Source organism: Salminus brasiliensis, chromosome 7 (assembly GCF_030463535.1).
Source record: "Salminus brasiliensis chromosome 7, fSalBra1.hap2, whole genome shotgun sequence".
NCBI classification, from domain to species: Eukaryota; Metazoa; Chordata; class Actinopteri; order Characiformes; family Bryconidae; genus Salminus; species Salminus brasiliensis.
This window is the reverse complement of record NC_132884.1, coordinates 11,761,290-11,833,378: the sequence shown is the minus strand read 5'-3', so window position 1 is coordinate 11,833,378 and position 72,089 is coordinate 11,761,290. Positions and strand designations below refer to the sequence as shown.

Below are 72,089 nucleotides of genomic sequence, written 5' to 3'. Positions count from 1 at the left end.
ATACCAGAGCTTTGCATCATCTTTGGAATATTTAAACGTTTTATATTAATACTGTATATATTAATTGACATATTATGTGATACTGTTCTAAGTATGATAACATACCAATGACTGGTCACTTGTCGCGCTGTGGCCGGCTTGTGTGAACGCACGGTAGGTCCACTCTCAATGCGCATGTGCAGTATATTTTCTTGTTGGAACCTTGCCCTTGTACAGGACCACACGTGACAACGCAAGCGGTGTAGAACCCATGAGAGACAAACATGGAACCACATAAGCGACTTGTCACTTGTTACTATGAACGCAGGGATAAATATAAAAATAGAACGCAGATTAGAACGCAGCTGCCTAAATACTAGTGATGAGAAGCCTTGATGAAGCTCTTTGAATTTCCTGATAATGCCGAAAAAGATTCTATGCATCAGAGAAGAGAAATCATTGCAGCCCGCAGCTCAACAATGCAAAGCGTATGAACGCTGCGTGATTTTACAGTTCACCCAGTGTCTCTTCTGATTTGCTAATAATCATGTTTAAAAAGTGCTGTAAATAATCTCTAAATTAGTGTTTGGAAATATGATTTAAAGAAACACATTTCCCGCAACTCAGGTAGAGTGACTCTGTACCATTTAAAGGAATGTGATTGTGGTCAACTGGCAACAAAGCACTGTAAGGCTTAATCCACTCCAAAATCCTTCATTGTCTGTACCACACCACCATTCGTCACAACAGGTTTAGGCCACCAGCCCTGGACCAACAGTTTTATACATTTAAGCCCATTTACTCTAATAACACATTTAAAATAATCAAAACTGATGGCTAGATGGGTTCCAGGTGGGCATGGGTTCTGAATGGGTTGTACATGTGTTTTTACTGGGATCCAGTTGGGCTTCCAAAATGGGCCCCTTGGTTACAGCCCACCTTAATCTCACAACTATGCCCCTTATACAGAATATTTAACATGTATGATGTATGTATGGTGAAATATACCACAATGGTCTAAATCTTTAGAGTGGTATTTATTATTTTTTGTTTAATCAGAACCATTAGGATTAAACCCTGATGATTTTTGCTTTCTGATGGGAATTGGCTTAATGGTTACTATTAGAGACCACTAGTTCTAGGGTGAATTGAAAAGAAACAATAGGGACATCCCTAGCAATACTTTTAACCAAAAAATAAAACACAACAGTCCATCAGAGTCTAGTCAATGTATTCGGCACACAAATGGTTAACAGATCTCGTTCTTTACTATGAGTCGCACCTCCCTAACCCACATCACTAACAGGATTGGCTTTGCTGTTTCTTGCTACATGTGAGAGGTTGTGGTTGTATGGAGCGCAAAAGTTCTGTCAACTAGATGTGCGTGTAGGCTGAGTGACAGGCACTAGTTATGTGCACAAGCTCATATTGATTCAATTAGGGAAAGTGCATTTTATTATTAAATTAGCAATTAGGAAATAGTAGGCTTTTATACAGAACTGGTGGCAACCCTAAGTGTGTATGTGTTGATTAGTCTAATTTGTCTCTTACATATGGTAGGCATCTTGGCAACTTGTTTAGATGATCTGTTATGAAGTACAGAAAGCTAGCTGTGATGCTGTTGGTTAACAAAATCACAAGTGTATTATTATTGATTATTGAGCATACTGACAGGAATCCCTTTATAAGTGTGTTGGCTACCTATATACATTTAGTTATATATTTAGATATATAGTTTATATATCTATAAACTATGTCTCTATGTCTTATGTTTTTATAGTTGTGATTGCTAATGTCCCACCTGAAAACCACATATTGGTTGCAATGTGTCATGTAATGGCAGAAGCTAGGTGGCACAAAACAAAAAAAACACATGTCCCACAACCGTTGTTCCGGAACCAAAATAAACTAAAACATGGCAGTGTGGCCCTGTTGTTGTCTGGGCACTGTAAAAGAACATTTATTACTATGTCATTTGTAAAACAAATACATTGAAATGTAGCATAGTTTGTGTTTGTCATCCTCTAGTCGTTCATAAGTGGTCACAGGACGCTGTCCACAGGAAATTGTTGGGTGGACATTTCAGGTTCGTTGACTATTCTCAGTCTAGCAGTGATGCATCTCTTTCATCCAGCTGTTGTTGTCTGGACAAAAAACATTTAATACTATGTAATTTGTAAAGCAAATACATTGAAATGAAGTCAACAAATACACTTGTGCATAAACTTTTGAATTGAGGTTCAATTACCTATCCTACTTATCTTCACAAGAACAAATATATTTAATTAAAGAAATAGAACTTGAGAGTTACAAAAGAGTTTCTTTGAATTTTGTGCAACATTTTGTACATTAGATATTATTAGATATAATAAAATATGATAAATTAACTACCAAGATTCTCACTAGTATGTGGTGCTCATACGATGTTTCGCATGGTGCCTCAGCATTGAGGATATTAAGTTCTTGAGCTGTAATGCAGCTACTCAGGATGCTCTCCACAGTGGACCTGTAGAAGTAGCTGCTGTGGCAGGTTAACTCTCCTCAATCCTTCAGAGGAAGTGGAGCTGTTGCTGGGCCTTCCTGATGATGTGTGATGTGTTGAGTGACCAGGTGAGTTCCTCAGATATATGTGGACATAGAAACACTAGAAGCTGCACACTGTGCTCCCCCTCCTGAAGGCAACAATCAGCTCCTTGGTTCTTTTTCTAACTTCGTTTGGTGTTTCACTATGGTGAAACTATGGTGTTTCACTATTCTAGTCCACTTTATTTAACCAAAATTGAAAGCTTAGTAAGAAAAAGTGGAATTAAATAAATTAATTGAACTTCAGTTTTATTTGGAAGAATAAACCACATACCCTTAGAAAATCGTTACAGGTTAAGAATTATACAGATGAATAAATGGTACCTTAAAGATAAACTGGGGCAAAACATTTTTAAAGAATGGGAATAGTTTGCCTTCATGGAGAATTGTGGAGTCCTACAAAAATGTGATTTTGAAGCATAATTTTCAGCACATGGTATACCAATGTGGAATAATATATGTATTTTACATAGATGGAAATCTTTTTTTAAGGAATAGATGGAATATGCTACATAGTTAAAACTGCCTTCTTTCATCTTCAAAATATTGCCAAACTGTGATTTAAACTGTAAATTAGGCTGAGAATGCCTATAAAAATATACCATGGTAGCACAACTTTAAAGAACACTGGCATACATAAAATATGTTTTTGTTTTACTTTGTGTTTGTAGAAAGAACAGAAAGACCATCTAGTTCTCTGGATGATCTAATGGATATATTACTGCAATACCAGGATTACAATGCAACAGTCCATTTTTTCCTTTTCAACCATTCCTTTGTACTTTTGGTTGTGCGCTTTGAGTCATTGTCTTGCAGGAGGACCCATGATCTTCTACTTAAACTACATTTTTTTACACTGGGTAGAACATTTCGCTCTAAACTCTCTTGATAATTGTCTGATTTCATGATTCCTGTGATACGGTCTGGGCCTCCAGTACCAGATGCAGCAAAGCAACCCCACAGCATTATGTATCCTCCACAGTGCTTAACTGTTGGTAGGGTGTTCTTTTCCAGATAAGCTTCATTGCACCGTCTGTAAACAAACTGTTGGTTTGCATTGCCAAAAATCTTTATTTTTGTTTCATCTGTCCACAGAATATTTTCCCAGAAGGAAACGATTGTGGCTTATCAAGGTACTCTTTGACAAAGATCAGCAGTTCCTTTTCATTTCTTTTCTTGTGCAATGGTTTCCTCCTTGGCCTTCGCCCATGAAGCTCTGCTTGACTTAGTGTGGGGCATGTGGTACTTGTTAGAACCATGACCCCAGACTGATCTAGGTTGGCCTTCAGGTCTTTGGATGTTTGACGTGGTGTTTTTTGCCACAGCAACTAAAACATTTGTATAATATCCTAATGTATGTTCATTTCCTCATCCAGTTCTGTTTTATATAACTGACAAAGGCTAATACATTAATATATGCTCATTATGATCTCTACTGGGTCTCTGTTCCAATAATGTAGTCAGTAGTTACAGTAGTCTAGCCTATGTTACAGTGGTAAAAATGATCAAAAGAAAATGGTCACATTCTCAAAATCTCTAACCAATCTCTAATCGCTAACCAACATACAATTCTGCCTTCTAAGGTACGCTGAATGCCCTGACCTTCTGGAACTGGGTGATAGACACTATCTGTTCCTGTCATGCATGAGCATGGATCACTGGATGGGAGTAGTTTCTTCAAAAAAGGGCAATAGGACAAGACCTCTCTGTGTGGATACGCCCAGTTGTTCAGCATTCAACACCATAATTCCTCCCAGGCTTGACACCAAGCAACAGGATCTGGGTCTGAACAGCTCTCTGTGCAGCTGGATTTAGAACTTCTTGACGGGACGACAGCAGGTTCTAAGGATGGGGAGCATCACGTCCTACTAACTGACCCTCAGAACCGGAGACCCCCAGGAATGTGAGATCAGCCAGCTCCTGTACTCCGTGTACACATATGACTGCACAGCCAGACAAAGCTCCAGGGTCATCATACAATTTGCTGATGACACGACAATCGTGAGCCTGATGTCTAATGATGAGACAGCCTACATAGAGGTGGAGAGACTCTTAACGTCATCAAGACCAAGGAGCTAGTAGTGGACTTCAGGAAACTGAAGAGGGTGCACACCCCCGATCTCCATCAATGGACAAACTGTGGAGGGGGTCATCAGCCCTCCAAGTTCCTTGGTGTTCACATTACTGAGGGACTTGGACAGAACACACGAAGAAAGTACACCAGTGCCTCTTCTACCTTAGACGGCTAAGGAGGTTTGGTATAAACCCCTGCATTCTGAGGATGTTCTACACCTCCACTATGGAGAGTATTTCGACGGGCATTTTTTGTATTTTAGCCGTAAATAAGTGTGAAAACATTAAACAGCTACCATAAATGCTTCAACTTCAATAAACACTGACATCAACAAACCAACAGCAACATGCCAAATGTAGGAAAAAATGTCAGCATTGTCTTCTGTCTATTGTCCCACTGGAAGATGGAAAATCACAGGATTTCTCAGGAGCAATTATCTTTGATATTCAGTGCAGTACAGGTTATCTGTTATCAACAGTTTCTTGTGCTCATGCTTGAACTAACTATAAGTTTTTAAGAATTGTAGAATTGATTAAGACTGTACAACGGACAAGTTGTCTTTAATGTCTTATGAACGGAGGTTGAGCTAATCGTACATTTAGTAGCATGTTATAGACATATTGTCTCGTATTGTAATCCTTGTATTGTTTATTTTTTCAAAACGCTATAGGATTTGCTTAATAATAACCCTGGGCAACACATTGGGAACCCTATGCTTTGGACTGGGATAAAGAAGTACATTCACAGCTTTATCCTTTTTTGCAAGGTGAGTGCAAGAAACAAAGCACTCGTCTCATCTTCAGTGGCTTCGTCATCCTTCGTTCACCCCTGGTCGTATATATCCTTGGACTTAATGATAGCCTCCACCCTCAGTCTAATGGTCAGACTGAACGAGTTAATCAAGATCTGGCCCGAACACTGCGTTGCCTGGCGTCGGAGAACCCTGCTTCATGGGCCCGTGCCAGCCCTCATTCAATCATGAACAGTTTCTCGTTCATCACCTCCAGAGTATTAATGCTTTTCATTTGTGTGTAGATTAAGCCTATAACATATAACCTGTCTGTTCCAATCTCACTTTGTGAAGCATTACCAACTTCTTTTGTTGCATATTGAGCGGTTATGTGTGTTTGTTACTGTGTGTATGATCTTGGCTTATTTGGATGTCTTCTTTTGGTTGCTTGATTGTGTGTTCTCTGGATTTTGACTATTTTCCATTTATGCCTCTAGTCTTGATGTTTGCTTTGGTTGCCCTCGTAATTAAACTCTCACTTGCATATTGCCCTGTTAACTATCACAAGCTCCTTATTATTAAACCTATTCTTTCATTTTACATTATATTTTCATACTTAGGAACAATATGACTATGTTAGTTAGAAATTACAGTTATCAGTTACAACACTCTACCTCCAGTAATATATGCACTACATTATAACCCAGATGTCAAATGTTACTCTAACCTGATGATGATGATATTTGTTACACAACTATAGCAGTGTTTCACATAAAGTCTTCCAACTTTTTCTGTCAGCTTGGAGGAGCACATAAAGTAGTAGTACTTTTGACCTATGTGTGAAGTGCATTAATGGAACTCAAATAATGCTACTTCAGAAATGTGCCATGTGTGTCTGGACCAGTCCACCATCCTAATGATATACTGTCAGTGGCAGATCAATGTTTAAAAATTAGTCATTATAGAATAATATATGGAATATGACAGCTAACAAGAAGTGGAATGTTTTATATTATTAGACATATACAAATCTCATAACTTCTCATATCTTTGTACTATTCAGAAACTAAGTGCATACATATTGGGAAACTGTCATAATCATCACATTAAACAGTATTATCCCTCACTCTACATATGTCCTGCAGCAGCAGACTACACCTCCTCTTCTCATCTTCTTTAGCAGTGCAGGGCATGAGTGTGGAGCTGTTGACTAACAGAGTGTACATTGTATGCTGCTATAAATTTAAGAGATTTTTTATGTCAAAAGAATATAGGCATAAATCTGATGTCCACCATTTTTTGTAGCAAATACACTAAAGATTTAAATGAAATGAGTGTTTCTCTTTGTATTTGAGAGTAGAAATGTTCTGTTTCAATCAGTAAAGTACAAATGTCCTAAGTATTTTACGTTAACATCGCATAACCTTACAATCTTGCATGTTTGTTTGTTATTGTTTTTTTTGATGGAAAAGTATTATTAAGACCCAGGCTCCTGCACAGGGACTTTTTAGGCTCTTATTTTGACAGTGGGTTTTAGTGAACGACAGAAACCTGCTGAAATTGAACGATTCATATAGCTTTAACACAGGAACGGATTGGTTTATTCTTAAGGATACTGTATTAAAATAACAAGTGTAGTATGTCGTTTGATGTTGTGAAGTGGTATACGCGTGCATCCAAGTTGTATGCATTCGGAATTTGGACTGTATTGGGGGGCTTTGCATGTTCCACATTTCTTCACAGAACAGACCCGGCGAGTAAGTTGACTGCGCAATGTCAAACTGTTAAGCTATTTTTTTTTTGTTTTGTTTGTTTTTAAAGCTGTTTGAGGAAGAGCAAGCAGACAATGTTAAATGCACTTTTGTATATTTCATGCTTTCACGCCTTGAATAAAACGTGAAAACATATCAGCTGTCATTTAAACACGATGTTGTTTAGTTAGCTAGCCTTTTATTGACAGCTCCCGATTTGTTTGGCTTAGCGCGATGGCACATGTTATATACATTAAACGCACATTTTATACGTAAACTTAATTTGATACACTATACTGTATCGAGTATGTATTTCTCAGCACAGCTATGCTTGTTTGTGTTTTGTTCGTGGTAACCATAGCTAACATGCTAATCGCTAAGATAGCTCTTCGGGTCCTATAAGGCCGTTGGGTATTCCTAGATAGAAGTCACCCCACTGCTGACACCAAAGATGTAAGGAAGAATTAAAACTATATTTTACCCTTATATATATATATATATATATATATATATATATATATATATATATATATATATATAAAGATGTTAGTTATTGGCCATGTAAAGACCATATTCATGCTGGGTCAAAACAATAACAGATCTCTTTAAAAAGGAGTTCTCTATTCTCTCTTATGTGTATTTATGCTGACCTGACATTAGCAAGGTCTGCAAAGTCCTTGTGAACAATTAGCTAACTGTACGTATTATTGCTCAGTATACCATGTTGCCAGTTCATTTGCAAATATGAAATAAGTTGGATAGACAGGGTTTTTGCCTGTCTTACAAATGGAACTTAGTTATTTAATGAAGATGTTTAACTGTTCTTGCCCAACAGGAATATGTTCTCAGCTAGATTTTCTTTCAGAAAATTTGTATTTGATCATACAAATCAAATGTTTAAATTCACAGGCAGGGAGATATAAAAAAAGAAAGAAATGCTTAAAAAAAGTTTCTGGAACCAGTAAAATATGTGAAAATATTCGCACATTTGTAATGGTACTGTATATGCTATTTAGACTACAATGATTCAAATGTACATCCATGTGCATTTTCCATTCAAAAAATTCTAATTATCAGTTTTTTTGTAGTTAAAATGCCTGAAAAGGAGGAAGAAACAAGACCAAATGCGATCTTATCGGGATGTCAAATTGATGACAAATAAAGGGTACCAGTTAAGAAAGAAGGTAAGACTGTTTCTCTTGTCCTGCATGTAATAAAGTTAGATACAGTAGAGGTTATATATTATATATAATATATAACATAATATATGTGTGTTTGTGTTATAAATGTTACATATTGGTGTGTATGTGTGTGTGTGTTTGTGTGTGTGTGTGTGTGTGTGTGTATATATACATATACACACACACACACACACACACACACACACACACACACACACAGTTTAAACCAGATGTTAGCATGCACTAAATACAGTTATTAATACAGACCTGAAATCAGAATAAATCTTTCCCATTTTAGGTCAGTTAGGATTGCCAAAATTATTTATATATGCTAAATGCCAGAATAATGAGAGGGTTTTTTTAAGGAAATTGTTATTACTTTCTTTAAAGTCAAAAGTTTAAATACACTTCGATTACTATGCCTTTAAACAACTTGGGACAGCCCATATGATGATGTCATGTATTTGGAAGCCTGAGAACACCGTCTCAACTGTAAAAGATGGGGTGGCAGCATCATGTTGTGGGTTGTTTTGCTGCAGGAGGAACTTGTGCACTTCACAAAAGACATGGCATCATGAGGAAAGAACATTATGTGGAAATGCTAAGGCAACATCTCAAGACATCAGCAAGGAAGTTCAAGCATGGGCGCAAATTGGTTTTCCAAATGGACAATGGCCCTATGCCTGCCAAACTGGTTATAAAGTGGCTTAAGGATAACAAAAGTCAATATCCTATTGAAATCCTATTGAAAATTTATTGGCAAAGTTGAAAAGGCATATGCGACCAAGGTGGCCTACAAACATTGCTCAGTTACACCAGTTCTGTCAGGAGGAATGGGCCAAAATTCTATTGTGAGAAGCTTGTGGAACGATATCCAAAACGTTTGACCCAGATCATACAGTTTAAAGGCAATGGTACCAAATACTAATGAAATGTATTTAAACTTTTGACTTTCTCCAGAAATCTTGCTTGTTTGTGGGTGACCAAACGTATTTCCACCATAATTTACAAATTCTTTAAAAATCCTACAATGTGTTTTCCCGGATTTTTTTCTCATTTTGTCTCTCATAGTTTAAGTGTACCTATGATGAAAATTACAGACCTCTCTCATTTTTCTAAGTAGGAGAACTTGCACAATCAGTGTGTGTGTGTGAGATATAAATAAATAAATATATATATATATATATATATATATATATATATATATATATATATATATATATATATATATTATATCATGTTTGAAGGCATCTTCTTTTCTTTTTTTTTGAAATATCATCAACTATTTCACTGTATAAAATCAGTGCAATGTGAATTCAGAATATAATACATTGCACCACTAAAGGTAATCAAGTCACAACTGTGCACTGTTGCTTTCCACCGTGAAGTACCTCAAACACAAACACTTGTGTGTGCATTTAAAGAATTTGTGTCAGAATTTAACACAGCCCAGGTAGCAAAGAAATGTTAAACACTTATTCACCACTGCAGAACTCAATTGTGAATTGTTGTTTCAACACTGTTTTTTGATGTTGATTCAGCAGTGAAAGCGGTGGTTCGGTGAACAGTGGTTCAATCAATACCCAAAGGTTAAATCAACACAATACTTTTCATGTTTTTATGTTTAACAGGAATTATAAAAATCACTATCCTATTGCCTAGTTATGAATGCAATAAATGCAGTGGAATCAGCTACAACATTCAATATAATAATAATAATAATAATAATAATAATAAATAACAGATAACATTCATATGTGTTCTCACATTTTAATGGTACTGTATACAGTTGTGTTCAAAATAATAGCAGTGTGTTTAAAAACAGTAAAGCAGAAAATCTTTATAGTAGTTTTTATTTCCATGCATTGAGAACATTGCATACTGTTTTCCAAATCAAAACATGAAGAAATGTATAGAATTTTATTTTATTTTTTTAGGTTCTGTGTATAACAACAAAAAATGAAAATTAGGCTGTTCAAAAAAATAGCAGTGTCTGCATTTGTCTTTACAAACTCAAAATATGTACTTTTTTTTTTTTAGGATTTAGCATTCCTGTAAATCACTAACCTAATATTTAGTTGAATAACCACAGTTTTTTAGAACTGCTTCACATCTGTGTTGCATAGAGTCAACCAACTTCTGGCACCTGTCAACTGGTATTCCAGCCCAGGATGCTTTGACTACATCCCACAGTTCATTTGCATTTCTTGGTTTTGCTTCAGAAACGGCATCTTTGATGTCACCCCACAAGTTTTCTATCGGATTAAGGTCCGGGGATTGGGCTGGCCACTCCATAACCTCAATTTTGTTGGACTGGAACCAAGATTTTGCTCGTTTACTGGTGTGTTTAGGGTCGTTGTCTTGTTGAAACACCCATTTCAAGGGCATTTCCTCTTCAGCGTAAGGCAACATGACCTGTTCAAGTATTCTGATATATGCAAACTGGTCTATGATCCCTGGTATGCGGTAAATAGGCCCAGCACCATAGTAAGAGAAACATGCCCATATCATGATGCTTGCACCACCATGCTTCACTGTCTTCAGAGTGTACTGTGGCTTGAATTTTGAGTTTGGGGGTCATCTGACAAACTATCTACAATTTTACTTTCATCAGTCCACAATATGTTTCTCCATTTCTCTTTAGGCCAGTGGAGGTGTTCTTTGGCAAATTGCATTTGCTTCAGTACATTTTTTTTTTTTTACAGTGGGACTTTGTGGGGACTTCTTGCTAATAGATTAGCTTCATACAGGCGTCTTCTAACTATCACAGTACTCTGTCTTTGATCATCCTGGAGCTGATCATTGGTTGAGCCTTTGCCATTCTGGCTATTCTTCGATCCATTCGAATGGTAGTCTTGCATTTTCTTCCACGTCTCTCTGGTTTTGCTCTCCATTTTAAAGCATTGGAGATCATTTTGGCTGAACAGCCTATTATTGTCTGCACTTCTGCAGTTTTACCCTCTCCAATCAACTTTTTAATCAAAGTTCGCTGTTCTTCTGAACAGTGTCTCGAACGACCCATATTTCTCAGGCTTTCAAGGAGAAATGCATGTACAGCATGTACTGGCTTCACCCTTAAATAAGGGCCGCCTGATTCACACCTGTTTCCTAACAGAATGATTGACCTCACTAATTGAACTCCACGCTATTATTTTGAACACACCCCTTTCAATTAATTATTTAAATACACAGACTCAAGAGCGTGCATATCATGAATGCTGAGTCTGTTGGTTTTCTAAGAATCTACTGCATCAACTGGTACATTGTTTGTCATGTGGTAATATCATTTATACCAAAAACAGTGATTATCTGGTTAGTCATATTGGACTGCTATTATTTTGAACACTATGTATGGTGTTTACACTACAGTGATGCAAATGTGTCTAAATGTGGATCCCACAAACTCTCATTAGAAGCTTGTTTTTTTTCCGTTAAGATGGCTGAAGAGGAAGAAGACACAAGACCAAATGTGGAAAACATTCAAACATCAAATTCTTCAACAACAGTCTACAAAGAAAATGTTATACCATATTTCACAAGATTTTTAAACATTTTCAGGCCCACACATGACCGCTTTGTGGGATGTCAAATGGATGAAAAATAAAAAAGGATATAACTATTTTCAGCTGTGTAAATTCAATGCAGTCTGCTGTCCAAATGATTTTTTTTATGTCACTGAGCAAGATAAAGTTTGTAATATCTGGACATTTGATGAAGTGATAATTTTTGTTTGTTTAATCTAATGCCATTTTAATAGCAGTTGTGACCCTTGAAGCAAAACATGAAGTATAGCTGCACTCCTATAGCCATTGTTGAGGTTTAAAAACAACAGCCGGTATCATTTAGATTTAGAAAATTACAGGTTTGGTTAAAGTAAACAAAGTAAAGAACAAACAAAGAAAGGTTCACTCTGCTTTGTATCATGTTCAACAACAATCACTGACCATGGCATGGCATTTGTTAGACATGTATACAATTAAAGTTTAAGGCACACAGTGATCACCTGTTGGAGCATACTTATTTGTGTTTGAGTTTGACTAGTTCAGACATGATGTTGCTATGGAGAATAATTAGGACCAAATTGACAAGCAATCACTACAGTGAAAAAATGTCAAGTCAAGTCAGATTTATTTGTATAGCGCTTTTTACAACTGTTGTCGTCACAAAGCAGCTTTACATAATTAGTACTTAATAAAGGACAGAGACAGAGAAGAAAGAAGAAATAACATGAAGGATCAAAGACCCCCTGTGAGCAAGCCAACGGCGACAGTGGCAAGGAAAAACTCGCTCAGAGCTGGAGGAAGAAACCTTGGGAGGAACCAAGACTCACAAGGGGGACCCATCCTCCTCTGGTCAGAACTATTTAAACATTAATGATAAAAATTACCAAACCAGATACAACAGAAAGTTGATAGTGGTGATATTAATAGTGGCAGACAGCCACGAGTCCATCTAGGTTTCAACACGGCCACCAAACAGGCAGCAGCGGCAGGCGGCAGCTGGTTTGACGCAGGTAGAGGGGATCTCAGCGGGCAATCTTCCAGCAGGTCGGGCTGGGTGGCCATTTACTCGAAGAAGGTAAAAAGAGAAAGAGAAAGTTAGTTCTGAGAGGAATTTTACGGAGGGCGGAGAATGTTGAGCATCAGCATCAGAGTGTGTCTGATGACTCCGGCAGGTCTGATTATAATAGCCTAATTAAAAGGAGAGAGCCAGAAGGTAACACGGACGCGGGAGCACCCTGAGAACACCAGCATCTATCTGCTCCACCGTCAACAAACCTGAGTGATCGCGTGTAAGCAGCGAGACGACAGCTCCAGCATCTGTGTACTACAATTCCCTGGGTCCGCGAACCCCTGGGCCTGCAACCTTTATCTAAGGAACATTAATTACCAAACACTAAACTAAACGTCTAAGTTTTCAGCTTAGATTTAAAGATTGAGACTGTGTCTGAGTCCCGAACATTATCTGGAAGGTTATTCCAGAGTTGGGGGGCTTTATAAGAAAAGGCTCTTCCCCCTGCTGAGGTTTTCTGAATTTTGGGCACGAGTAAGAGGCCAGCATCCTGAGATCTAAGTAGTCTTGATGGCTTGTGTTATGGAAAATTATATTATAACCACATTATAATTTTATGTTGATTCATAATAGACATAATAGTGGATTTAAAATCCACTCATTCATTGTAATCATGCTTAGCCTGGTGATAGTGTGTGCTAACTGTAATCATGTGTTGGCCTTGCAACTGCCTGTACGGCATATGTTAAATCGCTCTTCTCTTTCCATGAAACACTATTGTTTTTCCTAGCATAGATTACAGCTGCATTGGGAGTGCACCTGACGTATTTACAGCCTATCTTGACCTGCTAGTAACCTCTCAACCCGGACAATGTGTCCTCTCAGGCGCCAGCACTCCTGAACAATGTATCTCTTCAGATGTCGGTGTGGCACGCACACCCTCTCCTCCTCCCTTTTCTCAACTCCCTAATCTATACTATAAATATGTATGTTAAATGCTTTTACCTCAGTCTGGACTGTGGTTTCGAACTGCTAACAGACTCAATAAAACTTTGCTACTCAATGCATATTCTTGTCTGCCTTATCGAATCTTGACAGAATTCCACGACAAACTTGGCGTCACGAACAGGATGAGCACGGCCTTGCAGCGGAGGTAGAGCAGCTGTGCGCACACCGGGGACGCCCTCCGGAGAAACGAACCGGACCCAAACGAGGAAGACCCACAGAACAAGGGCAAGTACCGTGGGGGTGAGCGCGACTGATCATCCCTCCGCCTGCAAGGCCTGCCTCATCCAAACGAACCAGTGGTGACCTGTCAGAACCTGAATTGGCTCACTTAGTGAGTATAACAGTATACTCCGAAATCCCTGGAGTTTTTGCCTTGGTCCTCCACCACCTTAGTGTATATTTCACGACGTACTGTGAAATAGGCGCAGTAGATTGCTGCGGTTTAGTCCTCTATTATTAGACGGATGTTGGTCCTCTATCATTAGACGGATGTTAGTCCTCTATTGTTAGACGGATGTTAGTCCTCTGGTAGTAGACGGACAGGTTTTTTAGTCCGCTATTATTAGACGGATGGGTTTTAAGTCCTCTATCTTTAGACGTATCGATAGTGATTAGTGACCCGGGTCCAGGTGGTGGGGACGTAGTGAGAAATTGGGGCAAAAAACTCACAGTAAAACTTTTTGGGACTAAATTGCAGAAGGTACAGTGCATTGAGAGAGCAAAATGGGATCCTATCGTAGTAAGTTTTTATATATATATATATATATATATATATATATATATATATATATATATAATCAAAAGAAGCACCATTTTTTTCAAATGCGAAAAGATTAAGGGGGGAGGGCACACAGTATGTGCCCTTCTGGATTAAATATTTTGGTTTTCCTCATAATGATAAGTGTTAAATATCAAAAGAAATATTTGCAGAAACTTAAAACTAGACTGGGCAGTAAGCCAAATACAACAGATAAAAAAGCTTTAGATTATTGGTCAAATCACAGTGTGGGAATGCTGAGCATGCAAAATTTCTGGCTGGGCGAAGCAGAGAAGCGTCAAGGCCAGATACAGGCTAGGGAGGGAAAAGGGGGAACTAACGGTGTCTCTCAGTGTGTGTCTCTCACAGCCGATCCCGACCTCGACGCCGCACCTCCAGTGCCCAGCCAGCAGATCAACCAGCGGCTGGAATGCAAGCATCGACACCCGCAGCAGAACCCCCTCCATACCCAGCTGAAGACGCACCGCGTCAGCCGCCACTACAAGCCCAATTGCGAGACCAACTACAGGACTTTGAGGGGACGATAGATAGGACCACACAGGAACTGGCATCCAAACCAGTTGGAAACACTTCTGAGGGACCATATGCTCCACTGACCCGTGAACAGGACCAAGGCCTGACTGAGGAAGAACGAGGGCGAGTGGAACAGGCCTCAGGAAACATCCCAGTGAGTGGACATACCCGCTTTCAGCAGCAGAAGACGGGCCTACCACCCCCCAGCAGCGATCCACCACCAGGACCGGTATTTGCAATGCAAGCAATTCCATAGAGGAATACTGGCCTCCCCCACCTCCACCCCCACCAGCTGGACAGTTCCCTATGATTGAGGTGGCTGGAGCAGAAGGAGTGATTATGGTACACAGACACTGGACTGAAGCTGATATTGCAGAGGCAGCTTCCAGTCTCCCCCACCCAGCTACAGTGGGGGGAGAACGTTTCAGCCAAGAGTTACAGGACTTTGTGAGATCCTGCCGACCCACAACTATGGAGCTAAGACGACTGCTGTTGCGTAAGCTTGGATACCTGTACAACACCAGCTGACACTGGAAGAAGCGGGCAGCAACTGACGTGCGGCGGAGGGGCGGGATGGCGAGGACACAGACGGAGACACACCGGACAGGGAAGTACTAAATCCATATTACTCTTTAGCCCAGCAACTCAGTAAAAACCCCACAGCTTTGCCACAAATTGAAATTGTAATAAATGGGAAGAAATTGAAGTTTTTGGTAGATAGTGGGGCAGCCCACTCAGTAATACAAAAAGAACAGATTATGTGTCCACTTCAACCTGACAAAACTGTAACTATTATAGGTGTAGGGGGTAATACGGTAACAGAAAGGGTGTCCACTCCCCTCCAATGCAAAGTAGAAACTTATGAGTTTGAACATTGTTTCATTGTTTCACCTGTCTGTACAGTCAACCTCATGGCACGAGATTTGATGTGCAAATTGAATTGCACACTCCAGAGCACCCCAAAGGGGCTCTTTATTTCTTTCGGGGAACCTCAGATGGTTCAGTATGACCCAGGTACACCGGGGTATGCCTATGAGTGGCAGTGTTTGGATAGCACAGGAGAAACAATGAAACACTTCCTCAGAGAGGTGAAAAGCACAGTCTCAACACATTTGCTTTGGAAAAAGCCAGATGATTTATATTGTATGGCCCATGTTTCTGATGGACCTGATTTTGACTATGAAACTAAGTTTTCTAGAGTAGACAGAGAAATGCTGAACGTGTGTGCACTCGTGTGGAGTGATCGGTGGGCTGCTGCCCTGGTTCAGTTGTGTGAAGTACAGAGTGAGTTGTTTGATGTGTCGGATTCGACTCCTCACATTGCGATGGGGAGGTCGGAGGACACAATGCAGTGGGAGGAGGTGGGGCCATGGGCTGCATGGCTCAGTCGACTGTCGTACTGGCAACCCACCGAAAACCCTAGAGTTTTCTTTAGCTCCAATTCTAATGCGTGGAAAACAGAGCATGCTTGCGAGCTGCTGGTGAACCGAACTGTGGAGCTGCTCACACAGAATGAGCTCTTCACCGGTGTTGCGCTCACCCCAACCGAGGAAGAGGAGCTGTCATCTGTGCCTCCCACACTCTGGGCGTGTGAGAAACATGATGTGGGGTTGGTTAAGAACTGTGAACCGGTCCGTATTGTGCCAAAGTCAGATTACAGGCCCAAACAACATCAGTATCCTTTAAAAAAGGAGGCTTTGGAGGGCATTAGGCCCGTGTTTCAGTCTTTGAAAGAAACTGGAGTAATTATTCCATGCCCCTCCTCTTCTGTGCGAACTCCAATCTTCCCAGTTAAGAAACCAGGCAGAGATGAGTGGAGATTTGTGCAGGATTTACAAGTTGTAAATGCAGCTGTACATCCACGAGCGCCGGAAGTACCCAACCCACACACCATACTCTCTCAGATACCAAGCGATCATGGGTGGTTTTCAGTAGTTGACCTGGCAAATGTTTTTTTCAGCATACCTGTCCACCCAGACAGCCAATTCTGGTTTGCATTTTCATTCGAAGGTCAGACGTATACCTTTACAAGGCTTTGTCAAGGGTACTGTGAATCACCCACCATTTACAACTCAGCCTTGCATCAAAGTTTAAGTTCCTTGATCCTACCTGAGCAGGTGACTAGTTCAGTACGTGCATGACCTGCTCGTTAGCACCCCCCACGCGGAAATTGTTTCAAGCAGGCACCCTGGCACTCCTCAATCATTTAGCCAATGAGGGGCACAAGGCCAGCAAAAACAAATTGCAATATTGCAAACAGGAAGCTACATTCCTGGGTCACATACTGTCCCGAGGTACTCAGGCATTGTCAGCAGATCACATACAGGCCATAGTCTCTCTCCCCAAACCCAAAACAAAGAAGCAGCTGCTCTCCTTCTTGGGAATGTGTTCATACTGCAGAACATTTATCCTTTCTTATGCAGAAAAAGAGGGCACTCTGAGAGACATCATTCCCAATAAGGGAAGCAGCAGCCTGGTCTTAAAGTAGACTCCAGAAGCAGAGCAAGCTTTTAAAGAGTTAAAAAAGGCCTTACAAACAATGCCTGCTCTGGGAATCCCTGATCCAACAAAACCATTCACTCAAATGGTAGATGCTAAGGACAAATACATGACATCTGTGCTCACTCAAACACATGGTAATAAACAACACCCATTGGCGTATTTCTCAGGCAAGTTAGACACTGTAGCACAGGGTTTACCAATGTGTCTCAGAGCAGTAGGAGCAGCGGAGAAGGCAATTACAGCATCCAGGGACATTGTTGCTTATGCTCCACTGACAGTGATAGTCCCACATGCGGTTCACCGCATCCTGCAGGACCAGAAGGTGACCCACCTATCTGCACAAAGGTGGTTGAGGTATCACACCACACTCTTAGACATGCTAAACATCACTGTAAAGCGATGCTCCACTCTCAACCCAGCCACCCTCCTCCCAACAGCTGAGGACGGGGAACCTCATGACTGCCAGGCAGTCCTACAACATTCATGTAGCCCCCGCATTGACCTCAAAGAGGAACCATTACAGAATGCGGAAATGGAGCTTTTTGTGGATGGCTCTGCTCGCAGAGACAACACAGGTACTAACAGAGTAGCATATGCTGTGGTTTCAGAGACAGAAGTGCTCAAAACACAGCCACTGCCCCCATCATACTCTGCTCAAGCTGCAGAACTTGTAGCTCTGACTGAAGCATGCAAATTAGCCGAAGGCAAAAGAGTAAACATTTTGTGCAACAGCAGGTACTCTTGGGGCATTCTGCATGACTTCGGGAATATTTGGAAGCACAGGAACTTCCTAACCAGCTCAGGGAGCAAAATCAAACACCATGCATTAGTCAAGGATCTTCTGGAAGCTGTTATGCTACCAGCTGAGGTTGCAGTAATGCATGTGCTGCTCATACAGCAGCCCAAGATCCTGTCAGCAAAGGTAACGCATTTGCAGATGCAGTTGTCAAACACACAGCCACTACAGCCTGCAAGCATCACTGAAATTCAGTCCATGGCTACTGCAACAGAAATTAAGCAATGGGGAAAAGCCGGATGCAGCAAACTAAATTCTGTTTGGACACACACACAAACAAATCGCCCCTGCTTGCCTAGAGCATACATGAGGGGCCTAGTTGAAATTGTACATGGGCGTAGCCACATGTCCAAAGGGGGAATAGTTAAGAAACCAGGCATCACTACACTCACCCAAAATTTTTGTTCAAAATGTTTAGTGTGTGCACAAAACACAACTCGTGGCCAGGGACTCACAAGAGCCCAACCTGCTGGTCACCCCCCAGCAACTGGACCATTTCAGCACTGGCAAATTTATTTTGTAGAACTTACTCTGGCTGAAGGGGAAAAATACTTGCTGGTTTGTGAATGCATGTTCAGTATGTGGTCTGAGGCTTTTCCAACAGAACAAACAGGATGGAGCAGCAGTCACAAAGGCGTTCCTAAGAGAAATCATCCCAAGCCGAGTTTCAAGTGACAACAGGACCCCATTCGTGCACACAGGTGAAAGCAGTGCTGCCGAGCCCAGCAGAGAGTCCGCTGCACGACTTCCAGCCAGGAGACTGGATCCTCATGAAGGACCTGCGGAGAAGGAGGTGGAACCTATCAAGGTGGACGGACCGCATCACGTGCTGATGGTCACCCACACAGCTATGAAGATTGAAGGACGAGCGACGTGGGTACATCACATGCACTGCAAGAGGGCACCACCGGTGGAGGACAGCGAAACACAGCATACCCCGTCTTAGGTCAGGACCTGTGCTATAGGGCGTTTTCGGCAATGCCGGCCACTATGGGCACTTGCGGACTGTCAAGAACACCGGGGTGGGGTGTGACTGTGTTTCTGCTCATCTACTGTTTCCGGATGGCAACAGCACAAACATATGCAACTGTCACTGTCCAATGGGAGACTGAGGGACCTGCCTCAGGCATTGGACTTGCCAAGATGGGATGCAAACACCTAATCTACACATCCAGCAGGCGAGACTACCTGTGGAAACATGCATTTGACAACCCCCTGCGTCAATCGATCACAGCACATGTGGATGAGTCACAGGTGCTAAACTGTCGCATCATAAAAGTATAAAAGTCTGCGGTACTACACGTCAAGTCCGCTGAAACAGCCACACTGCCTGGTATGTCAGCACATGTCAGTTCCATGGGTCGTCATGCCACTTCGCCGAACTGACCTGGTCTATCACAACGTCACTCCCTCCATGTGCAATGTGATCAGCCAATCGACAACTTGCTCATCCCCAAAAGATCACAACCCGCCAAAAAGTGTGCTTCACGTCTCGTCAAGCAAGGGAGAAACCTGCGCTTGCTCTTTAACTGGGACTCGCAGTGTCGGATGGTCAAGATGTGACAGATACATCACTGTGACAGATGGAGGCACCAAATGCAAGGGGAACACCACCAAATACAACTGCACAATGACTAAACCTGTTATGGATCTGTGGGGATAAGGCCTATGGACAGCTCCCCAGGAACTGGACCGGCTGCGCTGGGGCTTTCCTTCCCAGGTCCACGGTTTTCAGCCTACACAACGCCGAACAACCTCAAGCTTCTCACACAAGGATGAAGAGGTCACTTCAACAGACACACTACGGCCAGTATCGCCTGATGGAGCCATTCAGCCATTCTGGGATCAGAACAGCAGCAACTCTAATGAAGATCAATGGACTGGCGTACGAACTCATGGTAACAGTGAATGACACCGCTGCGGCTGTAGGAGCTCTGAGACAAGAACAACAGGCCATACGGCCGTGGTACAGCATCGTATGGTGTTAGATTTACTCACAGCACACCAAGGGGGGGTCTGTAAAATGATAAATACTTCATGCTGTTTTTATCTTCCCGATTTCAGTACAAACATCACAGACTACATGAGCCACATGCGTAAAGCAGTGATTCCTCCAGACACTATGCAAGGGGGATGGTGGGATTGGTTGTCAGCCCTATTAGGGCATGAGGTACTCAGATTGTGGTCACTGGTAGCTCCAATTGTAATGTTGATATTGACCATTTTGATTCTAGGCCCATGTTTTTTCTCCTTGGTGGGATGCTGTAGAGTACAAGTACAAGCTGCAGCCTTTTTCTTAGAGACGTCCAATTCTGAGAATGATGGCCATTTTAAAGGCCTTAGAGAAATGTTTCATAATCAAGTTAAAATTATTTATTAAGAATAAAAGGGGGAAGTGTTATGGAAAATATAATATATTATAACCACATTATAATTTTATGTTGATTCATAATAGACTCATTTAAAATCCACTCATTCATTGTAATCATGCTTAGCCTGGTGATAGTGTGTGCTAACTGTAATCATGTGTTGGCCTTGCAACTGCCTGTACGGCATATGTTAAATCGCTCTTCTCTTTCCATGAAACACTATTGTTTTTCCTAGCATAGATTACAGCTGCATTGGGAGCTCACTCAATCTCACTCAACCCGGACAATGTGTCCTCTCAGGCGCCAGCACTCCTGAACAATGTATCTCTTCAGACGTCGGTGTGGCACGCACACCCTCTCCTCCTCCCTTTTCTCAACTCCCTAATCTATACTATAAATATGTATGTTAAATGCTTTTACCTCAGTCTGGACTGTGGTTTCGAACTGCTAACAGACTCAATAAAACTTTGCTACTCAATGCATATTCTTGTCTGCCTTATTGATTCTTGACAGAATTCCACGACACTCGTAATATACAATAAGATCCCGCAGGTACTCAGGAGCGAGGCCATGTAGGGCCTTATATGTTAATAGATGAATTTTGTATTCGATACGGTATTTAACTGGGAGCCAATGAAGTGCTGATAGAACTGGACTGATATGGTCAAATTTTCTAGTTTTAGTAAGGACCCTGGCTGCAGCATTTTGCACCAGCTGAAGTTTATTGAGGTTCCTGCTGGAACAACCTGACAAAAGTGCATTACAGTAATCTAGCCTTGAGGTAATAAAAGCGTGTACTAGCTTTTCTGCATCTTGTAGTGATAAGGTTTCTTAGTTTGGAGATGTTCCTAAGCTGCATAAAGGCTGTTCTACTAATATTAGCTATATGTTGCTCAAATGAGTCAAATGTGACACCAAGATTTTTAGCTGCTAAACCAGGAATGATGGAAGCATCGGCCAAGTCTAACATTAAGTCAGATAGTTTATATCTAGTGTCTTTTGGACCTAAAAGGAGAACCTCGGTTTTGTCACTGTTGAGGAGAAGGAAGTTATGTGATTTCCAGAGTTTTATATCCTTTACACAGTCCTCCATTTTCTGTAGTCTAAATTTATCATCAGGTTTGGCTGATATATAGAGCTGTGTGTCATCTGCATAGAAATGGAAATTAACGCCATGTCTGCTTATAACTGAGCCCAGTGGTAACATGTATAATGTAAATAATAGCGGTCCTAAAATTGAGCCTTGCGGAACTCCATATCTTACTTCTGTGTAATTTGAAGATAAATCTTTTATCTTTATGAATTGATAGCGTCCCGTTAGATATGATTGGAACCATGATAGGGCTGTCCCTGTGATTCCAACCATTTTCTCTAATCTTTCTAGTAGTATAGTATGATCTATTGTATCAAAGGCTGCACTAAGGTCTAGTAGGACTAATAAAGATACGTAGCCTTGATCAGAGGCAAGAAGGTGATCATTTGTAATCTTCACTAGGGCTGTCTCTGTGCTGTGATTTGGTCTAAATCCAGATTGGAATTTCTCATACATGTAATTTTTACTCAGGTATAAGCAGAGTTGTTGGGCCACAGCTTTTTCTAATATCTTAGATACGAATGTTAAGTTGGAGATGGGTCTATAATTAGATAATACGCTCGGATCAAGATTTGGTTTCTTGATTAAAGGTTTTATAACTGCTATTTGGGTTTGGGGTACATGCCCAAGGCAAAGGGATGAATTTACAATTGTTAAAAGAGGTCTGATTATAATTGGGAGTATTTCTTTTAGCAATTTAATTTCTTTTAGGAATTGGGTCGAGTGTACAGGTTGTACAATTAGCTGTGGAAATATTTAAGGCTTCCAGCCTTTGTTCTACAACTAAGTTATGTTCTAAAGCAGCTACATCAGGTGATGGCCATGTTTGATTTAATAAGCAGGGTTGGATTTGTTGTCTAATATTTTCTATTTTATTATTAAAATAGTCCATAAAAACATGACTGGTTAAAGATGTTGGAATCTGGGGTTGAGTATCTGCCTGGCTTTTAAAAGAACTCTGGGATTGTTTTTGTTTTTCTCGATCAGCGAGGCCAAATGCACTGAGCGAGCTTTAATGAGTGCCTTTCTATATTGATTAAGGCTGTCCTTCTACGCAGAGTGGAACACCTCTAGTTTGGTCGTCCGCCATTTACACTCTAGTTTCCGCACTGTTTGTCTAGCATTAGCCTTAGCTTTCCGGCTATGCCGCCGAGACGTCACCCATTCGCCCCGCTGTGAGGGCTCTAACGCCGGAGTGGGGGGGATGCTACTAGTGACTCGTGCTCTCTATCCTTCAGTAACCCCATGATGCACACCTCTAACTGGTCCACCTTTTCCACCAGAGAGCTAACTAACTCACATTTAGTACAAATGCTATCCGTATCACTAGCGGTGGAAAAAGGGTCTAGACTAAACATGCCACACTTCTCACACTTAAAAAGCCCAGCAACAGCCATAATAAAGTACAATCTTCCCGCTTGCAGTTGACTTGGGCACCGAAATAAACGTTGTTGTAGGAGTACTCCGCTTTTTGTTTTGTCTTTTTGATAGACCTGTGGACTGTAAACACAATCTTAAAGCAGTTACGACGAAAAGCGCTAGAAAAGCAGAAAAAACAAACTAAACACGGAGACAGTGATTCCTCCAAGGACCGGGTCTGGAGTCAGCAAATGTAATGCACAGAATTAATTGTTTTTCTATAGTAACATGCAGAATATGTGCAAAAATGAAAAGCAAAACCTCCTATTACATTTACTTACCATCCATTACATTAATTAAATGGCTTAAAACAGAAAAACAATGTGTGTGCATTTGCTTTTAAAGAATGCATGTCAGAATTTAACACAACCCAAACATTGATTTACCACTGTAGAGGTAGTGAAAGTGTTATGTTTTGCTTTGAATCAACACACATGTTCCTCTTTTATGTACAAAATTTAAGTAAAAATGTAATATGTAAAATGATAATGCAATCCTATGTTTAAATTTAAATGTTCCACTCATACATGTATATTTAATCTCAGAAATCAAATTGAAACTCAATCATTTCATTTACATTACTAACAATACTTGAATTGACTTCTAAATTTCATTTACACAGAGATTTGAATGCTGTATGAGGGATATGAGGGATGTATGAGGGATCGAACCCAACTCCTGAAAAACATCCCCACGCCACAATCCTCCTCCACCAAACTTTACACTTGGCACAATGCAGTCAGACAAGTATTGTTCTCCTGGCAACCGGCAAAACTCGTCCATCGGATTGCTAGATGGAGAAGTGTGATTTGTCACTCCAGTCTTCACTGCTCTGAAGTTCAGTGGCGGTGTGCTTTACACCACTGCATCTGACGCTTTGTATTGCGCTTGGTAATGTAAGGCTTGGATGCAGCTGCTCAGCCATTGAAACCAATTCCATGAAGCTCTCTATGCACAGATTGAGCTAATCTGAAGGCCACGTAAAGTTTGGAGGTCTGTTGCAATTGACTGCAGAAAGTTGGTGACCTCTGCACACAATGCGCTTTAGCATCCACTGACCCCATTTTACATGGCCTACCACTTCGTGGCTGAGTTGTTGTTCCCAATCACTTCCACTTTGTTATAAACCACTGATGGTTGACTAGAATATTTAGTAGCGAGGAAATTTCACTGCTGAACTTCTTGCACAGATGGCATTCTATCACTGTACCATGCTGGAATTCACTGAGCTTCTGAGAGCGACCCATTCTTTCACAAATGTTTTTAAAAGTATTGCCTAGGTGCTTGGTTTTATACAGTGTGTGCAGAATTATTAGGCAAGTTGTATTTGAGAGGATTCTTTTTATTATTGAACAGCCATGTTCTCAATCAACCCAAAAGACTCAAAAAATATCAAAGCTTAATATTTTTGGAAGTTGGAGTGTTTTTTTGTTTTTTTTAGATTTGGCTATCTTAGGAGGATATCTGTTTGTGTGGGTAATTATTACTGTGCAGAATTATTAGGCAACTTAATAAAAAACAAATATATACCCATCTCACTTGTTTATTTTTACCAGGTAAACCAATATAACAAAATTTAGAAATAAACATTTCTGACATTCAAAAACAAAACCAAAAACAAATCAGTGACCAATATAGCCAGCTTTCTTTACGATGACACTCAAAAGCCTTCCAGCCATAGATTCTGTCAGTTGCTTGATCTGTTTACGGACACCACAGCCTCCGAGACACTGTTCAGAGAGGTGTACTGCTTTCCCTCCCTGTAGATGTCACATTTTATGAGGGACCACAGGTTCTCTATGGGGTTCAGATCAGGTGAATAAGGGGGCCCATGTCATCATTTTTTCTTCTTTTAGATCCTTACTGGCCAGCCACGCGGTGGAGTATTTGGATGCATGTGATGGTGCATTGTCCTGCATGAAAATCATGTTTTTCTTGAACGATACTGACTTCTTTCTGTACCACTCACTGCTTGAAGGTGTCTTCCAGCAACTGGCAGTAGGTCTGGGAGTTGAGCTTCACTCCATCCTCAACCCGAAAAGGTCCCACAAGTTCATCTTTGATGATACCAGCCCATACCAGTACCCCACCTCCACCTTGCTGGCTGGAGTCGGAGTGGAGCTCTTTGCCCTTTACTGATCCAGCCTTGTTCAGTGATCACGCTTCAAAAGGTTGGCAATTTGACTTTTCAGAGTCCATCAAATCTCTCCTCTGACCCATTTTGCCAAAAGAAAGGAAGTTTCCTAATAATTAAGCACACCTTATATAGGGTATATACACTACCATGCTAGCAAGTAGAACTGATATCCTTCTCAAACATGTCGGATGAAGAGTAATTTGCTCAGTGGTGTAAGAGTGTATGAGAGTCATTATGGTGACTTTATCAGTGTGAAACTTTAATAGAGCATGGCGTATTTTCGGCCTTATCAGGCGTTGACAAGCGTTGTAATCGCTTGCACTCAAAGCCGTGGGTAGCACAACTATATGTGCTTCGAAATGGGGGAGAATGCAGTCAGTCCACACCAAGTTCAAAACAGATATGTGGTAGAAATACATTTTGGAAAGGTAACCAGTCTAATGTATATTCTTATTATTAATGCATGCATATGGACCTGAGCTTATATGCTTAATAAAGCTCATCACTAATTCCAACTTGATTCTACACTACAGTAACTAATAAGTTTGAAACAGATCTGTGGTGGAACATTTTGGCTGATTTAGCCTTAATCAAAATGCTTGCATGTAATTAATGAATGCATACATGTTTATTCAATCTCATAATATATTATTCATTACAAAACACTTGATATAATGATATAATTGAAGTTATAAGTTTTAGGGAGCAGTATGATGAAAAATGTACATTTTGGTAAAACGTAACCATTATAATGTGTATTGTTAGTCTTAACACATTTACAAATGTGTACCAGAAATATGGGTGCATAACATTCTATATATACAGTGGGGAAAAAAAGGATTTAGTCAGTCACCAATTGTGCAAGTTCTCCCACTTAAAAAAATGAGAGAGGCCTGTAATTGACATCATAGGTAGACCTCAACTATGAGAGACAAAATGAGAAAAGAGGTCTTCTCTGTCCTCCACTCATTACCTGTATTAATGGCACCTGTTTGAACTCGTTAACAGTATAAAAGACACCTGCCCACAACCTCAAACAGTCACACTCCAAACTCCACTATGGTGAAGACCAAAGAGCTGTCGAAGGACACCAGAAACAAAATTGTAGACCTGCACCAGGCTGGGAAGACTGAATCTGCAATAGGCAGCTTGGTGTGAAGAAATCCACTGTGGGAGCAATAATCAGAAAATGGGACACCTACAAGACCACTGCTAATCTCCCTCGATCAGGGGCTCCACGTAAGATCTCAGCCCGTCGGGTCAAAATGATCACAAGAACAGTGAGCAAAAATCCCAGAACCACACGGGGGGACCAAGTGAATGACCTGCAGAAAGCTGGGACCAACGTTACAAAGGCTACCGTCAGTTACACACTACGCCGCCAGGGACTCAGATCTTGCAGTGCCAGACGCGTTCCCCTGCTTAAGCCAGTACATATCCGGGCGCGTCTGAAGTTTGCTAGAGAGTATTTGGATGTTCCGGAAGAGTATTGGGAGAATGTCTTATGGTCAGATGAAACCAAAGTAGAACTGTTTGGTACAAACACAACTCGTTGTGTTTGGAGGAGAGTGAATTCTGAGTTGCATCCAAAGAACACCATACCAACTGTGAAGCATGGGGGTGGCAACATCATGCTTTGGGGCTGTTTCTCTGCAAAGGGTCTAGGACGACTGGTCTGTGTACATGAAAGAATAAATGGGGCCATGTATTGTGAGATTTTGAGTGCAAACCTCCTTCCATCAGCAAGGGCATTGAAGATAAAATGTGGCTGGGTCTTTCAGCATGACAATGATCCCAAGCACACTGCCAGGGCAACAAAGGAGTGGCTTTGTAAGAAGCATTTCAAAGTCCTGGAATGGCCTAGCCAGTCTCCAGATCTCAACCCCATAGAAAACCTTTGGAGGGAGTTGAAAGTCCGTGTTGCCCGCCGACAGCCCCAAAACATCACTGCTCTAGAGGAGATCTGCATGGAGGAATGGGCCAACATACCAGCAAGTGGGAGAACTTGCACAATTGGTGACTGACTAAATACTTTTTTCCCCGCTGTATATTTCAATTAACAACACAGGCATATTCACATGAGCCTGTATTCAGAATATATTTTCCGTTTATGTCTAAGTTTATTCTACAAAATCTGACAAGCATGACACACCAAATGTGAACCAGGTCTGTAGTGAAAATTTTGATTTTGGTCATTCAGCACTGTTTACTGTACATGGTAATTATAAATCAATGCATTTTCATTTGTGTCTGTACTATAGTACAATCTAATAGTGCCCCACAGTCACACTAATCTGCATTTTACAGCACTTGAATGAACTAAGTTTGAACCTTGTCTGTGATGGACAGTTACGGTTTAATTATTTATTAAAGAATTTACAGAGCGTCTTCAGTGTGACACAAAAAGAAATCACTGCATTTAACTTAAAGTCATGAAGTTATTTTAAGAAGTGGCAGCCTATTTCAAAGGCAAAATAAGTTCATTTGTAGTTCTAATATATTTAGGATCTCCCACAATCTTATTACTTTATTACTCTTATTACTTATTACTACAGCTTCAAACACAAACAATAGCTACTTTCCTTACTGAGGACTGTTCTGGAGTGTGGTTTGGAAGTTCAGGGATACAGCCGATAATACCCCATTTCAGGAATTTGCCTGAATTCACACATTCAAATGCTGAAGTTGAGAGATTATTCAGCCAGATGAGGTAAAAACCAAACTTGGAGACCCTTAACTCCATCCTGTATGGTCCAATATGGTCTGAGGTTGTCTGGTGAGGCTTGGAGGGTTAGAGTATAGCAGTTCCACCACACATAACAGACTTTTGATTAAATTTGATATGCTAACATTAAATAACATGGCTAAATTAAATTGAATTAAATTAAATTGTAATTTACGTAAAAAATATTTATGTAATGAGGGTCTAGACAAAGCCTGTTGAGAAGTGACAGCTTATTTCTAAGGCAAAAAAAGAATCAACAGAAGACGTTTATTTATTCAGAGTTCATTTGTAGTTCTAACATATTTAGGGTGTTTTTTGCTTTTTTCCGTCCCACAATATTATCCCACTTTATGCAGAATCAAATGGCTAATGATACCATTTAGCAAACTTAAACAGTTTTAGTGTTTTTTTATCGATCAATGTAGCTTAAGTCCACAACTCATTTTCTTAAGAAGACTCCTGGTATGCAAACACCTGACTTGCTTATTATTAACTAGCTAAATTATTAAAGATTATTAACCCAAGGGTTCACATACTTTATTCACTAGAACTATGAGGTTTTTATGGTTGACATGATCAGAATGTTTTTGTGTTATTATTTTAGGCACATTATATTTGTCAATATGCTTGACTTAGATGAGGATCAGATCACATTTTATGTTTCACAATTAATGCAGAAAATCTTACAATTCCAAAGGGTTCACATACTTTTTCTTGCCACTGTAGTTCAGAATTCTGCAGCCAGGGTCTATAATAAAACTAGACAATTTGACCATTGTTGAGAGTGGCAGATTTATATGTACCAATTGAAGGCGATTGCGCAAATTTAAATTTTTTGTTTTTTTTTCTTATCAGGTTTTATAGGCACAGACTGCTTATACATGATCTGTCATGGCGGCGTCCACGCTCTCTTTTTTTTTTAACTTGCAGCTAGTTATATCGTTACTTCGTATAAAGGTAAGTTTTTTTATTGGGTAATGTAAAGTTAAATAAATATTTGCACTTGAGTGTAGGGAATGCCAGCGTCACCTATGCCTGTAACCTAGTAACCTTGTCGCCCCCAAGCGTGAAGTTTTGTCATGCAAGTGGAAAAAACCCCAACAATACTAAACCATTGCAATGCATTGTGGGAATGACTGTCATGGCGGCGTCCACGCTCTCGGCAATAACATCTGTGGACATATGTGAAGTCCTATTTGCTTTCTGTGACGTTAAAGTGAATTGAATTTTTTTTTAACTTGCAGCTAGTTATATCGTTACTTCGTATAAAGGTAAATTTTTTTTATTGGGTAATGTAATGTTAAATATATATTTGCACTTGAGTGTAGGGAATGCCAGCGTCAGTAGCCATAAAACACTGTCGCACGTGTTGTACTATTTAAAATTGAAAGCTACATCAGAGGTCGTGTAATAATATTCCTCAATGTGTTGAGTTTAGTCGTGTCTGAGTTTCACACTTATTTGGGATGCGTTCTGTTTGAATGCATTTTATGTATTGCAGTACTGGAATGAAGCGATTTGTAGCCTTGATCAGACGGGCTTCGTCAGCTCCTATGATTGATGCCCCCAAATTCCCTGTTGTCTGTCGATGTGCTACGTGGACCCGTGCATCTCCCCTACCTCCTCATGCACGGTATTTGGCTACTCATCAGGTAAAAAAAACTCAGGTCATGGCTTTGTTTGCTATTCTGTCGATGCTCTTTTACCATGCTTTATCACACAATACCTAGCACATAAAGACTGGGTTACAGACAAACAAACAAAAATCATATTAATATAAAGTTAGCTTGATATTAGTTGTTTAATATGATCTAATTGTAATCATTTCAGCCACGTTACATACAGCACTAAAAGCTGGTACAATTATGTGCCACAAATAAGACCACACTTGGATTTTTAATATTCATACAATACTGGCTTTATATACATATGCTTAGCTGTTGGATTTCAGTGCCATATTAAGTAATTATGAATTGATGATTTATGTGTTACTGCCTTAAATATACAGCTTTGACTATTTTTAAATATTTTGAATTGCAGGATTATTTTAACCATGTTACATTCAGCACTAAAAACACTGGATGGTGAAAATAAGTGGCCCTAACAATTTACATTTAGTTATGATGTACTACCAGCTTTATAATATTATTATTATTATTATATTATATTATTAGTATTATTAGTATAAGTCCCACCCCCAGCAGCAGAGAATAGTTCTCCACCAATCAGTTATAACTATTATTCCACACACACTACTTGCTTTTTTAAGGATATAATTAGTGACTTTTCTAGAACACGTTTGTGAATGCTATGCTCCAGATGAAAGCTCTACCTATATTTTGTTCTATTTGTTTATTTTATCTAGAGCGACTTTGTACGCTTGCTGTGATGTCGTTTTTAAAAAAAAAAATTAAGCCTATAATCAAGCTAAGCGCTAGCACATCTGAAGCTCCGGCTAATCCTCCTATAGCCTCTACAAGCATTGCACCCACAGCATGCATTTGAGCCTATATTTTGGTCATTCTACAGCCTCCTGATCTGAACACAACAGGAAACATTTGGAACAACTGGAAAACCTTAGACTGTATGTTGGTAGGTAAAACACAGAAAACAACCAATATTATGTCCAAAGTATTTATGGTGTAGTTTCTGTGTGAACACGTTAGGGCTCTGTGGACAACAGAAAATTGTCAGAAAGAGGTATGCGTCTTTAAAACTTTGAAAGGGTACAACTGTCAAGTTGCCATGATTCTTTTTTTTCCAGGAAATTCTGAGTTGCTAGGCTTAGCGAAGTCAGTACAGGCACTGAGGTTGTTATTACTGTGGTAGGGCCAGAAAGGCTTAATTTACTCTTAGATGATCTCTGTGAATGATCTGTTTAACTTCTAAAGGGCTCACTTCTGTGGCCTAGCATGATATCTGTATAGCTTGAGACTTTCTTTCGTTCCACCTTGTATCTCAGAGACAAGGTGAAAAGTGTCTTCATGTAATCCACACCTAAGTTCTGAGGTAGATCGATAGTGTTCCAGTCCAACAAAAGTATTTAATACAATAGCAAAATCTTCTAACCGCTGCGGATCTCGCAATGCAGGTAGCAATCACTGAGCAGGAACTAGTTGCATAGTCCCAGCAGGAAAAGTAGGGGGGGTTTAGCAGAACCAATTACTGTGGGCCAAGCAGAAATATGTGGCTGCCCTGATGACACTGATGGAGAAGTAGATGATGCAGACTGTGCTGGTGCTGACTGAGCATGATTAACTGAGATGGGAGCTGGCTGTAGCTCTGGGGTTAAGGAAGGCTGGTGTACACAGTCTGGCCTAATTCTTCTGTCAGAAAGAATTCAGCAATCTAGAGGTTTGAGTCTTGGTGCAAGGTGTCCTGTTATTCAGAGCTAATACAACCCTAGGTTCAGTATGTCTGTTATAGTGAGTGAAAATAGTGAACAATGTTCACCACATTTGTGGTAATCACAGAAAAAAACTAATTTCAGCATTCCAGATGTGACATGCAATAAATGCATGTTTATACTCTGCTCTCCATAAAATCCTCTCAGAAATAACTGTCTCTTTATCTTCTCCGAGTAAATGGTCACCCAGCCCGACCTGCTAGAAGATTGCCCAGTCAGACCAGCTGCCACCTACCAGTCCGACCATCAGGCCTCTCACCCACCACCACCCATACCAGACCAGCGGCACACCCTCCTACCACTGCTACCTGTTTAATGACCATGTTAAAACCTAAATGGGCTCTATTAATCTGCCACTATTAATATCACCACTATTCACTATCTACACCATGATTAGTATATTATGATTATGATCAGAGCAGTTCAACAGTATAGATGGTTTGGTAACTTTTATTAATAATGTTTAAATAGTTCTGACCAGAGGAGGATGTGTCTCCTTGTGAGTCTTGGTTCTTCTCAAGGTTACTTCTTCCAGCTCTGAGGGAGTTTTTCCTTGCCACTGTCGCCGTTGGCTTGCTCACTGGGGGTCTTTGATCCTTCATGTCTTAGGATATTTCTTTTTTTGTCTCTGTCTTTTACTAATTACTAATTATGTATAGCTGCTTTGTGACAACAGTTGTAAAAAGCGCTATACAAATAAATTTGGCTTGACTTGTTATGATGAGGTCAATGACCATAACAAATTTGATGCATATTTGACCACCTTAATTCCCACAATTATTCTGTATTTGGAGCTTTTGAAACATGCTGTTTCTAACAAGATTGAAGTCTGTGCCAAATTGCATCAGGTGTTGAGCGTCGGATATGTTTTTGTTGTGTGTTTATTTACCTTAAATTCTGTGCCATCTTATTTTTAGTGCTATGTTAATGGAAGTTTCTCTTTAAATTCAGTCAGTTGCCAACATTCGGCCCATTTCATTCTCTATGGGACAAATTCTTTCCCTACACGGAATTCGTGCATCTGATCAAAAAACTGTTTATTTAAACAGCCATGATAAAAGGAATGAACAAAAGCACCTAATAATAATCACAGAAATCTATAGGGCCTTGCACATCTAGTTTTCTGGCCCTAGTAATTGCAAGCAGTTCTCTTTGTCTTCCAGACATCCACCATTCCTGTTAACTATTAGTTCTTAAAGTGCAATTTTTGATATTTGGGTCAATAAGTGAACAGCCCAATTTTTAAATGGTAAAGATAAGTGTTTATTGCAATTGTTCAAACATTTAAGAATGTTGTGTGCACAAATTTGTAATTATAATTTTACAGCATTTTAGGAGGTTAACAGAAATAAAGGAATATTACAAAAGAGTAAAAAAACGAATAAACATGGGATACAAAGAGAGCAAGCCAAAGGAGATAGTAGCAAGGAAAAGGACTCCCTCACAGCTGGTGGAGGAAAGTGCGTATAAATGGCATAAACTCACCTTAACCCAAAACAGCAAGTTTCTTGTTATGTTTGAGTGTACTGATATAATGATTGATATGTTTAGAAATAGTAGTAATAAAGGTTAATAAGTAGTGGTAGTAGAAGTAATTGCAGCAATTAAAAAATAAATGGCTAGAATTCATGTGAAATTATGGTAAACAGTGTTGTCAGTAAAATAGGTGGGCGACTGGTCTGAAGCAGGTAGCAGGAGGCCCTGATCGTCAGTATTTTATCAGTTTTATACTGGCGAGCAGTCAGAAAAAGAAAGAAAGCTAAAATGGAATTGGTTCCGTTTTGTTTTTGGAGTGCAAAGAATATTCAACAATTATCAACAATTCAGTGTGGCTTGTGACTCGGGCAACTCTGAATAAATAATTTTATCTTTCTCTTTAAGGTCTTTTTCCTCATTAGGCCAAATAATGTGAGTGCTGCCATATCACATCAACAGAGGTGTCTGGTGGTTGTTTCAGACATGGGAATTAACGTTGGCCGCTGGGTGGTTGTTGTGTGTTTTTTTTTTTTTTTTTTTTTTTTTTTTTTTTTTTTTTACTGGAGCCCTTGAAACAGGAGCAGGAATTTTGGGGGCAGGAATCAAGTTAAGAAAATAATCCCAGGAGCAGATTTTCTTGAGGGTACATAATTAAAATTGCTGCAAATATGAGCATAAATAGCACTGGACGACAGAGTACTATTGTATATGCTAGAGTTAAGCCCAAAGATAACTGAAAAGTTTGTTGTATCTGAAGCACATTAGCGAAAATGTTGGAATCCTAACTTTGAAGGGGTTGATGATTTTGATTGATGATTTTGACTGTTTGTGTTTTGAAACCAGGGAAAAGGGCATTGCAGAGGTAAGAAGATTACAGTGAAACCATCAAAAATGAAGAACCAGGAGAAGAAGGAAGTGGAGATCAAACATTTGATGACCATGTCTGAACTTGCTCAAGCTATGAACAAAGACATAGGTTAGTGCAAATGGTACTCCTGTTTCTCAACAAACAAATTAAGGCAAATAGTTCTATTATGTTTTAGATATGCTTGGTTTTTTGGCATTATTACACCTTGTTACACCTCTGCAGATCATGTATATGAAGCTCTACTCAGCACATCTGAGGACCTTGGTGATCTGGAGCCAAACACTGTGCTGTCTGAGAAGTGGATAAAAGAGGCAATAAAGAGGTGTGGGATGAAGTACAAATGGGCCATAGTTGTGGAAACCAAAGACAGAGAAAACAAAGACATCCAGAGACGGTAAAAAGTTGGATTTATAATCACGGTCCACCACAAGTAGTCGTGGGCTGTATGTTTGTATGTTTTACTATTGAACATGTTATAGTAAGTTGGCATTCTTTCCAAATAGAAACATGTAGAAAACAGTAAGCCTGTCACAGGCCTTTGTAGGTTAACAGTGGTTTATTTTTCTACAAATAAGCTTATTTAACAACTGACACATTTCAAACTGTTTTGTTGTGGAAAACAGAATTGACATAAATGGCATTTCATGTGTGAATATGTTTAACCAGACTAAATTGCTCAGCTTGACCTAATATCAGTGATGTGTATTATAAACATTACACAATGTAAAGCCACATCCCTCTGCTTTGTCATTTACGTGTCTTTCCCCTCCTTTTTGAGAAATAATTGCCTTTTGGATATTTGAATGTTCTATAGCTTTCTTTTTTGTGACCATATGAGATATGGCCATATGTGACCATATTTTAATTGGGTGCGTTAGTTGTATTATTCTGTAGGTGAGAGTGGCAAATGAAATTTGGACACATTGACATTGTATTATTTCTTTTGACAGACCTCCTCCAAATGTTGCTAATTTAGCGACTAGACCTCCAGTGGTAACTATTATGGGGCATGTGGACCATGGGAAGACCACACTGTTGGACAGCCTTAGGAAGAGTCAGATTGCTGCACAAGAGGTTGGAGGCATCACACAGCACCTTGGAGCCTTTCTAGGTAGCAGCATTACCGTGTTATAGGTCTTTTGTAGTCCTCAGCAACATATATGTAATATCACTCTGTCCTACGTACAAAAAGATGAGGTTTTCTTTCCTTGAACATGCATGAAAAATCCAATATGCTTATATACAAGATAACTTTGTTAGATTTCAACTTGATTACTGTTTAGTCAAGCTGCCCTCTGGTGAGATGATCACATTTCTGGACACCCCTGGCCATGCAGCATTTTCTGCCATGAGAGCACGTGGAACCCTGGTTACTGATATCATAATTTTGGTGGTTGCTGCTGATGATGGAGTGATGAACCAAACCATTGAATCCATACAGCATGCCAAAAAAGCCAAAGGTAATAGGCACAACTTGCGTCTTTATTAACAGCATCATGCACAGTAGAAAAACAAATGTGATATAATCCTGGAAATATACTATGCTTTTGTTTATATCTGCAGGCTTTCAGTAAACAATGTACTTTTTTCTAGTTCCAATCATTATTGCAGTGAATAAATGTGATAAGCCTCAGGCAGACCCTCAGAAGGTGAAACATGATCTGCTGGCCCATGATGTTGTGTGTGAAGAGCTGGGAGGAGATGTTCAGGCCATCCATATATCTGCTTTGAAGGTGTGTGTGTGTGCATGCAGGCACCTAAGTACAAAAATCTTTTTATAGTGCAGTAAGCTTTATATGTTTATAGGGAGAAAATGTCTTGGAGCTGACTGAAGCAACAGCAACACTTGCTGAGGTACTGGAGCTGAAGGCTGACCCCTCAGGCCTGGTAGAGGGCACAATCATAGAAAGTCACACAGACAAGGGCAAAGGGTATGTATCCACATACATTTGTGGGATTATTTTCAAATGTAGCAAATACCTCACTAACTGTATAAAATTTTATTAAAACTGGGAATTTGTAGTGATATGGATATTTACCATTGCTTGCAGTGGTCATCAACTTCTATTGTTGGTTTTACAATCAAGCTAATCAAAGTAAACTTAACTTTTGGGTAGAATACATAAACCAATACAAAACAATGTAAGCTAGACACATTTTAATTCTTTTGCAGACCTGTTACAACAGTGATAATTCAACGGGGCACTCTGAAGAAGGGCTGTATACTGGTAGCAGGAAGAGCCTGGGCTAAAGTGCGCTTTCTGTTTGATGCAAACAATAAAGCAGTAACTAATGCGGGGCCAGGCACGCCAGTGGAAGTTGTTGGTTGGAAGGAGCTACCTTCTCTTGGGGAGGACATTCTCGAAGTGGAGTCAGAGGTCAGAAAAAGTTGTGTATTTGTGTGTGTGTGTGTGTGTGTGTATATATTGAATAAGTTTGATTACAATTGGAGGTATTTTTTGTTACTTGAAGAGAAGATTTGCACTGTTTAAAATGTACAGATTTAATATATAATTTGTGAACTGTAGAGATGCTTACATTATCACATTACTACTATTACAATGCAGTGTATGGTATCGAGAATTGTACCAACTACCAAATGTCTGGTATTGTGACCTCCTTAAACACCAGATGACACTTCTTATACACATTTTTTTTACATTTAACTCCCTGTAGATATAGAGTTCCATTCCATTCCATTCAGTATTCAGCTTCATGTTTTGAATTATGGCAAATTCCCAATTTGGATATTTGAATTGTTGTGTGACATGTCAGGTGATGGTGTATATGTATGCCTAACAATAATAACAAAATACCAAACGTACATTTAAATATTGTAAGTTCAAATTGTTTACTGTAGCCTATTGAAAATTATATTTGAAATATAGATGAGATTATCAACTAGGCTGATAATTTAGTGACCCCTAATATAATCATAAAAAAAATATGGGACTGTGCTTAAAAGAACCTTTCTTTGAGTTCTTAGCAAAGGGCACGTGAGGTGGTGGAGTGGCGCACATATGTGGATGAGCAGAACAAGCTGAAAGAGGATCAGATGATGATTGAGGCCAAACAGAGAGAGCACAAAGATAGTTATAAGAGAGAAAGACAAAATCTGGCTCATCTCAGTTGGAAGCAGAAAAGAGCTGCTTTGTACCATGCCAACAAACATCGTATGGCCTGCAGACTCAGTGAGAAAGCTGAGACTAAGCATCTCAGTTTGCCCCTTATTATCAAAGGTGAACTATCTGTACAGTTTTATATAGTTTTGTCAATGTCTGAAATATTTATTTACTAGTAAAATGCACATAAACTGATTGTACCTTGCTGATTTTAGGTGATGTTGATGGCTCAGTGGAGGCCATTTTGGATGTTCTTGAAAGTTATGATGGAGATGAACAATGTCAAATGAACATAGTGCATTTTGGTGTTGGGGACATCTCAGAAAATGATATTAACTTGGCTGAGGCATTCTCAGGTGTGTTCTATTTTTTTATGTTGTAAAGATGTTTATCAGATATGTACTGATGCTGTGATGTGCTCATTGTAACTAGTGCATCTTTCACATGTATTTTGATTTTTTCTTTTCTTTCTATCTATGGCAGGGACAGTATATGGCTTCAATGTTTCTGCTAATAAATCCATACAGGACATGGCTGCAAGAAAGGGAATACCCTTAAAGTTGCACCATGTAATCTACCATTTAATAGACAACCTGAAAGAGGACCTTAGCAGAAAACTTCCCCCAACCACTGAAGAGAATATAATGGGTAAGCTAATTGTCCATTTAAATGACAAATATAGTTCCTTTAGCTTTTTTGAGATGGAATCAATCCACTTGTCTTCTACCTGCCTCTTTCAGCTTCCAGCATGTCTGTGCATAATTCTTTTTTTTTAGACCCCAGGCAACAAACATGGTATGTGTGGTTTACATTGGCGGACTACCATACTTTGATTCCACACCACATCATGCCCTTTTTTATTTAATGTATTTAATTTGTAATAAATAGGCAGCAGTGGACTGATGCCCTGTTCAGAGGGTATTTTGTAGAAGTTCAGAATTGTTTTAGGGTTGTTTTGCTGATTCTTGCTTGGGATGCCTTGACTGTACATGGCATTATTAAATCTAAAGGTTACCAAAGAATTTGAGCACAATGCAGCATGACAGTGACAAGACAATAAAAGCATATCTCAAAAAGCACACAGAAATAGTTGAGTTCTTAAGTGGCCAGAAATGAGCCACTTCAATTCGGAAAGACCTGGAACAAACTCAACTTGCTCAACTTTCCCGCTCCATCATCTTATACAGACAAAAAAAAATGTTTTCCACTCAATTTTTCTTGTCCATTAGTTTTTTGTTGCTGTGTATTCTTAATTTTTAAATTGTATAACTAGTCCTTTTAGTTTCATGTTAGGTCATTTGTGTTTTCTTTTTCTCAGGGAATTTATTACTACTTTATTCTCTTTTGCATGCACAATGCTTCTGGTAACATGTGGATTCATTCAAACAATTACATTTAGAACTGTTCTTATTTTAAAGCTTATTTCTAACACTCTTGTTTTTTTAGGTGAAGCTACAGTTCTGGCCACATTTGATGTGACTGTAGGGAAAAAGAAAATGCCAGTGGCTGGCTGCAGGGTTCAGAAGGGCCAGCTAAACAGGAAGATGAAATTCCGACTTATCAGAGGAAAGAAGATTCTCTGGGAAGGTATATTGCACCCTTTTTTCACTGAAGCAGCAATTACTACCCCAGTCATCAGGAATGTGTACAGGCACATTTAGCATATGTTTGACATCGAGTACATAAAAGAATGGTCCCATTTGGTGTATTAAATTGCATCACGACTGTTGATGTAATTTGGCAGTTTGAGATTTCCCACCCCCAAGATTATGAATCCAAAACTTGACATTTTAAAAATAATTATAGTAATAGAACCAGATTGGCTTTGGTCAAGTGTACACTATGTACCTAATTCCCAGAACAGCCTAATATTATAACATTACTTTAAAACATTTAATGTGACACAATTTTGCTAAGATACTTCTGCTTATCCTTTTTCTTTTATTTGTAGAAAATGCAGCAGATTAACCATGATTACCAGTGACTGATATAAGAACAGCATAGATAGGCTATCTGTGTTATTACAAATGTGTGAAATAGACAGTAGTTGGGGCTCCTATTAGTGGTTCTCACTCCTAGCAGTGAGAACTGCCACAGGTTCCTAGTATAGTAGCAAAACATTCAGTTAACATTCAAAGATTTTGTACATTTGAAATACTACAAAGGGTTACTAATACTGTTGAAGAGCTGTTCAGTCTGGCATGTTGGTCATGGAATTGTCAATGACAATGGCAGACAACTTATACTGCCAATTGTTTGGAGCAATAAGATTTGTATACATCTAAAGGCTACAAGCTTAATACTTAAATCTAATGCCAAATAATGTCAAAAGGATCCAAATACTGTAGTTGGCAAAAGTTTACTTATAATTATTATTGACAGGAAAGTGAAAGGTTGTGTCCAGAATGGCTTCTTATTTATGATTTAGGGCACTATAAAGTATGTCGTTGAGTAACTGAATGTTGAACATTAATCAGCAAGGTTTGGTTAAAGACCACTTGCTTCGGCCAAGACAAACAAGTCTTTTATCTATGTTGGAGGGACTTCTAAACATGTTAACTGCCGTCTTGTTGGCTGTGCAGAAGCCCAACTTAACTTTCTGTACTTCATGATCGAACATCTAAACAAGAAAACATTCATATTCGAAAATAATACATATAGGGATTGACGTTTAGATTTTTTTAAATATGGTCATTTTTTTATGTTGTGTTGAATGCAACTAATGACACAAATGACTACTACTAGGATTGTAGGAATGACTACTATGGCTTCTGCAGATCAGTGAGACATGTGCCTATTCAAAGCTCTCTCTCTCTCTTTTCAAACTAAAAATGATGAATCATTGTACATCGGCCTAATTTTTACTGAATACTGAATTTCACTACCAACATACCACCATCATTTTTTTATTTTATCTGTGATCCTCTCTGCCTGCCTCTCCTCTGTCTGAGCTACTACACTGGGATTGGGTTGTTTTTGTCACCTGACAAAATCACACCTATGAATGCCATATGAACAGAGATCAAAAACATTTATTATTACCATCATTATTGTTGACTCTACACAATTGTGACTTTGACTTTACATAAAGTAGTTTCTTATGTACCAAATACATTGATTAAGCAGTGATGGACCATTAGTATTTTTTTTTTTTTTTTTCAATTAAATAAAAAAAATGATTGCTAGGGACAATTTAGTAGTTGCTGGATATTGGTAGGGAACTGTATCATCCATACCCAATTCTACAGGCAGTTTGCTGATGCTTGTTGTCTGAATTCAATAGTCCACGTTCTTGAGCTGACTTTTGACCCGTGCCTTTAGTGTGTTACATTTCTGGTAAAGCAGTCTCTGAAGTCTTGCCAGGAAAGTTGGAAATCAATCTTGGTTGAATTTTTGAATCCATTTGATTGAGGAAACACCTGCTCAAGATATTGAGTAACTGAGACTGTCGGGCATTTACAGTGGGGAAAAAAAGTATTTAGTCACCAATTGTTCTCCCACTTAAAAAGATGTGAGGCCTGTAATTGACATCATAGGTAGACCTCAACTATGAGAGACAAAATGAGAAAAAGAATTTATTTGCAAAAAATGATGGAAAATAAGTATTTGGTCACCTACAAACAAGCAGGATTTCTGGCTGTCACAGACCTGTAACTTCTTCTTTAAGAGGCTTCTCTGTCCTCCACTCATTATCTGTATTAATGGCACCTGTTTGAACTTGTTAACAGTACAAAAGACACCTGCCCACAACCTCAAACAGTCACACTCCAAACTCCACTATGGTGAAGACCAAAGAGCTGTCGAAGGGGACCAGAAACAAAATTGTAGACCTGCACCAGGCTGGGAAGACTGAAATTGCAATAGGCAAGCAGCTTGGTGTGAAGAAATCTACTGTGGGAGCAAAAATCAGAAAATGGGAGACCTACAAGACCACTACTAATCTCCCTCGATCAGGGGCTCTACGTAAGATCTCAGCCCGTGGGGTCAAAATGATCACAAGAATGGTGAGCAAAAATCCCAGAACCACACGGGGGGACCTAGTGAATAACCTGCAGAAAGCTGGGACCAGCGTTACTAAGGCTACTGTCAGTAACACAAAAGTTCACCGCCAGGGACTCAGATCTTGCAGTGCCAGACGTGTTCCCCTGCTTAAGCCAGTATATATCCGGGCTCGTCTGAAGTTTGCTAGAGAGCATTTGGATGTTCCGGAAGAGTATTGGGAGAATGTCTTATGGTCAGATGAAACCAAAGTAGAACTGTTTGGTACAAAGACAACTCGTTGTGTTTGGAAGAGAGTGAATGCTGAGTTGCATCCAAAGAACACCATACCAACCGTGAAGCATGGGGGTGGCAACTTTGAAGCTGTTTTTCTGCAAAGGGACTAAGACGAATGGTCCGTGTACATGAAAGAATAAATGGGGCCATGTATTGTGAGATTTTGAGTGCAAACCTCCTTCCATCAGCAAGGGCATTAAAGATTAAACGTGGCTGTGTTTTTCAGCGTGACAATGATCCCAAGCACACTGCCAGGGCAACAAAGGAGTGGCTTCGTAAGAAGCATTTCAAGATCCTGGAGTGGCCTAGCCAGTCTCCAGATCTCAATCCCATAGAAAACCTTTGGAGGGAGTTGAAAGTCTGTGTTGCCCGCCGACAGCCTCAAAACATCGCTGCTCTAGAGGAGATCTGCATGGAGGAATGGGCCAACATACCAGCAACGGTGTGTGCCAACCTTGTGAAGACTTACAGAAAACGTTTGACCTCTGTCATTGCCAACAAAGGATATATAACAAAGTATTGAGATGAACTTTTGTTATTGACCAAACACTTATTTCCCACCATTATTTGCAAATAAATTCTTAAAAAAAAAAAATTTCATTTCGTCTCTCATAGTTGAGGTCTACCTATGATGTCAATTACAGGCCTCTCATCTTTTTAAGTGGGAGAACTTGCACAATTGGTGACTGACTAAATACTTTTTTTCCCCCACTGAGGTGTTGTACTGGACTACTGCATACCCTGCTAAATTACCATCCACAGTCATGTGGAGTACCTTCATCTGGAGTTGTAAGTCTTTCTGCTGAATTTACACTGTTACACTTATGAATTGTCAGTTCAGGTGCTGACAGTGTTTGTGATAGGATGTCCGTCTAGAACTCCAAATGAGTTCGCAAGGTATGCAGGACATGATTGATATATTGGGCTACCTTATGACCTATAGTGATGGATGTGGCTTTTATATGTGCAGAGGTTGCTTGTAGACAAGCCTTGGTGACATGGTGGCATTCCCTGCTCAATTTTGTCAAGTTAGGACCTAAATTAAGCAATTGATTGATATCCCCTATCAGATGCATGTGTCAAAATTGCATTTGCATACCTATTTTATTTGACACAAAAAGTTGGAAATGCAAATGCTGGAGCTGTACACAGGTCTGCTTTAATAGTCTCAAAAGCATAAAGTGCTTCCTTATCCCATTCTAATTTTCCCTTTAAATTTTGCTTACCTGCTTCACTAATGAACCTTTGTAAAGGAGATGTTTTTAATGAAAAATTGCATAATCACGGTCTGCTGTATCCTCCATACTTAAGAAAGTTACCACTTCAGACACTGTTACTCTATACTGTACTGTTGCATTTTACCTGCTGTCATGTGAGCTATGGTAATGACTCTTTCGCTCCTTTTAACTTTCTGCGTAGGTGTTCTGCCTCTTCTTGGCAAATTGTTTGTTTTTGTTTACTGTTTGTTCTTTCTCTACCAATGCTGTCAATGCAATTAAATCTGCCTTTCATTGTTAGGGGAACAAAGTATAATCACAAATATCGCAATACTGCAAAATCATTCTTTTGACTTGATGTCCCTCAAATCCATAGCTAGTGTTCTATTAAACACGGAAAGGGATTTACTTAATCCCTACGGTATACGAATATACATCATTAGTTTTCTTCCGTACGTGAATGCAAATTGATACCTGGAACGTTCATGCAGTGGTACACTGAAGAACGCTTAGCATAGATATATTACAGTGTAGAACTTAGTGTCAGGTGGAATGTTGGATAGCATTGTGTGTGTGGATCAGGAGTTACTGGTGTTTCGGCCTCATCAATTGCATTGTAAATCTTGCACTAATTAGCATTTTTAGGAATTGAGTTTCCACACCGGACATATTGGTGTGCTACATGGGCTATTTGTTTCAACCAGAACTCTAGCTTTCAACAACCCTTCTTTTGTTTAATTTCGTTATAAGCAGCTCTATTAAGTGGATACTGTTGTTAAGGTAGGCAGGCATTAGGTTTTACCTGATTTTGTACTTTACCTCCAGATGTCGCTAAGTGACACAGCTCTTCATCAAGGCCATTGCTGCAAATAGTTTTCAGTAATTTTGTTCCATTTACACGTATTTATTTTTAATTCCGCTTCTGAAGCTATCCCTGTAGCAGCTACCAAGTGTAAGGAAGTTAAAGGGAGTCCTTCTTAGAAACCTTTATGCCCGTCATTGGTGTGAGTGTATGTATAGATAGTATGAATGTGACAATCAATAAAAACAGATTACAAGTTTTAATGTATGAAAACTTAATGTTAATGAATGAAAATGTATGAACGTGAAATTTAAGGGAGTTGTACTAGATAGCAGTATTCTACAACAGAGTCTTTTCTTGTCCACTCCTTGGTTTCTGGTTGGGAGGGATTCACCTTTGTCTTCCTGTGGACCACTGGAGGCAAAATCCTGCTAAAACGGAGCATGTGTAACAAGTCCTTTTTCCAAAAGTCATTAATTTAAGTGTATAATACACTGCTCAAAAAACAACACAATGTAACCCCAAGTCAGTCATACTTCTGTGAAATCAACTTATCCAGTTAGGAAGCAACGCTGATTGTGAATCAATTTCATCTGCTGTTGTGCAAATGGAACAGACAACAGGTAGAAATGAGAGGCAAGACAACCCCTATAAAAGAGTGGTTCTGCAGGTGGTAACCACAGACCATTTCTCAGTTCTCATCGATGTTTTGGTCACTTTTGCATTTTGTCAGTGCTCTCACTCCTAGAGGTCACATTGTCTACAACCCACAGACTGTCCAGGAGATGCTTTAATCCAGATATTTTTTTCATTTTTCAACTGAAATGTTTAATTCATTGAGATCTAGGATGTTATTTTAGTGTTCCGTTTATTATCATTATTTTCTTTTTTTTTTAAAGTATATGCTCCCCATTCATAATTAGGTTCTCTGCATTTCTCATCAGTTTTTTTTTTTTTTATTCTCCCTTTACATTTACATCAATTGTGTTAGACAATGCTACTGCATGCCAATCAGAATTTTCTCTCAGCATTTTGTATCATAAATTCCTATCATCTAGGATGTAACATAAGACTGGAGTATATCATTGATGGTCAAGAACATATGCAAACAACCATAGCCGTGTCTGATGTGAGTAGACCTAGATGTTTAGTCAGTCCATCTCATACACACACGCACCAATCACTGCGCACATCTGTTCTGCAAAAAAATTCTGGACATGCTCAGCCACAGTCCAGTGCCATAAATCAAACCCTTCCTTAATATAAGTAGCACTCACAAAGATCTCTGTTATGACAACTATAGAATCATTTTGTATGCTCGCTGAGTACAGTTGTTTCAACACGCAACGTTTTAAAAGCAGAGATTGCTTATAAAAAGGTACTCATTGGGCAGAACAGCATACAGGACTTTTGTCGGTTTATAACTGTTATTCTTAGTTAATGAAAATCAAATCAACAACCAGACAAGCTAATTCATCTATACTATTTTATCGTTAATAGTGCTGTAAACCTAAGAGTTTAATTACTGTTATATTTTTCTTACTGATACCCTTAAAAAATCTAATTATATTGTCACTTCATTCCCTCGTCAAACACAAGTCAAGATTTTAATAACATGTTCAAAGGATCTAAGAGGTGTAATATCAACAATTACTAAGATACAATGAATGACTGTACTATTGCCTGTAGGATTATTTCTCACTTTGCTGATCTTAGAAAACATTTAGACCATTAAAACATACATTTAATATTTACCCCCTTATTTTATGTACACAAGGGCTTCTGCTAACTTTTTATGCATGCTTTTTCAGACTCTTGAATATTTCTTTAAATACTTTTATCTTTAAGTAAATACTTTAAGTTATTTACATTTTTCTGGATCGAAACCGTATTCATTTTTCTTTTTTTGTGATTTTCTATTGTCACAATGTTTATTAACTCTGAGCAAGATTAACTAAAAGCATCTAAGCACCACAAAAACCTCCTCAAGCAGAATTGAAAAAGACTGCTAGCTTTCTTATCTTGACTTCTAGACAAAGGCTACTCTATCACATTTTTGTTGTCTAATGTTTCAGTTCCGCTTGTAGTCAGTCAAAAAGATACTTTTAGGTGATGTGCTTCTCATCTAGTTCCGCCTATATCCAAAGCTTGCCAAAAAGATTTGTTCTTGCTTGGCGCTTCTTTACCCCACATCAAACACCCCACGTGACTCAGTCCTCTCAAAGGCCCAGATTTTAACTACTTGTTATCCTACACTTCAGGCGGGCCGATGAGTCTTTAATTTAGCAAACCTAATTTAAGACTTCAAGAGGATCTGCAGGAACCCTGTTAAATCTCTCCTTAGGACCTAACATGCTGCTTCTTGAGATCTGGCCTGCTTCCTGTTGCCAGACAGGTTCTATTTAAGTGATTGTTTAAATGTAAGGCATATTTAGGTGTTAACAGATCTGGATTGCACATTGGTGAAACAGGGTTTGAACAAATCTTTATCTTCAGCAAATTGAAGGATCGTTTAAAAGCTGCATTTTTGTATTTATCTTATTAAAATGAGTTGGGTGATTTGAGGCCATAAAAACATGCAAAAATGGAAGAAATTGGAAAGGAGCCATTTTTTTCCTTGTGTCTGAATGGCAGTATGCGGTTTATCAGAGGCAACACACAAAGATACTTAAAGAAAACTTTGTAGCGTTTTTACCTTACAATTGTCATCCAAAGATCAATTTAGTCTTTCCATGGTGGGGCACCTTTAATAGGTGTCAATGTAAACATATTTTAATTTTTGTTACTCAGCATTGATATTAAGAATGTGAAACTATTCACCCCAACCACTACTTTTAATGAGATTTTAAATGAGGTTTTAATTGTAATATGAATATCACATTTCTCAGATTTCGTATATAATATTTCATCTCTGGTTCAAGACAATCATTTGAGTTTGTTATATATATTTGGTATTTATCTGAAAAATGTTGTGTATTCACTTAGTCTTAGAAAAAAATATTTTAAAAATGTTAAAGTGGACATTTACAGGTATGTTTTTTTTCCCCTTAGGATCTCTGACTGCACTAAAACATCACAAAGATGATGTGCAGATTGTGAAGGCAGGCATGGAATGTGGTCTTTCTTTGGACGAAGTCTTTGATTTCAATATTGGAGATGAAATACTCTGTTATGAAGAAATTGAGAAACTGCAGAAGATATCTTGGGAACCAGGATTTTAAGGGACTTCTTGACCGCAGAGTATTTAATATAATTCAAATGAATGTCTTGTCAATGTGTCCAGACATTATCCAGGCCAACCTAATGCCATACAAAGCAATGGGTATTAAGCAGAATTAAACAGAAACAGACTGTCTAAATTTGATGCTGTAAAACTAACTAGATTAAACTACCACAAAAATGCTAATAATTTTTGCCTGCATTTAGCCTTTGTTCTGTTTTGTGAAATCACTATTGAGTTTATTGAGCAGCAGTGTTTTTGACTGAATAATAAATGGACTCCAGTTGTACAGTCTTTTAGTCATTATAACTCCTTCAAGAAAGTTAGGTGTTGTCTTGAATAAATAATTTTGCAACAGTTTTAAACACCATATTTTATTATGTGGGCCACATCAACTATGAGAAACCAACCAGGGAAGAGATCCAGAATGCCTTCGCCGTTGAAAAATGGGGAGGTGGCTGGACTTAACATACTAGCCAAAGCAATGAAGACTGTATGGGAAGAAATGGAAGGAAAGGTGTTTTACTGGACTAGAAATAGGGCTACCTTATCAAGCTACCATAAAAGGAGAACTTTGCAATTGCATATATTATAGTCATCAGTTCCAGTCCTCTTGATCTCATTTAAGAGAAACATTGATTATCTCCATGGCCACTGATTGGTCCGACCAGCATGAGATCTCTGTCTGTACCTGAACTTCCTTTGTCAGCCTTTGTTTAAATTTAAGCATGAGAAGTTTGATTGTATTATTTAAATAATATAAATGTGTTGCTGGTGTAGATGGCTGGGGGTTTGACCAATTATGCAGGAGCCTCATCTTTGGTGGTATGGCCATGTCATGCGAAGCGATGAGTACTCAATAGCCATAAGAGGGGAAGCAAAGGGTGACTCGATAGACCCGAAGATGGTTGACAGGTGTCGCCCCAGAAGATGAGCCTGCCCTTCCTCCATCTGTAGGAACCATTTTCTGTTTTCAACTTAATAAAAATTCTACACATATTCATTGGCTTTGGCTCGTTTTCTGTGAGAAACATAAATCAGAAAACATTTTCAAAGACCCCATTCTCATTTATAATACATATAGGGTCTTTGGTCTCATGAAAGTGGAAATAATAGGTCCTGTGCACCCTCATTTTCACCTCCTCCACTCTGGGCCTGTGTGTGTGTGTGTGTTTTTGAGGGAGAAGAAGGAGAGAGTAAAGCAGGTGAATGGGCCCTTGGTGTGAGCGCCTACATTGTTTTCGCACAAGGTTGCAACAATGTTGCAAAATTGGAGTACCCAACACTATCTGAACCCACATTTCACCCTCTGTCTTGCGGACCTCACTATAAATAGCTCTATCGGCATGGTTCCATAAAGACAAAAGGTTGTGATGGTCATACAGAGGCAGACGTTTCAAAATTTTAGGATCACATTCATGTAAAGTCTGAGTCTGACATGGAGTTTGAAGAGGAGGATGAGCATCAGCCAGCTCCGAAGCATAAAAGAGCCTCAGGACCATGAGCAGCCAGGCTTAGGACCAGCCCATCAGCCAGCTTCAAACCTCAAGCAAGCCTCAGGACCAGCCTGTCAGCCTGCTTCAAAACGCAAGCAAGTCTCAGGACCAGCCTGTCAGCAGTCAGCTTTAGGACCAGCTAGTGATCAGCCAGCCTTGGGACTAGACTGGCAGCAGCTTGCAAATTACAACATATGGATGTCAAAAAATGGCAGAATTGAATGGTCTTCCTGCGCAAGAAATAAACTCCCCTGCAGGACTGCCATTGTAATTCGGATAATACCAGGATCTACACGCTTGCCAGTCACTCATGCACAAGTCTTCTTTTGACTTTTTTTTGTTTTTGGAGAGAGGTGGAAGGTTATGGACAAGACCCATTTGAATGCTTTCTTTGTACATTTGATCATTATTTTCCAGTTTATGCCGGTTAAAAAAAAAACCAAACAAACATTAAATCTGCTGTGGTCATAAGTAATGGAACATTCAATATATTGTTTTATTTATTTATTTATTTTTTTATCTGTTAAAAAAAATTATGTGTAATTTAACCTGGGATGGGCAAGCATTTGCACAAGACTGAGAGACAATGGAAAATAAATTCTCTACAGGAAAGACACGTTAATATGAATGTTTATTTTTGATTTTGATTTTGATTTAACATGTCCCTTTGGTCACATTATTTTCAGGGGTACCATCATATATGTCTAGGCCTGTTTCATGAGTTTATTTTTTAAAATAATTCTGTTGAAGTATGGTTCAAAATCAATGTCGGATTTTTATTTGTTTATTTTCATACCATTTTTCATTATTACTTTTGTCAGATTCAAGTCATTTCTGTGACCATTGTGGGTTTTTCTTTCATTAACCGAGGGGTACCAACAATTTTGTCCATGTGTGTATCTCCTTCTTTCCTCTGATCAATGTCACGTATCTTTATTAGCCCTACTCGACCTCAGTGCAGCCTTTGATACAATAGATCACACCATTCTACCTGAAAGATTAGAGAACATGGTTTAGAGTACATGGTCACTCATCCAGCCCAACTGCCTGCTGGGGTCCCCTCTACCTGCGTCAGACCAGCTGCCACCTACCAGTCCGAGCACTGCCATTGGCCCAACATGATGTCAGATCTAGATTAAAGAAAATCAAGGACTGTAAAAGACGTGAAATGTTGGATGTCACATAACTTCCTTCTTTTTAACAGTAATAAAACAGAGGTTCTCATTTTAGGTCCAAATATAATATACAATATTGTATACAATTGTATACAATATTATATACAATATACAATAAACTTAATGTTAGACTTGGCTCATTTTTTCATTATTCCTGGTTCAGCAGCTAAAAATCTTGGCGTCATATTCGATTCAGATCATTTAAGCAACATATAGCTAATATTAGTAGGACAGCCTTTCTACATCTTTAAACCATTGCCAAACTAAGAACTTTCTTTTCTCTACAGGATGCAGAAAAGCTAGTACACATTTTTATTACCTCAAGGCTAGATTATTGTAATGTACCATTGTCAGGTTGTTCCATCAGGAACCTCCATTAACTTAAACTAGTTAAAAATGCTGCAGCCAGGGTCCTTACTAAAATTAGAAAATTTGACCATATCAGTCCAGTTCTATCAGCACTGCACTGGCTCCCAGTTAAATTTTGTATTGACTACAAAATTCTTCTATTAACACATGGCCTCGGTCCTGAGTACCTGCGAAATCTTATTACATATTATGAACCATCAAGAATACTTAGATCTCAGGGTGCTGGCTTCTTAGTAGTTCCCAAAATTCAGAAAAACTCAGCAGGGAGAGGAGCTATTTCTTATAAAGCCCCCCAACTCTGGAATAACATTCCAGATTATGTTTAGGACTCAAACACAGTCTCAGTTTTCACATCTAGGCTAAAAACTCATCTGTTTAGTTTAGCTTTTTTCCCCTTAGATAAAGGTTGTAGGTTCAGGGGTTCATTGACACACAGAATTTTAGTATACTGAGATGCTGGAGCTGTCGTCTCGCTGCATGCACACGATCACTCAGGTTTGTGGACGGTGGAGCAGATGAACACTAGTGTTTCAGGGTGCTTTCATGTCTATGTTACCTTCTGGCTCTCCTTTTAATTAGGCTGTTATAGTCAGACCTGCCGGAGTTGTTGACACACTCTGATACTCAACATAAACTCAACATTCTCTGCTCTCTATAAACTGATACTGATCAACATTCTCTGCTCTGTAGAAATCAATTCAGAACTAACTCTGTCTCTTTACCCTCTCAGAGTAAATGGTCACCCACTCATCCAGCCCAACCTGCTAGAAGACTGCCCTCTGGGGTCGCCTCTACCTGCGTCAGACCAGCTGCCACCTACCAGTCCGAGCACCGGCATCGGTACAACATGATGTCAGATCTAGATTAAAAAAAAAGAAAGTACTGTAAAAGACGTGAAATGCTGGATGTCACATTACTTCCTTCTTCCCTTGTCCAAAAGCCACAAGAAATAAATATATATTTAAAGTTATTTGGCTGATTTCTGTTATTTCTAGTTCAGCAGCTAAAAATCTTGGCATCATAATTGATGTAGATCTATCATTTAACCAACATATAGCTAATATTACTATGACAGCTTTTCTATATCTTCAGAACATTGCCAAGAAATGCCTTATCCCTGCATGATGCAGAAGAAGTCTAGTACAGTACTGCATTTCAGAACTGCATTTCACTTAAATTCTGTATCGATTATAAAATTTGATAACGACATTGATGCTCTAGTAGTGTACTTATAATATATCTCCATGTATATATCTTGTTCGTAATGTAATTCAAAAGGGTAAACTGTCATCTAGTTTATAATTATTACACGTAAAGTGACACATTTCACACCTGGTTTTTGTATTACATTTTTTTTTTATTAAATTACTATTCAAATGTGCCCGGCACATATGAAGTGCTGTCTTGTTTTTGTTTTTGTTTTTGTATTTTGTTTTTTTTTTTTGAGTAAATTACTATTTAAACATACCCAGCACAGATGAAGTGCAAAAAGCACCCAATATGTTTCTACGGAGTAGGTAGATAGTGTCAATACCAATTGTCTTGTTTAGCTTTTTAGTTTTGTAAAAGAGACATAGGAGTATGCAGGACTGCAGTACTTTGACTAAAGTATTGGTGACCTCTCCTCAGTATTGGCTTACTGACTGGTAGATTTTGTTAGTACTGATGTCCCAAGGACTTATTAACAGCTTAGAGGCTGTTCTTGCTATATTTTGTTTAGTTACGGATACTACTTAACATTTTAGTCCTACACAGCCTCACTCCTGAGTACCTACAAGATCTAATTTACTATTATAAACTATTATGATTACATCCAGATCACAGAGTGCTGGCTTCTTACTGCTTGCACACGATCACTCAGGTTTGTGGACGGTGGAGCAGATGAACACTAGTGTTTCAGGGTGCTTTCATGTCTATGTTACCTTCTGGCTCTCCTTTTAATTAGGCTGTTATAGTCAGACCTGCCGGAGTTGTTGACACACTCTGATACTCAACATAAACTCAACATTCTCTGCTCTCTATAAACTGATACTGATCAACATTCTCTGCTCTGTAGAAATCAATTCAGAACTAACTCTGTCTCTTTACCCTCTCAGAGTAAATGGTCACCCACTCATCCAGCCCAACCTGCTAGAAGACTGCCCTCTGGGGTCGCCTCTACCTGCGTCAGACCAGCTGCCACCTACCAGTCCGAGCACCGGCATCCACACAACATGATGTCAGATCTAGATTAAAGAAAGAAAGTACTGTAAAAGACGTGAAATGCTGGATGTCACATTACTTCCTTCTTCCCTTGTCCAAAAGCCACAAGAAATAAATATAGATTTAAAGTTATTTGGCTGATTTCTGTTATTTCTAGTTCAGTAGCTAAAAATCTTGGCATCATAATTGATGTAGATCTATCATTTAACCAACATATAGCTAATATTACTATGACAGCTTTTCTATATCTTCAGAACATTGCCAAGAAATGCCTTATCCCTGCATGATGCAGAAGAAGTCTAGTACAGTACTGCATTTCAGAACTGCATTTCACTTAAATTCTGTATCGATTATAAAATTTGATAACAACATTGATGCTCTAGTAGTGTACTTATAATATATCTCCATGTATATATCTTATATATATCAAAAGGGTAAACTGTCATCTAGTTTATAATTATTACACGTAAAGTGACACATTTCACACCTGGTTTTTGTATTAATATATTTTTTTTATTAAATTACTATTCAAATGTGCCCGGCACAGATGACGTGCTGTTTTGTTTTTAGGGGGGGTTTGTATTTTTTTTGTGAGGGGGGGGGGAGGGGTTTGAGTAAGTTACTATTCAAACATGCCCGGCACAGATGAAGTGCAAAAAGCGTAAAGTGTAAATACCAACAGTCTTGTTTGGCTTTATAGTTTTGTAAAAGAGACATATGAGTATGCAGGACTGCAGTACTTTCACTAAAGTATTGGTGACCTCTCCTCAGTATGGGCTTACTGACTGGTAGATTTTGCTAGCACTGTTGTCCCAAGGACTTAGAGGTTAGAGGCTGTTCTTGCTATATTTTGTTCAGTTACGGATACTACTTAACATTTTAGTCCTACACAGCCTCACTCCTGAGTACCTACAAGATCTAATTTACTATTATAAACTATTATGATTACATCCAGATAACAGAGTGCTGGCTTCTTACTAGTTCCCAAAATTCAAAAAGCCTCAGCAGGGAAAGGAGCCATTGTATATACAGCCCCCCAACTGTCTTAATCACGCTGCACCCATAAGTCCATCAGCATTGTGAAGGACCCCACTCACCCCTCACATGGACTTTTTTCACTGCTGCCATCTGGCAGAAGGTACAGGTACAGGTTCCGTGCTGTCACTGACGGGTCTGCAATAGCTTTGTCCTGCAAACAGTCAGACTTTTAAACTCACAGAGACTAAACTAAACACCTACCCCCACTACCCATAGCATTTTAATCTGTCCGCATCCTACTTATCTTATATACAGGTGCTGGTCATAAAATTTGAATATCATGAAAAAGTAGATTTATTTATATACTAGTGTGTGGTTCTGTAAAGTGAGTATAAACTACAAATTAACAGTAGTCACTGAATTAGGTAAACAAAGAAAGGCATTTAGCTACAGTATGTTAAAAGGTACATTATTATAGCATTAGCTTAGCATCCTTCACAGAAGGCTCAACAGGTACTCAAGACAATGCTAAATGTGACTTATAAGTGAGCAGCTGAAGGAATGCTGAAAAAGTTTCTTAAGGCACTCATCAATGTTTTCTTATGTAGGCCATTTCTAACTTTTTTCTTTTATACTGCATTTCACAGCTTAAAACAATGTAAAATATCAATAGAATCAAACTAAGTGTTTTATACACTTTTAGTAAACAAGACCTAGAAGTGAGTGTACTTAAAGAACAATCTCCTCTTTAATCCTGTTTAATTAGACATTATTTCCAGTAATTTAACCATTTAAATTAATTACTAAGCTAACATTTTTCAACCCTCATGTGTTGTTAAGAGGGTTAAGGCTTATACCATCCATCTTCATCTTTACATCCTAAAGCTCACTTTGTGTTTTTTTCATGCACAGTTAAAAGGTAGTTTATTTTACTTCTATTTGTAACTGTTTTAGCTAAGTTTTGGTTGAACTGAGGAATGTTTTTAAATATTGTTATTATATTTATCATTTCCAACTCATCATTTGTAACTAATCTCAACTCTATCAAGACACTGAACCGAACATACATGAACGCAACTGAACAAAAATCGAGTCTTAGAACTGAACAAAAACCGAGTCTTAGAATCGAAACCGGAACGGAAACACAACAAAAGTCCTTCTGTGAGCATGTGGGCGGCGGCTCGGCATCGCCCCGGGGGAGGCCCGGGGGACGCCCGTGAAGTCCCCACCTCTGTGCGGGACCAACAACATGATCGGCCGGCACCCAGGAGCGCACCTCGGGACCATACCCCTCCCAGACCATGAAGCACCTCCGGCCCCCACGCCTCCGGGAACCCAGCACCTGCCCGACCGTGTAAATGGGGTCCCCTCGCCTCCGCAGTCTTAAAGTGGCCATGTCCTTGGGCCCAGCCACCACAGGCTGAACTAGAAAACATGAAAAACACAAACAAGACTGAGGTAAAACCGTAAACATGAACGTGACATGAAAACTAGAAATCAAACAAGGACCAAAACCGCTTAACTTAACAAATCAAGAGTCTTGGGAGTCCACTGTAGCCTACCCGGGGGCCGGTGATGATCGGTACCCCAGGTAGCCTCAATCCGAGGGGCCGCAGGCTCTGGAATCAATGTGGTGGGTGCCGTTGTTGGTGCCCCCGGGGCGATGCCAAGCCACCGCCCACATGCTCACAGAAGGTCTTTTGTTGTGTTTCCGTTCTGGTTTCGATTCTAAGACTCGGTTCTTGTTCAGTTGCGTTCATGTATGTTCGGTTCAGTGTCTTGATAGAGTTGAGATTAGTTACAAATGATGAGTTGGAAATGATAAATATAATAACAAAATTTAAAAACATTCCTCAGTTCAACCAAAACCTTTTAACTGTGCATGAAAAAAACACAAGGTGAGCTTTAGGATGTAAAGATGAAGATGGATGGCACAAGCCTTAACCCTCTTAACAACACATGAGGGTTGAAAAATGTTAGCTTAGTAATTAATTTAAATGGTTAAATTACTGGAAATAATGTCTAATTAAACAGGATTAAAGAGAATATTGTTCTTTAACTACACTCACTTCTAGGTCTTGTTTACTGAAAGTGTTTAAACACTTAGGTTGATTCTATTGATATTTTACATAGTTTTAAGCTGTGAAATGCAGCATAAAAGAAAAAAGTTAGAAATGGCCTACATAAGAAAACATTGATGTTTTCTTATGTAGGGTATAAACGCGGGTATGGACACAGACTCCATCGTAGCAGGGGCCGACGCGGAGGGTGCCATCATAGCAGGGGGGCCATGGGCGTAGACCAGTGGGCGTGGACCTTGGGCGCAGTTGTTGGTGTGAGGTGGCATACGCCCACCTCCATGGGTTCACTGTCCGGTGGTCCCATCACGGAGGTGGCTGCGGGCTGGGTGACATGCCTAGTGAACGTGGCGTGGCCAGGATATGGGGCATGGCTAGGGAACATGGCATGGCTTGGGAACGTGGCATGGCTTGGGAACGTGGCATGGCTAGGAGCTACGGGTTCGGTCGGCCCTTCTCTACCAACTACTGGCCCCCCAGCACCCCGGGGCCTGGTGGGGGTTGGGCGAAGAGCTGGTCGAGCCGGATGACAAGTGCTATGAGCTCATCCAGCTCAAGAGACTCGCCTCTGCACGCCAACTCTTGCTGCAAACGGGGGTTCAACCAGTTGCGGAACAGGGTGACCAGAACGGTGTGGCTCTACCCACTATGTGCAGCTAAGGATTAAAACTCCAGCACATAGTGAGCTGCCAAACTGCTGCTCTGCTCCAGCCGCAGCGGCAGATTACCCTTCGTGAGCCCCTCTCGGGGATGCTGAAACACTGCCTTGAAGTGCTTCAGGTACTCTGAGAAGGGCTTCACGCTAAAAAACCGCTTTGTGAGCCCCTGAATATCACCCACCAGTTGGGCAACTTGCTGCCGTTGGTCTGACCAACGGCCTTGGACACACACTGCAAGGTGTGGTGCTGCTGCTGCTGGGCGCGCACAGCCTGATTCAAGGCATCCATCTCTGCTGTTCGGGGGAATGAGGCAGAGAATTCTGTCATGGCAGGTTAGGACAGACACAGAGGGATGAACACTCGCAGGGATGGACGCAATGCAAGTAGTTGATTTATCCAAAAGAAGACAAACAAAAGGGGGCAAGTGAGACAAAAAAGGGCGCGAAACAGAGGGTCTGACATCAGTCAGATTTTAGAATCCATGTAAACAGTTTTTAATTGTAATAATAAAGATATATTAGCTAATTTTCTGTTTGTGAAGCCATTTACTGTAGCCTTCTAAATCTATATTTTGAAAAATGCCACTGTTTCCCTAACATAACAATGAACCTATACAATTAACAGGTGAATTGTGTATTATGTAGTTGGAATATTGCAATATGCTTCCTGTTAGTAATTTATGTTAAAAGTGTACTAATGTTTCATTTGTTTAAGTCACATAACTGGTATCCTATGATACCCAGACATCAATGGGCCTATTTGCCCTTTAAGGGACATTTTTATAGCCATTTTTACCATTTAAGCCTGCTACCTAGATAAAAAGATACACACATCATGCCTGTAGAGTAAAACATCAAGTGCAACACTCACATAATAAAAATCTCAGTGCTTGTTTTAAGTGCAATATTAAAAGATGAGTCTTCAGTCTGCGTTTGAAGACCAAGAGGGGCGGTGTGGACAGCCAGTGCAAGTTCATTCCATCACTTGGGTGCCAGGACAGAGAAGATAAGTCTTGATGCATGTCTACCATGGTAGGCTGTACTTGAAGCTCGAAGGGTTTGAGGTGCAGACCAAGTTTTATTTTGTAGAGCCCTGTGGCAAGGTCATGGTGAGAGCCACTCATTCCAGGGATGAACAGCAGCTCAGTTTTGTCTGGATTGAGCTTCAGGTTAAATGTATCAAGAAATCTTAACTTTCATCACAATTTTATTATTTTAATGATTTGTAATTATTTTTTTCAATTTACTTACTACATAAATGTTGATAATAAAAGCATACTTTGGTGCATGGATGCATTTTGTCATGGTGTGCTAGGCCAGACACAAAAGGAATGAACACTCGCAGAGATGGAATCCAATGCAAGCGGGTTTATTTAAACAAACAAAAATAAAACACCAAGAATACGATAAACATGAGCAGCAATGAGAGGGGAATAACATAAACAAAACCGAAACGTGACAACACAAAGGGCGAACATAACAGACCTGGGACTGGGATGAGTTGCGAGCTGAGCGGGCACTAGAGCAGCCCTCAATAACAAGACAAGGAGAGCTGAGGAACCTACAGCTACACAAAACGGCAAGGCCGACCTAACCTAAAAGGGCAGCGTACTGCTGCGAGCGTGGGTCGCCTTGCTGGACAAAGGCAGCCAGTGAATCCTGACAGTGAGTGTGCGAGCCTGATAACGTGGTTAGCAGGGTGACCTGCTCTTGAATCGTGAATACCGAGCCGAAGCTGACCGTAACACACCTACAGTCGTACCAGGAACATCTCGAGAGACCTCAAGGTTCCAAATGATACAGTTCTCAGCGTTGATTAAGTACCCCCAGTCTCAGGTGAAACACATGAACCAAACAAACATGCCTCGATACATGTGAAGAGAACCAAACACATGAACACAAATGGACACGAATCGATACACGTGAACCAAACACATGAACACAAACGGGGGGGAAACCTTATTTGGGCCTGTGGGCGGTAGCTCGGAATCGCCCTGGGGAGGGCGCAATACAGAGAGACTGACAGTTCCATTTGAAATCTTACTGTCTCAGTTCTTTTACCTCCCTGCTCTGACAAGCAAACTTGTCTTTTCCACCATATTTTTATTAAATAAATATTTATTAGAAATTATTTGATTTCTTTGCTGTTTTTATATTACTCACATACCTTACACTTAACAAGCACATTAAGGAAAACAATTAAATGTGTAGCTGAATGCATTTGTTAGAAGATGTGTCCAGAAATATTTTGACATGTAGTGTAAATAATGTAAATAAAGTAAATTATTATTATTATTATTATTATTATTATTATTATTAATAATAATAATAAATAATAATAATAATATACAATTCATTTAAATTGTTCATTTTAAAGTCAACTAACTAATATCTTGTGATAGTGCTTTGTGAATAATTCATTTTACCCAGACTTTAATGGGCCTATTTCCCTTTTAAGTGGTGATATGGCCAGCAGAGTCATCAAATGGGAACTTGAATTGGATGGCAAGGTCATGGTGAGGTCCACTCATTCCAGGGATAAACAGCAGCAGTTTTGTCTGGATTGAAAAAATATCAGCCAGACATGCTGAGATGTCACTAGAGACCTGGATCTCTGAAGGTGGGAAGGAAAGCATTAGTTGTTGTAAGTGAACTCACATGACTAAGCTTTCATTAAAACAAAATGTTAGTTCTTTAGGTGACATGATAAATGACTTTTATCATGTCACCTAAAGAAGTTGTAGGAGATGCAATAACAACAATTTTTTTTTTTTTTTTTCTGTCCGTATGTCATATATATATATATATATATATATATACATATATATATATATATATATATATATATATATATATATATATATATATATATATATGACATACGGACAGTGAGTTAGAGAGATAGACAGAAAAATTTAATTATGCACATGGATAGAGACATACAGACAAATATATTTGGAAACATAGACAGACAGAGAGCTATGGGGATATGCATAGGTAGATAGACAGACACAGAGAGATATGTGGAGAGACAGATAGAGAAACAGACAGAAAGAGAGTTGTGGAGAGAATATTAGACATATAGAGAGTCTAATATTATATTATATTAATATTACATTATAATATTCTATATAATATATAGAAAGAGAATGGCATGGAAAGAAATAGAGATAAGCAGTCAGAGAGTTTAGGAGGGACAGACAGAGTTATAGAGAGAGAAATATAGACAGAAAGACAGAGAGTTGTAGACAGGTGAAGAAAGATAGAGAGAAGGACATGAAGAGAGATGCAATGAGAGCGCAAGAGAGAGAAAAAAAGGAGAAAAACTGAACGATAGACAGAGGGTTATGTACGGATAGATAATCAGACAAACAAAGATGTAGATAGAAACACTGACAGACAGAAAACATGTTAATCAAGTAAAAATTTCCATTTTGAAAACAGTTTAGATGTTATCAACACTTTACTGCTTTAATGATGTTTAAAGCTGCTGGACAGCGTTTGGTACATTTAGTGTGCTCAGAAACACTTTTTTCACAATGACAGCACACCAAGACAAAATTCATTCTGTTTCAATTAATTCAATCTACTTTAATTTGGCACAATATTATTGATTCATGATAGTGTAAAAAGCACCAACAGAACATTACAAAGGTTAGAAACAGAATTTGTCCCAAATGAGCAGTCTTTGACTAAAATGTAATATTAGTACAGTTTTCTAACTCTAAAACACATGAATCAAGCAGAAAAATCCTTTTTGAGATTAGTTGACACGTTTACAACACTTTCACTGCTTTCATGCTGTTTAAAGCTGTAAGAGAGCGCCAAGTACGTTTGGAGTGCTCAGAACCGCTTTTTTCACAGTGACAGCACAACCAAGACAAAGATACCTTCTACTTACAACACAATCTACTTTAATTGGGCACAGTATAATTAATTCATCATATTTGTTTAGTTCCCTTGTTTAAAACTCGTTTTCAAATAAGTACAGTCACTTTTTAGAATACTTGGGGTTATCAGTATCAGTGTCCTGCTTTGTGCAGATTTCCAAAACTCTTTTGCCGTAGTTTCATTTGGCATGTGAATAAATGCCATTTTAAGAGTGTAAAAAGCACCAACAGAACTTTACGAAGGTTAAAAACAGAATTTGTCCCAAATGAGCAGTCTTTGACTAAAATATAATAGTACAATTTTCTAATTCTAAAACACGTGAATCAAGCAGAAAAGTGCATTTTGAGAATAGTTGACAAGTTTACAACACTTTTATTGCTTTCATGCTGTTTAAAGCTGCTACAGACTGCTTAGTACATTTGGAGTGCTCAAGAAACGCTTTTTGCACAGTAACCGCACAACCAAGACAAAGATACCTTCTACTTACAACACAATCTACTTTAATTTGGCACAATATAATTAATTCATCATATTTGTTTAGTTCCCTTGTTTAAAACTCGTTTTCAAATAAGTAGAGTCACTTTTCAGAATACTTGGGGTTATCAGTATCAGTGTCCTGCTTTGTGCAGATTTCCAAAACTCTTTTGCCGTAGTTTCATTTGGCATGTGAATAAATGCCATTTTAAGAGTGTAAAAAGCACCAACAGAACATTACAAAGGTTAGAAACAGAATCTGTCCCAAATGAGCAGTCTTTGACCAAAATGTAATATCAGTTCAGTTTTCTAACTCTAAAACACGTGAACCAAGCAGAAAAGTCAATTTTGAGATTAGTTGACACGTTTACAACACTTTTACTGCTTTCATGCTGTTTAAAGCTGTAAGAGAGCGCCTACTACGTTTGGAGTGCTCAGAACCGCTTGTTGCACAGTAACAGCACAACCAAGACAAAGATACCTTCTACTTACAACACAATCTCTAACATTTCTACTGTTAGAAACAGAAACTACGTCAGATGATCAGGTTTTGATTCAAATGTAATATCAGCACAGTTTTCTAACTCCAAAACACGTGAATCAAGCAGAAATGTCCATTTTAAGATTAGTTGACACGTTTACAACACTTTCACTGCTTTCATGCTGTTTAAAGCTGTAAGAGAGCGCCTACTATGTTTGGAGTGCTCAGAACCGCGTTTTGCACAGTAACAGCACAACCAAGACAAGATACCTTCTTCTTACAACACGCTCTACTTTAATTTGGCACAATATAATTAATTCATCATATTTGTTTAGTTCCCTTGTTTAAAACTCGTTTTCAAATAAGTACAGTCACTTTTCAGAATACTTGGGGTTATTAGTATCAGTGTACTGCTTTGTGCAGATTCCCAAAACTCTTTTGCCGTAGTTTCATTTGGCATGTGAATAAATGCCATTTTAAGAGTGTAAAAAGCACCAACAGAACTTTACGAAGGTTAAAAACAGAATTTGTCCCAAATGAGCAGTCTTTGACTAAAATATAATATTAGTACAATTTTCTAATTCTAAAACACGTGAATCAAGCAGAAAAGTGCATTTTGAGAATAGTTGACAAGTTTACAACACTTTTACTGCTTTCATGCTGTTTAAAGCTGCTACAGACCGCTTAGTACATTTGGAGTGCTCAAGAAACGCTTTTTGCACAGTAACCGCACAACCAAGACAAAGATACCTTCTACTTACAACACAATCTACTTTAATTTGGCACAATATAATTAATTCATCATATTTGTTTAGTTCCCTTGTTTAAAACTCGTTTTCAAATAAGTAGAGTCACTTTTCAGAATACTTGGGGTTATCAGTATCAGTGTCCTGCTTTGTGCAGATTTCCAAAACTCTTTTGCCGTAGTTTCATTTGGCATGTGAATAAATGCCATTTTAAGAGTGTAAAAAGCACCAACAGAACATTACAAAGGTTAGAAACAGAATTTGTCCCAAATGAGCAGTCTTTGACCAAAATGTAATATCAGTTCAGTTTTCTAACTCTAAAACACGTGAACCAAGCAGAAAAGTCAATTTTGAGATTAGTTGACACGTTTACAACACTTTTACTGCTTTCATGCTGTTTAAAGCTGTAAGAGAGCGCCTACTACGTTTGGAGTGCTCAGAACCGCTTGTTGCACAGTAACAGCACAACCAAGACAAGATACCTTCTTCTTACAACACACTCTACTTTAATTTGGCACAATATAATTAATTCATCATATTTGTTTAGTTCCCTTGTTTAAAACTCATTTTCAAATAAGTACAGTCACTTTTTAGAATACTTGAGGTTTTCAATATCAGTGTCCTGCTTTGTGCAGATTTCCAAAACTCTTTAGCCGTAGTTTCATTTGGCATGTGAATAAATGCCATTTTAAGAGTGTAAAAAGCACCAACAGAACATTACAAAGGTTAGAAACAGAATTTGTCCCAAATGATCAGGTTTTGATTTAAATGTAATATCAGCACAGTTTTCTAACTCCAAAACACGTGAATCAAGCAGAAATGTCCATTTTGAGATTAGTTGACACGTTTACAACACTTTTACTGCTTTCATTCTGTTTAAAGCTGTAAGAGAGCGCCTACTACGTTTGGAGTGCTCAGAACCGCTTTTTGCACAGTAACAGCACAACCAAGACAAAGATACCTTCTACTTACAACATAATCTCTAACATTTCTACTGTTAGAAACAGAAACTACGTTAAATGATCAGGTTTTGATTCAAATGTAATATCAGCACAGTTTTCTAACTCCAAAACACGTGAATCAAGCAGAAATGTCCATTTTGAGATTAGTTGACACGTTTACAACACTTTCACTGCTTTCATGCTGTTTAAAGCTGTAAGAGAGCGCCTACTACGTTTGGAATGCTCAGAACCGCGTTTTGCACAGTAACAGCACAACCAAGACAAGATACCTTCTTCTTACAACACACTCTACTTTAATTTGTCACAATATAATTAATTCATCATATTTGTTTAGTTCCCTTGTTTAAAACTCGTTTTCAAATAAGTACAGTCACTTTTCAGAATACTTGGGGTTATTAGTATCAGTGTACTGCTTTGTGCAGATTTCCAAAACTCTTTTGCCGTAGTTTCATTTAGCATGTGAATATATGCCATTTTAAGAGCGTAAAAAGCACCAACAGAACATTACAAAGGTTAGAAACAGAAACTACGTTAAATGATCAGGTTTTGATTCAAATGTAATATCAGCACAGTTTTCTAACTCCAAAACACGTGAATCAAGCAGAAATGTCCATTTTGAGATTAGTTGACACGTTTACAACACTTTCACTGCTTTCATGCTGTTTAAAGCTGTAAGAGAGCGCCTACTATGTTTGGAGTGCTCAGAACCGCGTTTTGCACAGTAACAGCACAACCAAGACAAGATACCTTCTTCTTACAACAAGCTCTACTTTAATTTGGCACAATATAATTAATTCATCATATTTGTTTAGTTCCCTTGTTTAAAACTCGTTTTCAAATAAGTACAGTCACTTTTCAGAATACTTGGGGTTATTAGTATCAGTGTACTGCTTTGTGCAGATTCCCAAAACTCTTTTGCCGTAGTTTCATTTGGCATGTGAATAAATGCCATTTTAAGAGTGTAAAAAGCACCAACAGAACTTTACGAAGGTTAAAAACAGAATTTGTCCCAAATGAGCAGTCTTTGACTAAAATATAATATTAGTACAATTTTCTAATTCTAAAACACGTGAATCAAGCAGAAAAGTGCATTTTGAGAATAGTTGACAAGTTTACAACACTTTTACTACTTTCATGCTGTTTAAAGCTGCTACAGACCGCTTAGTATATTTGGAGTGCTCAAGAAACGCTTTTTGCACAGTAACCGCAGAACCAAGACAAAGATACCTTCTACTTACAACACAATCTACTTTAATTTGGCACAATATAATTAATTCATCATATTTGTTTAGTTCCCTTGTTTAAAACTCGTTTTCAAATAAGTACAGTCACTTTTCAGAATACTTGGGGTTATTAGTATCAGTGTACTGCTTTGTGCAGATTCCCAAAACTCTTTTGCCGTAGTTTCATTTGGAATGTGAATATATGCCATTTTAAGAGCGTAAAAAGAACCAACAGAACATTACAAAGGTTAGAAACAGAATTTGTCCCAAATGATCAGGTTTTGATTCAAATGTAATATCAGCACAGTTTTCTAACTCCAAAACACGTGAATCAAGCAGAAATGTCCATTTTGAGATTAGTTGACACGTTTACAACACTTTCACTGCTTTCATGCTGTTTAAAGCTGTAAGAGAGCGCCTACTACGTTTGGAGTGCTCAGAACCGCTTGTTGCACAGTAACAGCACAACCAAGACAAGATACCTTCTTCTTACAACACGCTCTACTTTAATTTGGCACAATATAATTAATTCATCATATTTGTTTAGTTCCCTTGTTTAAAACTCGTTTTCAAATAAGTACAGTCACTTTTCAGAATACTTGGGGTTATTAGTATCAGTGTACTGCTTTGTGCAGATTCCCAAAACTCTTTTGCCGTAGTTTCATTTGGCATGTGAATAAATGCCATTTTAAGAGTGTAAAAAGCACCAACAGAACTTTACGAAGGTTAAAAACAGAATTTGTCCCAAATGAGCAGTCTTTGACTAAAATATAATATTAGTACAATTTTCTAATTCTAAAACACGTGAATCAAGCAGAAAAGTGCATTTTGAGAATAGTTGACAAGTTTACAACACTTTTACTACTTTCATGCTGTTTAAAGCTGCTACAGACCGCTTAGTATATTTGGAGTGCTCAAGAAACGCTTTTTGCACAGTAACCGCAGAACCAAGACAAAGATACCTTCTACTTACAACACAATCTACTTTAATTTGGCACAATATAATTAATTCATCATATTTGTTTAGTTCCCTTGTTTAAAACTCGTTTTCAAATAAGTACAGTCACTTTTCAGAATACTTGGGGTTATCAATATCAGTGTCCTGCTTTGTGCAGATTTCCAAAACTCTTTTGCCGTAGTTTCATTTGGCATGTGAATAAATGCCATTTTAAGAGTGTAAAAAAAACCAACAGAACATTACAAAGGTTAGAAACAGAATTTGTCCCAAATGAGCAGTCTTTGACCAAAATGTAATATCAGTTCAGTTTTCTAACTCTAAAACACGTGAACCAAGCAGAAAAGTCAATTTTGAGATTAGTTGACACGTTTACAACACTTTTACTGCTTTCATGCTGTTTAAAGCTGTAAGAGAGCGCCTACTACGTTTGGAGTGCTCAGAACCGCTTGTTGCACAGTAACAGCACAACCAAGACAAAGATACCTTCTACTTACAACACAATCTCTAACATTTCTAAAGTTAGAAACAGAAACTACGTCAAATGATCAGGTTTTGATTCAAATGTAATATCAGCACAGTTTTCTAACTCCAAAACACGTGAATCAAGCAGAAATGTCCATTTTGAGATTAGTTGACACGTTTACAACACTTTCACTGCTTTCATGCTGTTTAAAGCTGTAAGAGAGCGCCTACTACGTTTGGAGTGCTCAGAACCGCGTTTTGCACAGTAACAGCACAACCAAGACAAGATACCTTCTTCTTACAACACACTCTACTTTAATTTGGCACAATATAATTAATTCATCATATTTGTTTAGTTCCCTTGTTTAAAACTCGTTTTCAAATAAGTACAGTCACTTTTCAGAATACTTGGGGTTATTAGTATCAGTGTACTGCTTTGTGCAGATTCCCAAAACTCTTTTGCCGTAGTTTCATTTGGAATGTGAATATATGCCATTTTAAGAGCGTAAAAAGCACCAACAGAACATTACAAAGGTTAGAAACAGAATTTGTCCCAAATTATCAGGTTTTCATTCAAATGTAATATCAGCACAGTTTTCTAACTCCAAGACACGTGAATCAAGCAGAAATGTCCATTTTGAGATTAGTTGACACGTTTACAACACTTTCACTGCTTTCATGCTGTTTAAAGCTGTAAGAGAGCGCCTACTACGTTTGGAGTGCTCAGAACCGCGTTTTGCACAGTAACAGCACAACCAAGACAAGATACCTTCTTCTTGCAACACGCTCTACTTTAATTTGGCATAATATAATTAATTCATCATATTTGTTTAGTTCCCTTGTTTAAAACTCGTTTTCAAATAAGTACAGTCACTTTTCAGAATACTTGGGGTTATTAGTATCAGTGTACTGCTTTGTGCAGATTCCCAAAACTCTTTTGCCGTAGTTTCATTTGGAATGTGAATATATGCCATTTTAAGAGCGTAAAAAGCACCAACAGAACATTACAAAGGTTAGAAACAGAATTTGTCCCAAATGATCAGGTTTTGATTCAAATGTAATATCAGCACAGTTTTCTAACTCTAAAACACGTGAACCAAGCAGAAAAGTCAATTTTGAGATTAGTTGACACGTTTACAACACTTTTACTGCTTTCATGCTGTTTAAAGCTGTAAGAGAGCGCCTACTACGTTTGGAGTGCTCAGAAACGCGTTTTGCACAGTAACAGCACAACCAAGACAAGATACCTTCTTCTTACAACACACTCTACTTTAATTTGGCACAATATAATTAATTCATCATATTTGTTTAGTTCCCTTGTTTAAAACTCGTTTTCAAATAAGTACAGTCACTTTTCAGAATACTTGGGGTTATTAGTATCAGTGTACTGCTTTGTGCAGATTCCCAAAACTCTTTTGCCGTAGTTTCATTTGGAATGTGAATATATGCCATTTTAAGAGCGTAAAAAGCACCAACAGAACATTACAAAGGTTAGAAACAGAATTTGTCCCAAATGATCAGGTTTTCATTCAAATGTAATATCAGCACAGTTTTCTAACTCCAAAACACGTGAATCAAGCAGAAATGTCCATTTTGAGATTAGTTGACACGTTTACAACACTTTCACTGCTTTCATGCTGTTTAAAGCTGTAAGAGAGCGCCTACTACGTTTGGAGTGCTCAGAACCGCGTTTTGCACAGTAACAGCACAACCAAGACAAGATACCTTCTTCTTACAACACACTCTACTTTAATTTGGCACAATATAATTAATTCATCATATTTGTTTAGTTCCCTTGTTTAAAACTCGTTTTCAAATAAGTACAGTCACTTTTCAGAATACTTGGGGTTATTAGTATCAGTGTACTGCTTTGTGCAGATTCCCAAAACTCTTTTGCCGTAGTTTCATTTGGAATGTGAATATATGCCATTTTAAGAGCGTAAAAAGCACCAACAGAACATTACAAAGGTTAGAAACAGAATTTGTCCCAAATGATCAGGTTTTCATTCAAATGTAATATCAGCACAGTTTTCTAACTCCAAGACACGTGAATCAAGCAGAAATGTCCATTTTGAGATTAGTTGACACGTTTACAACACTTTCACTGCTTTCATGCTGTTTAAAGCTGTAAGAGAGCGCCTACTACGTTTGGAGTGCTCAGAACCGCGTTTTGCACAGTAACAGCACAACCAAGACAAGATACCTTCTTCTTGCAACACGCTCTACTTTAATTTGGCATAATATAATTAATTCATCATATTTGTTTAGTTCCCTTGTTTAAAACTCGTTTTCAAATAAGTACAGTCACTTTTCAGAATACTTGGGGTTATTAGTATCAGTGTACTGCTTTGTGCAGATTCCCAAAACTCTTTTGCCGTAGTTTCATTTGGAATGTGAATATATGCCATTTTAAGAGCGTAAAAAGAACCAACAGAACATTACAAAGGTTAGAAACAGAATTTGTCCCAAATGATCAGGTTTTGATTCAAATGTAATATCAGCACAGTTTTCTAACTCTAAAACACGTGAACCAAGCAGAAAAGTCAATTTTGAGATTAGTTGACACGTTTACAACACTTTTACTGCTTTCATGCTGTTTAAAGCTGTAAGAGAGCGCCTACTACGTTTGGAGTGCTCAGAAACGCGTTTTGCACAGTAACAGCACAACCAAGACAAGATACCTTCTTCTTACAACACACTCTACTTTAATTTGGCACAATATAATTAATTCATCATATTTGTTTAGTTCCCTTGTTTAAAACTCGTTTTCAAATAAGTACAGTCACTTTTCAGAATACTTGGGGTTATTAGTATCAGTGTACTGCTTTGTGCAGATTCCCAAAACTCTTTTGCCGTAGTTTCATTTGGAATGTGAATATATGCCATTTTAAGAGCGTAAAAAGCACCAACAGAACATTACAAAGGTTAGAAACAGAATTTGTCCCAAATGATCAGGTTTTCATTCAAATGTAATATCAGCACAGTTTTCTAACTCCAAAACACGTGAATCAAGCAGAAATGTCCATTTTGAGATTAGTTGACACGTTTACAACACTTTCACTGCTTTCATGCTGTTTAAAGCTGTAAGAGAGCGCCTACTACGTTTGGAGTGCTCAGAACCGCGTTTTGCACAGTAACAGCACAACCAAGACAAGATACCTTCTTCTTACAACACACTCTACTTTAATTTGGCACAATATAATTAATTCATCATATTTGTTTAGTTCCCTTGTTTAAAACTCGTTTTCAAATAAGTACAGTCACTTTTCAGAATACTTGGGGTTATTAGTATCAGTGTACTGCTTTGTGCAGATTCCCAAAACTCTTTTGCCGTAGTTTCATTTGGAATGTGAATATATGCCATTTTAAGAGCGTAAAAAGCACCAACAGAACATTACAAAGGTTAGAAACAGAATTTGTCCCAAATGATCAGGTTTTCATTCAAATGTAATATCAGCACAGTTTTCTAACTCCAAAACACGTGAATCAAGCAGAAATGTCCATTTTGAGATTAGTTGACACGTTTACAACACTTTCACTGCTTTCATGCTGTTTAAAGCTGTAAGAGAGCGCCTACTACGTTTGGAGTGCTCAGAACCGCGTTTTGCACAGTAACAGCACAACCAAGACAAGATACCTTCTTCTTGCAACACGCTCTACTTTAATTTGGCATAATATAATTAATTCATCATATTTGTTTAGTTCCCTTGTTTAAAACTCGTTTTCAAATAAGTACAGTCACTTTTCAGAATACTTGGGGTTATTAGTATCAGTGTACTGCTTTGTGCAGATTCCCAAAACTCTTTTGCCGTAGTTTCATTTGGAATGTGAATATATGCCATTTTAAGAGCGTAAAAAGCACCAACAGAACATTACAAAGGTTAGAAACAGAATTTGTCCCAAATGATCAGGTTTTCATTCAAATGTAATATCAGCACAGTTTTCTAACTCCAAAACACGTGAATCAAGCAGAAATGTCCATTTTGAGATTAGTTGACACGTTTACAACACTTTCACTGCTTTCATGCTGTTTAAAGCTGTAAGAGAGCGCCTACTACGTTTGGAGTGCTCAGAACCGCGTTTTGCACAGTAACAGCACAACCAAGACAAGATAACTTCTTCTTGCAACACGCTCTACTTTAATTTGGCATAATATAATTAATTCATCATATTTGTTTAGTTCCCTTGTTTAAAACTCGTTTTCAAATAAGTACAGTCACTTTTCAGAATACTTGGGGTTATTAGTATCAGTGTACTGCTTTGTGCAGATTCCCAAAACTCTTTTGCCGTAGTTTCATTTGGAATGTGAATATATGCCATTTTAAGAGCGTAAAAAGAACCAACAGAACATTACAAAGGTTAGAAACAGAATTTGTCCCAAATGATCAGGTTTTCATTCAAATGTAATATCAGCACAGTTTTCTAACTCCAAAACACGTGAATCAAGCAGAAATGTCCATTTTGAGATTAGTTGACACGTTTACAACACTTTCACTGCTTTCATGCTGTTTAAAGCTGTAAGAGAGCGCCTACTACGTTTGGAGTGCTCAGAACCGCGTTTTGCACAGTAACAGCACAACCAAGACAAGATACCTTCTTCTTGCAACACGCTCTACTTTAATTTGGCATAATATAATTAATTCATCATATTTGTTTAGTTCCCTTGTTTAAAACTCGTTTTCAAATAAGTACAGTCACTTTTCAGAATACTTGGGGTTATTAGTATCAGTGTACTGCTTTGTGCAGATTCCCAAAACTCTTTTGCCGTAGTTTCATTTGGAATGTGAATATATGCCATTTTAAGAGCGTAAAAAGCACCAACAGAACATTACAAAAGTTAGAAACAGAATTTGTCCCAAATGATCAGGTTTTCATTCAAATGTAATATCAGCACAGTTTTCTAACTCCAAAACACGTGAATCAAGCAGAAATGTCCATTTTGAGATTAGTTGACACGTTTACAACACTTTCACTGCTTTCATGCTGTTTAAAGCTGTAAGAGAGCGCCTACTACGTTTGGAGTGCTCAGAACCGCGTTTTGCACAGTAACAGCACAACCAAGACAAGATAACTTCTTCTTGCAACACGCTCTACTTTAATTTGGCATAATATAATTAATTCATCATATTTGTTTAGTTCCCTTGTTTAAAACTCGTTTTCAAATAAGTACAGTCACTTTTCAGAATACTTGGGGTTATTAGTATCAGTGTACTGCTTTGTGCAGATTCCCAAAACTCTTTTGCCGTAGTTTCATTTGGAATGTGAATATATGCCATTTTAAGAGCGTAAAAAGAACCAACAGAACATTACAAAGGTTAGAAACAGAATTTGTCCCAAATGATCAGGTTTTCATTCAAATGTAATATCAGCACAGTTTTCTAACTCCAAAACACGTGAATCAAGCAGAAATGTCCATTTTGAGATTAGTTGACACGTTTACAACACTTTCACTGCTTTCATGCTGTTTAAAGCTGTAAGAGAGCGCCTACTACGTTTGGAATGCTCAGAACCGCGTTTTGCACAGTAACAGCACAACCAAGACAAGATACCTTCTTCTTGCAACACGCTCTACTTTAATTTGGCATAATATAATTAATTCATCATATTTGTTTAGTTCCCTTGTTTAAAACTCGTTTTCAAATAAGTACAGTCACTTTTCAGAATACTTGGGGTTATTAGTATCAGTGTACTGCTTTGTGGAGATTCCCAAAACTCTTTTGCCGTAGTTTCATTTGGAATGTGAATATATGCCATTTTAAGAGCGTAAAAAGAACCAACAGAACATTACAAAGGTTAGAAACAGAATTTGTCCCAAATGATCAGGTTTTGATTCAAATGTAATATCAGCACAGTTTTCTAACTCTAAAACACGTGATCCAAGCAGAAAAGTCAATTTTGAGATTAGTTGACACGTTTACAACACTTTTACTGCTTTCATGCTGTTTAAAGCTGTAAGAGAGCGCCTACTACGTTTGGAGTGCTCAGAAACGCGTTTTGCACAGTAACAGCACAACCAAGACAAGATACCTTCTTCTTACAACACACTCTACTTTAATTTGGCACAATATAATTAATTCATCATATTTGTTTAGTTCCCTTGTTTAAAACTCGTTTTCAAATAAGTACAGTCACTTTTCAGAATACTTGGGGTTATTAGTATCAGTGTACTGCTTTGTGCAGATTCCCAAAACTCTTTTGCCGTAGTTTCATTTGGAATGTGAATATATGCCATTTTAAGAGCGTAAAAAGCACCAACAGAACATTACAAAGGTTAGAAACAGAATTTGTCCCAAATGATCAGGTTTTCATTCAAATGTAATATCAGCACAGTTTTCTAACTCCAAAACACGTGAATCAAGCAGAAATGTCCATTTTGAGATTAGTTGACACGTTTACAACACTTTTACTGCTTTCATGCTGTTTAAAGCTGTAAGAGAGCGCCTACTACGTTTGGAGTGCTCAGAACCGCGTTTTGCACAGTAACAGCACAACCAAGACAAGATACCTTCTTCTTGCAACACGCTCTACTTTAATTTGGCATAATATAATTAATTCATCATATTTGTTTAGTTCCCTTGTTTAAAACTCGTTTTCAAATAAGTACAGTCACTTTTCAGAATACTTGGGGTTATTAGTATCAGTGTACTGCTTTGTTAAGATTCCCAAAACTCTTTTGCCGTAGTTTCATTTGGCATGTGAATAAATGCCATTTTAAGAGTGTAAAAAGCACCAACAGAACATCACAAAGGTTAGAAACAGAATTTGTCCCAAATGATCAGGTTTTGAATCAAATGTAATATCAGCACAGTTTTCTAACTCCAAAACACGTGAATCAAGCAGAAATGTCCATTTTGAGATTAGTTGACACGTTTACAACACTTTCACTGCTTTCATGCTGTTTAAAGCTGTAAGAGAGCGCCTACTACGTTTGGAGTGCTCAGAAACGCTTTTTGCACAGTAACAGGACAACCAAGACAAGATACCTTCTTCTTACAATACAATCTACTTTAATTTGGCACAATATAATTAATTCATCATATTTGTTTAGTTCCCTTGTATAAAACTCGTTTTCAAATAAGTACAGTCACTTTTCAGAATACTTGGGGTTATCAATATCAGTGTCCTGCATTGTGCAGATTTCCAAAACTCTTTTGCCGTACTTTCATTTGGCATGTGAATAAATGCCATTTTAAGAGTGTAAAAAGCACCAACAGAACATCACAAAGGTTAGAAACAGAATTTGTCCCAAATGATCAGGTTTTGATTCAAATGTAATATCAGCACAGTTTTCTAACTCCAAAACACGTGAATCAAGCAGAAATGTCCATTTTGAGATTAGTTGACACGTTTACAACACTTTCACTGCTTTCATGCTGTTTAAAGCTGTAAGAGAGCGCCTA

General features: G+C 38.6%; 1 protein-coding gene across 3 annotated transcripts; it reads left to right on the top strand.

The window, feature by feature from the left end:
• Positions 1-29,286: 29,286 nt before the first annotated feature.
• Positions 29,287-47,535, top strand: mtif2 (mitochondrial translational initiation factor 2). 3 transcript variants are annotated; one of them, XM_072683901.1, is made up of 15 exons: positions 29,287-29,421; positions 29,652-29,802; positions 30,680-30,742; positions 33,876-34,008; positions 34,123-34,294; positions 34,851-35,011; positions 35,238-35,360; positions 35,494-35,633; positions 35,707-35,831; positions 36,074-36,278; positions 36,887-37,139; positions 37,238-37,378; positions 37,506-37,670; positions 38,469-38,609; positions 46,368-47,535. In XM_072683901.1, the coding sequence occupies exons 2-15, from the start codon at positions 29,659-29,661 to the stop codon at positions 46,535-46,537; spliced, it is 2,136 nt and encodes a 711-aa protein (XP_072540002.1). In that variant the 5' UTR covers positions 29,287-29,421; positions 29,652-29,658; the 3' UTR covers positions 46,538-47,535. The 3 variants fall into 3 exon arrangements, with proteins under 3 accessions (XP_072540002.1, XP_072540001.1, XP_072540003.1); XM_072683900.1 differs by having other exon boundaries at positions 35,184-35,360; XM_072683902.1 differs by lacking the exon at positions 30,680-30,742 and having other exon boundaries at positions 35,184-35,360.
• The last annotated feature ends 24,554 nt before the right edge of the window (positions 47,536-72,089 follow it).

Bases quoted from the DNA above. Each gene is read 5' to 3' on its own strand.
- mtif2 (XM_072683900.1), top strand. From the start codon at position 29,659: ATGAAGCGATTTGTAGCCTTGATCAGACGGGCTTCGTCAGCTCCTATG. The intron at 37,140-37,237 runs GTGAACTATCTG...TGCTGATTTTAG, and splicing joins TTTGCCCCTTATTATCAAAG to GTGATGTTGATGGCTCAGTG. The intron at 38,610-46,367 runs GTATATTGCACC...TTTTCCCCTTAG, and splicing joins AAAGAAGATTCTCTGGGAAG to GATCTCTGACTGCACTAAAA.